Source organism: Lactuca serriola, chromosome 9, assembly GCF_051521515.1.
Source record: "Lactuca serriola cultivar US96UC23 chromosome 9, Lser_US96UC23_V15, whole genome shotgun sequence".
NCBI lineage: Eukaryota > Viridiplantae > Streptophyta > Magnoliopsida > Asterales > Asteraceae > Lactuca > Lactuca serriola.
The window spans coordinates 83,738,917-83,811,005 of NC_136416.1; the positions used below are offsets into that span (position 1 = coordinate 83,738,917).

General features: G+C 37.8%; 5 protein-coding genes across 9 annotated transcripts; all 5 read left to right on the forward strand.

Annotated features, from left to right (window-relative positions):
- The first annotated feature begins 706 nt into the window (after positions 1–706).
- On the forward strand, positions 707–1,486 carry LOC145075901 (uncharacterized). Its single transcript, XM_079021978.1, has 2 exons — positions 707–924; positions 967–1,486. The coding sequence occupies exons 1-2, from the start codon at positions 707–709 to the stop codon at positions 1,484–1,486; spliced, it is 738 nt and encodes a 245-aa protein (XP_078878104.1).
- A 1,352-nt stretch (positions 1,487–2,838) lies between these two features.
- On the forward strand, positions 2,839–3,228 carry LOC145075902 (uncharacterized). Its single transcript, XM_079021979.1, has one exon. It carries the CDS (start codon positions 2,839–2,841, stop codon positions 3,226–3,228), a length of 390 nt encoding a protein of 129 aa, XP_078878105.1.
- A 17,664-nt stretch (positions 3,229–20,892) lies between these two features.
- On the forward strand, positions 20,893–23,940 carry LOC145076921 (alpha-soluble NSF attachment protein-like). Of its 2 annotated transcripts, none has more exons than XM_079022715.1 (9): positions 20,893–21,084; positions 21,772–21,821; positions 21,903–21,975; positions 22,119–22,198; positions 22,301–22,452; positions 22,553–22,712; positions 22,796–22,843; positions 22,957–23,037; positions 23,642–23,940. In XM_079022715.1, exons 1-9 carry the CDS (start codon positions 20,940–20,942, stop codon positions 23,720–23,722), a joined length of 870 nt encoding a protein of 289 aa, XP_078878841.1. In that variant the 5' UTR covers positions 20,893–20,939; the 3' UTR covers positions 23,723–23,940. The 2 variants fall into 2 exon arrangements, with proteins under 2 accessions (XP_078878841.1, XP_078878842.1); XM_079022716.1 differs by lacking the exon at positions 20,893–21,084 and adding an exon at positions 21,393–21,691.
- Positions 23,941–26,202: 2,262 nt separating this feature from the next.
- On the forward strand, positions 26,203–28,773 carry LOC145074271 (uncharacterized). Its single transcript, XM_079020678.1, has 2 exons — positions 26,203–26,371; positions 26,947–28,773. Exon 2 carries the CDS (start codon positions 27,079–27,081, stop codon positions 28,582–28,584), a length of 1,506 nt encoding a protein of 501 aa, XP_078876804.1. The 5' UTR covers positions 26,203–26,371; positions 26,947–27,078; the 3' UTR covers positions 28,585–28,773.
- Positions 28,774–58,910: 30,137 nt separating this feature from the next.
- On the forward strand, positions 58,911–62,910 carry LOC145076938 (transcription initiation factor TFIID subunit 1-like). Of its 4 annotated transcripts, XM_079022733.1 has the most exons (10): positions 58,911–59,759; positions 60,036–60,260; positions 60,384–60,900; positions 61,504–61,545; positions 61,626–61,658; positions 61,753–61,803; positions 61,874–62,083; positions 62,170–62,232; positions 62,320–62,523; positions 62,602–62,910. In XM_079022733.1, the coding sequence occupies exons 5-9, from the start codon at positions 61,656–61,658 to the stop codon at positions 62,347–62,349; spliced, it is 357 nt and encodes a 118-aa protein (XP_078878859.1). In that variant the 5' UTR covers positions 58,911–59,759; positions 60,036–60,260; positions 60,384–60,900; positions 61,504–61,545; positions 61,626–61,655; the 3' UTR covers positions 62,350–62,523; positions 62,602–62,910. The 4 variants fall into 4 exon arrangements, with proteins under 4 accessions (XP_078878859.1, XP_078878856.1, XP_078878858.1 ...); XM_079022730.1 differs by having other exon boundaries at positions 61,626–61,803; XM_079022732.1 differs by having other exon boundaries at positions 61,626–61,803; positions 62,636–62,910.
- Positions 62,911–72,089: the final 9,179 nt, after the last annotated feature.

Below are 72,089 nucleotides of genomic sequence, written 5' to 3' on the forward strand. Positions count from 1 at the left end.
CTTATCAAGAACATGGCAGAAGAATCCAAGCATACAACTCAAGAAGAAGAATAGTATAATGATGCACCAAGAGGAGTGAAAGAAATTTCTACCCCAAAAATTGAGAGTCAATTTTCTGAGTTGACTAAAGTAGTAATGATGTTTTCTAAGGACAAGGGTGTGCAACCACCAACAGTTAGACCTTGTGGTATTTGTACACAAGTTGGACAACCCACTGATATGTGTCCGATGTTACAAGAAGATATAAAGTCGGTTCAAGCTATGGCATTTTCAAGTCAACAACAAGGAAACTTTCAGCCAAGAAGTAAACCAATGCCAATTTTCAGCCGAGGCCACCACCTTATCAACCTAGACCTCCATTTAAAAATCAAATGCATCACCAACAAAATTATCAACCACATTTCCAGCCAAATCACCCTCCCCATCAATCTCAATTCCAACCTCAAAACATGCAACAAGGAAGTAGTTCAAGCGGATCGGGAATGTCTTTGGAAGATATTATCAAGAGTTTAGCCACAAGTACTCAAACATTTCAAAATGAGACCAAGGCGAGTATCAAGACTTGGAGCAACAAATGACTCAACTCGCCACTTCTGTGAGTAAATTGGAGTCATAAGGCAAACTACCCGCACAAACCGAAAAGAATCCAAAGCATAATGCATGTGCAATCAATTTAAGAAATGAAAAAGAATATGAAGGTCTAAAAATGATTGAAGAAGAAGAAGAGATGGAGTTAGAGAAAGAAGAAGAGAAGTCAAAAGCACCTTCAAAGAAAGTTACCATTGAAGTAAAAGTCACTCCTCCTCCATTTCCCACAAGGTTAAGCAAGTCAAAGCGTGAAAGGGTAGACAATGAGATTATGAAGATGTTCAGAAAGGTTGAGGTAAATATTCCTCTTATTGATGCCATCAAGCAAGTCCCTAGGTATGCTAAATTCCTTAAGTAATTATGCACATATAAGAAAAGATTAAAAGGGAATGAAACAGTCAAAATAGGTGAAAATGTATTTGCAGTGTTACAGAAAAGACTACCTAAAAAATGTAAGGATTCGGGTGTTTTCATGGTTCCTTGCAAGTTAGGTAATCTTCATCTTCCACGAGCTCTGCTAGACCTTGGAGCTTCTATCAATGTTTTTCCATATTCTATTTTCAAAACTTTAAATATTGGCATATTGAAGAAGACCGGGGTGATCATTCAATTGGCTGATCGGTCTTTGGTACATCCAAAAGGTGTGCTAGAAGATGTGTTAGTCCAAGTGAATGATTTAGTATTTCCAGCATATTTTTATGTCCTTGACATGGATGATGATGACTCGCCAAATTTGAGTTCAATTCTTCTAAGAAGACCCTTTTTGAAAACAGTCTGGAGAAAAATTGATGTTTATGATGGTACGTTGTCCATGGAGTTTGATGGAGAGGTGATACATTTCAACATCTATGATGCTATGAGATATCCAAAGAGTGCAAGCAAGTTTTTGATCAGTTGAAGGAGTTGTTAATCTCAACACCAATACTTCAATCATCGGATTCGATTTTACCCTATGAAATCATGTGTGATGCTAGAAATCACACGGTTGGTGTAGTGTTAGGGCAAAGAAAAGACCGAGTTCCTCATGTCATTTATTATGCCTCAAAAAAACTTGATAGTGCGCAAGCCAGTTATTCGACAATTGAGAAAGAATTTCTATCTATTGTCTTTGCTTTAGAGAAATTCCATCAATATTTGTTAGGTTCTAAAGTGATTGTTTATTCTGATCATGCAGCTATTAGGTACCCGCTTGCAAAGAAGGATTCAAATCCTAGACTCATTTGATGGGTATTACTCTTACAAGAGTTCAATATTGAAATCAAGGACAAGAGCGGAAAGTCAAACCTTGTGGCTGATCATCTTAGCAGGATTGTTTCTCCCGATGACTCAACTCCCATTCATGATGCATTTCCCGATGTGAATCTATTTTCAGCAAAAGTTGCCCCATGGTATGCCGATATTGTGAACTACATCGTCACAAATCAATTTCCACCAGATTTGACTCGATGACAAAAAGACAAAATCAAGAAAGAAGCCAAGAGGTACGTATGGGGTGAGCCATATTTGTGGAAATATTATGTTGATCAAACGATTAGACGATGTGTGGAACAACATGAGGCATCTTCTATCTTAACATTTTGTCACTCTTATGCTTGTAGAGAGTGGATTTTATTGGCTAAGTATTTTCCATGACTCTTATGTTTTTTGTGCAAGCTGTGATAAGTGTCAAAAGATGGGTTCTTTAAGCTCAAATAATCAATGCCCCTTAATCCCATTTTAGTATGTGAAATCTTCGATGTTTGGGGCATTGATTTCATGGGACCTTTCCCATCATCTTCGGGTTTTACTTGCATCCTTTAGGCTGTGGATTATGTTACAAAGCGGGTGGAAGGAAAAGCCACCCGTACTAACGATTCAAAATTTGTGATAGATTTTTTGAAGGCTAACATCTTCTCTAGATTTGGTTTTCCAAAAGCCTTAATCAGTGATCGTGGTTCACATTTTTGCAATCGTATGCTTGTAAGCGTCTTGAAGAAGTATGGTGTTACTTATAAAGTTTCCACAACATATCATACATAAACAAACGGACAAGCAGAAGTGAGCAATCAACAAATCAAGGGTATTTTGGAGAAAACTGTCAATAAAACAAGGAAATATTGGAGTGCTCGTCTTGACGATGCTTTGTGGGAATATCGCACAACATTCAAAACTCCAATTGGGATGTCGCCATACCGTATTGTTTTTAGGAAGCCATGTCGATTACCCGTTGAGTTGGAGCATAGAGCCTATTAGGCAATCAAGCAATTCAATATGGATTTAAATGAATCAGGAAAAAAGAGGAAACTTGACATTCAAGAGCTTGAGGAGATCCACAATGAAGCATATGAAAATGAAGTTCTTTACAAGGAAAAGACGAAAGCATACCATGACAAGATGATTTCACGCAAGGTATTTGAAAAAGGTCAAAAGGTATTACTTTACCACTATCGTTTTAAATTAATTCCTAGTAAATTAAGGCCCCGTTGGGTGGGACCATTTGTTGTTACTAATGTTTTTGAGCATGGCGCAATAGAAATCACAAGTGTGAAAACCGAGAAGATCCTTAAGGTGAACGATCATCATTTAAAGCCTTATTATGAAGGATTTGAAGTAAAAAACGAGGAAGTGGAAGAAGTAGCGGATCCAAAGTACCAAGATTGACAAGTGATTGGGGTCCATGTCGAGCTACCAACTTTAAACAAGGGCAGCTACCCGAGAGGCAACTCGGGGGTATTTTGGCCATTTTTGTAAAATTTTTGTATGGATATTTTCTTTCAAGTTTTTGTGTTCCAAGGTTCTTAGAATAATTAGGGGAGTCTAAAAATAATATTTATGAGGATAGGAAGTGAGCGGGTGCGAAAATAAGAAAAATATATGTGCATCTCACCGAACATTACACGGGTCGTCTAATGCATGCCTTTGCAAAACACGACCGTATAATGGGTCATAGTTTCAAAAATGCTTGTGTTACACGACCGTGTAACATTACCCTTTCCATTACATGGACCGTGTAACGTGGTATGCACTTTTAACAAAAAACAAGTTTTTAAGCAACAAATAGCAGGTCCCTTTCTCATTCCAGTCGTGACTGCTCTTCTCTCGTCCCTGTAACATCCCAGAAATTCAGAAGTAAAGTGGAAGGGCTAAAGGTGTAAAAAAGAAGGTCGACTCGGCGAGTCGATGGATAGAGTCGGCGAGTTGAGTCGCGTTGCAGGTCGCGTGTTAAGTGACCAACTCGGGGAGTCACATGGGTGGACTCGGCGAGTTGGTGCTGTGTGGAGAAAACCCTAATTTCGGGGTTGAGCCCTATATAAAGAACATAATACCCTCTCCCCAGCCTCTTTTCTCTCCCTTGAAGTCTAGAAACCCTAACATTTGTTTGTGAGTGAGTTGGAGAGCATTTGGACCTTGAAGGAGTGTTTGTTGAAGAGATTCTTGAAGATTAAGAGGCTTGGAGCAAGGGGCTTTGCAAGGTTGTAGCTTATTCTTCTTCTCCCCAGTCTTCTCTTGAGGTAATGATTCGTTGCTTGAGTTGTTATCCATCTAGATCTATCATTTGTGGGATTTTTAGGAGTATATCTAGTGTTATCTTGAGTTTGGAGGTTGGATCTGTGGTTGCTACCTCAAATCTAGTGTAGTGATGATCCAAAGGAGCATAAAGTCCTTGTTGAAGAGTTGTTGATGAAGCCTTTTAGTCCCAAACCTTAGCCCTAGAGTATATTATGCTTAGATCTCCTTGGTTTCACGTAAAGTTTACCACTTTACATGATGGATGGCTTGTAGAAGAGTATATCTATGAATTTGAGACCCTGCATGGCTTGGAAAGCCTCTGTATGGGTTAAGAGCTAGTGGTACTCGGCGAGTCACACGGGTGTACTCGGCGAGTTGCTTGAAGATAGGCAGCAACTAGACGAGTAGGAAGAACAACTCAGCGAGTTGGTTGAAGATAGCCTTGGACTCGACGAGTCTATTCTTGGACTCAACGAGTCTGGTCGTGAGGTCCTAACCTTTCCTGGTTGAGCTATGAATCGGTGAGTCAAGGGACGACTCGGTGAGTTGATCAGGAAGTGACTTAGAGTTCATGGAACTCGGCGAGTCTTGGGGCGACTCGGTGAGTTGGGTCGCGATAGGGGGAGTTTCAGAGTTGAGGGACTCGACGAGTCAGCGGGCTGAATCGGCGAGTAGGGTCAGTCAGGAAGTTTGACTTTGACTGAGGACTTTGACTTTGACCAAGAGTTGACCAGTTGACTTCCAGGGGTAATTGGGTAATTATTGTTATTTATTTGAGTTCGGTCTTTTGGTTTTGTCAGAGGTTGGAGCAACGTGATCTTATCTTTTCAGGCAGCAGTTGTGAGGTGAGTTATCCTCACTATATCAACAGGGTCTAAGAAGACCGGCCCTTTATAGGATTGTAATCCAGGTATCTTTGTTATGTTGTTGCTTTGCTATGTTTGCATCCTGGTAGTTAGGATGGTATATGTTAGAGACCTGGTTAAGGTCGGTATCCTGGTATATAGGATGATGCGATGTTAGAGACTTGGTTAAGGTCGGTATCCTGGTATATAGGATGATGCTATGCTAGTGACCGGTTAGGTCGGTATCCTGTTTAGAGTAGGTTATGTTATGTGATCTGCTAGATCGGTTTGATTGGATGTGAATTGTTATATGATTGTATGTTTATGTGCACATGGTTGTTGGACTGGGGTTGGGTTGAGGCGGGTCCTGCTTTGTGTTGTAGGCCAACATACCCAGGGTGGACCGGTTATCCCGAAGGCCCAGCGAGCGGTCCGGATAGGCTGTAGGCCCCGCGAGGGCGGACCAGACGTGCCGAGGCTCGGAAAGTGGACCAGGCCGACTGAAGGCCCGGTGCGGACGGACCAGTCATACTGTAGACTCAGAGAGTGGACCAGGTGGGTTGAAGGCCTGGTGCGGGCGGACCAACCACACTGCAGACTCGATGGATATGGCTAGACTCGGAGGGTGGACTAGGTGGACTGAAGGCCCGGTAGGGCGGACCAGTCACACAGTAGACCCAAAGTGCATGGATGTTCTGTTCGGTTGTGATATGTTATGCGTGGTATATGTGGTTGGTATTTTTTGGGTATCTCACTAAGCTTTCGGGCTTACAGTTGTGGTTTAATGTTTTTCAGGTACTTCAGGAGACCGTGGCAAGGCGAAGGCGTGATCGTACCGCTCCTCATGTTTATGTTTTACGATATGGTTCTGGGAAGACTCTGATAATAATTGTATTGAAAACCTTTTTGTAATGATTTAACGAAACTGGGTTGATTTTGAAAAGTTTAAATTGGCTTAAATTTTTAGAGTGTTACAAGTTGGTATCAGAGCCTTGGTTTAAGTGAATTGGAGGAACATTCGTGCGAATCCAGTCTCAAATCAAGGAGAGTTTTCAAAAGAGAATTTAAAATGGTTTTCAAATTGAGTAAAAGAGGACGCGGAGGTACGATCAGCCGGAGCCAGTAAGTAGCCCCAAAATACCATGCAAGTTATTTGTTTATGTGATATGATAGAACAGCATGATAGTACTAGGCTAGGGATCTTCAGGAATTGCATGATAGTGTTTCCTGATTGTGATGCCTGCTAGCCTAGGGTTTCTTTCTGTATGAGATTTCTAGTGTTCCTCTAGGAGTGAGGGTTGAGTGCTTGGTATGCCTGTTCTTCACTAGGGTGTTTTGGTGATACTTGGTATAAATATGGGTAGGTGTGGAAGGTAGTATGGGCTCGTACTACTGAAAGAACAGGACCCATACGCGTATCAAGGAAGTCACAACCCCTAGGGCGGTGTTAAGAGTCGGTTCCCGGGTTAGTGGGAGGTATCTGATGTTTGCGGTAATTTCTTTCAGTATGGTGGTTACGAGGCATGATGGGAGCGGATCCGGATCAAGATCGGGAGCAAGAGAGGGTGGTCGGGGTGGGTCAGCACCACCCGAGGTTATCGGTCAGATGAGCACAAACGAGTTGGATGCTAGGATTCGTGAGATCCTGCATGATGAGGTTGCTGCGATGTTCCGGGCTGAGTTTCTGGAACTGTTTGGGTCGATCAAGACCGCCATGGTCGAGTATTTTGATGAGCGTTATGCAACTCTTACAGAGACGGATGTCGTGGCAGCTACGGCGGCTGTAGCAGCGGCAGGGGGAGGAGCCGGTAGAGGTTTTCAGTATCGGGACTTCAATAATACGAAGCCCCCTACCTTCGATGGAGTTCAGGACCCGATTGTTGCTATGAGGTGGTTTTCAGACGTGGAGGGGTGTTTCTTCACGTGTTCATGCCCTACTGATCAGAGGGTGAGGTGTGCTCTGAACCTTTTGAGGCTCGGGGCGAAGGATTGGTGGAGGTTGACCACAGGATCGTATTCTGATGCGTAGCGAGCTGCGGTTTCTTGGGATCAGTTCAGAGAGATGTTCAGTACTCGCTATGTTCCGCGAGTTGAGAGGGAGAGATTAGCTCAGGAGTTCCTGGAGCTGAAGCAGGATTCCGAGTCGGTGACGGAGATCACCAGGATGTTCACTGACAGGGCGATGTTTTGCCCGGAGTTTGCTTCGGAGCAGGCTCATATGTCCCGATATCTGAGTATGCTCAAGAGGGATATCAGGCAGTTTGTGTCTACACAGATGTGCGAGACCTTGCTGGAGTTGCAGGAGGCCGCTCGGCGGCGTGAGTTGGATATTGAGTTACAGATGAGGGAGCAGAGGCAGGCCCCAACACAGTCGCAGCCGACGCCAAAACGGTCCAAGACCATTGATTCTAGATTGGGAGATCAGAGCAGTCGCACTTGTGGGAAGCGTGGGAAGGGTCACACCGGAGTTTGTAGATCCGGTGGTTCATGCCGCAAGTGCGGAAAGGAGGGACATTACGCGAGGGATTGTCATCAGTCAGCCCTAGCCCAGGATATGAGGATTTGCTATCAGTGTCATTAGGTTGGTCACATGAGGGCCAACTGTCCACAGCTGGTTGGGAGGCCGGTGCAGGCTCCAGCACCGGCCACGTTGAGGATTATGGGTGGAGGTCAGGGTGGAGCAGAGCCCCCAAGGGCTCAGGATCGTGCTTTTCAGCTTACAACAGAGGAGGTTAGGGCAATGTCGGATGCAGCTGCGGGTATGTTTCCTTCTTGATATTATGTTATCTTGTGATTATTATGGAGTATTGTATATCTACTAGTCTCGTTGTGTGATTTTTGGTATTGTATTTGTTGTTCCTTGAGGGTTATGGTATGGTTAAGGGTCTTGGTATTGGGAGTTTCGTTGGTTATCATCTATGGCGATTATTAGTGGGAAATCAGGCTTTTGGTCTGAATGTCGGGTAGCATCTGCAATCTGAAGAGTGGTTAGCTGAAGGTCGGGCTTCTTTCAAGTCCGAGATGATCAGTGTTGATATGTGATTTTGTGAGGGTTGTTCCTTCTAGTGGGAATCAGTTTGCATGTAAGGGAATGTGTTGTGTAGGGATGTTAAGGGAGGTCGGTTATGGCGACTGGTGGTTGATAGTCAGAGCTCTAAGTGGGGAGAATTGGAAAATTCTCCGGAAGATCGACAAGCATGAGAGGTTGATTAGCTGTCGGGGATTCAGCAGTGGTTCTGTCAGCCAAGAGTGTAGGCTGGTATGAGCAAGTGACAGGCAAGCGGGGCGGGATACAGACCAAGGGTTTTGTAAAAGGGCAATTGATTGTGGAAGGCCTAGGATCAGGCCGGGATTGAGTATGTAGGATGGAGTTAGAGTTCGGAACCCCTAGAGGGCTAGAACAGTATGCATGGAAGAGTTTCCAAAGGGATAATTCAGGATGATAAATACTAGTCGAGCGGTCCAGATAGACTGAAGGCCGGTGGGCATACCAGTCAGGCCGAAGTCTCGGGGACAGATCAGACAGGATGAAGGCCCTGGAGGGCGGTCCAGACATGCTGAAGGTTCTGAGAGTGGTCCAGATTGGCTGAAGGCCTGGTAAGGTGGTCTAGTCATGCTGAAGACTCTACATGTGTTGATAGATCTGTATGAGGAGATGGAATGAGTATGTTGCGATGTGATAGCATCAGAAGGTTTGGCCCCGGGTATTGATCATGATTAGTGGAAGGTAGTGCATGGACTCGAGAGTCCTTGCGAGCAGATTCAGAGCATGTAGGGTGCATGGGATAGCGGTTATGCTATAAGGGAATGGTGTAGCGTTGGGTGAGCATCGTGACACTTGTTGTAGTGACAAGGCGGCCAAGTAGATTTCCTTGGATAAGGAAAGGGAAAGGTATGTAGCTCCGAGAGGGAGTGTAAGTTCACGTAAGCGGAAGCAGTAATGCGGAGGTATGATTGAGGTGTTCCAATCATGGTTATTGAGCAGTGTGTTTGCGCCGGTGGTATGGAATCACATCCGGGTTGGATGTTTGCGGAGGTCACGGAAAGAGTTTCGAGGGTGTAGAGCCAAAGAGGCTCGGAAGGGATGCAAGGATGGAGCCTTGGATTCCCAGTTTGGTGTGAACAAGAAATTATGCATGTGGTGGTAATTCATCCTGGGGGGGTGTTTGGAGGTGTCGTCAGTGAGTCGGGTTTCCCCAACCCGAGAATGCTAGAGCTAGTTCAGCATGTGTATGTGATTGCGGAGGAAAACTCATGGGAGTTGCTCTGAAGCTGAAGGATGTGTCATCATGTCAGCATGGAAGGGATAGAGTTGGACTCAGAAAGGGAGCAGGTTAAGTTTCAGCAGTGAATTCAGTGAAGGATATGTCCAACGAGGAAAATAACAACAGTGCGGTACCAGGTTGGGATCCCGGTGGTTCAAGGTTATATCTAGCTCGTAAGAGTCAAGTGATTGTGGTGATCTAGAATGAGAAAAGTACCATGGAGTGGTACTCGGTTGATAGGTGTGGTTATCAGAGGATGAAGCCGGTGGCCGGCTTGAGGCGGTGCTCAGGACACCGCAGGGGAAGAGTTAGGTTTTGGGTTTCTGTGGTAGTGTTTTGAGGAACCTGGGTTGGTTAATGCCAGGTGGTACATTGCGAGACTAGTATCTGGAGTTGTGTTGCCGCAGGCTTCGAGGACGAAGCCTAATGTAAGTGGGGGAGAATTGTAACATCCCGGAAATTCAGAAGTAAAGTGGAAGGGCTAAAGGTGTAAAAAAGAAGGTCGACTCGGCGAGTCGAGTCGCGTTGTAGGTCGCGTGTTAAGTGACCAACTCAGCGAGTCACATGGGTGGACTCGGCAAGTTGGTGTTGTGTGGAGAAAACCCTAATTTCGGGGGTTAAGCCCTATATAAAGAACATAACACCCTCTCCCCAGCCTCTTTGCTCTCCCTTGAAGTCCAGAAACCCTAACATTCGTTTGTGAGTGAGTTGGAGAGCATTTGGACCTTGAAGGAGTGTTTGTTGAAGAGATTCTTGAAGATTAAGAGGCTTGGAGCAAGGGGCTTTGCAAGGTTTTAGCTTATTCTTCTGTTGGAGTCTTCTCTTGAGGTAATGATTCGTTGCTTGAGCTGTTATCCATCTAGATCTATCATTTGTGGGATTTTTGGGAGTATATCCAGTGTTATCTTGAGTTTGGAGGTTGGATCTGAGGTTGCTACCTCAGATCTAGTGTAGTGATGATCCAAAGGAGCATAAAGTCCCTGTTGAAGAGTTGTTGATGAAGCCTTTTAGTCCCAAACCTTAGCCCTAGAGTATATTATGCTTAGATCTCCTTGGTTTCACGTAAAGTTAACCACTTTACATGATGGATGGCTTGTAGAAGAGTATATCTATGAATTTGAGACCCTGCATGGCTTGGAAAGCCTCTGTATGGTTTAAGAGCTAGTGGTACTCGGCGAGTCACACGGGTGTACTCGGCGAGTTGCTTGAAGATAGGCAGCAATTCGACGAGTAGGAAGAACAACTCGGCGAGTTGGTTAAAGATAGCCTTGGACTCGGCGAGTCTGTTCTTGGACTCAACGAGTCTGGTCGTGAGGTCCTAACCTTTCCTGGTTGAGCTATGAATCGGTGAGTCAAGGGACGACTCGGTGAGTTGATCAGGAAGTGACTCAGAGTTCATGGAACTCGGTGAGTCTTGGGGCGACTCGGTGAGTTGGGTCGCGATAGGGGGAGTTTCAGAGTTGAGGGACTCGACGAGTCAGCCAGGGTCAGTCAGGAAGTTTGACTTTGACTGAGGACTTTGACTTTGACCAAGAGTTGACCAGTTGACTTCCAGGGGTAATTGGGTAATTATTGTTATTTATTTGAGTTCGGTCTTTTGGTTTTGTCAGAGGTTGGAGCAACATGATCTTATCTTTTCAGGCAGCAGTTGTGAGGTGAGTTATCCTCACTATATCAACAGGGTCTAAGAAGACCGGCCCTTTATCGGATTGTAATCCGGGTATCTTTGTTATGTTGTTGCTTTGCTATGTTTGCATCTTGGTAGTTAGGATGGTATATGTTAGAGAACTGGTTAAGGTCGGTATCCTGGTATATAGGATGATGCTATGTTAGAGACTTGGTTAAGGTCGGTATCCTGGTATATAGGATGATGCTATGCTAGTGACCGGTTAGGTCGGTATCCTGTTTAGAGTAGGTTATGTTATGTGATCTGCTAGATCGGTTTGATTGGATGTGAATTGTTATATGATTGTATGTTTATGTGCACATGGTTGTTGGACTGGGGTTGGGTTGAGGCGGGTCCTGCTTTGTGTTGTAGGCCAACATACCCAGGGTGGACCGGTTATCCCGAAGGCCCAGCGAGCGGTCCGGATAGGCTGTAGGCCCCGCAAGGGCGGACCAGACGTGCCGAGGCTTGGAAAGTGGACCAGGCCGACTGAAGGCCCGGTGCGGACGGACCAGTCATACTGTAGACTCAGAGAGTGGACCAGGTGGGTTGAAGGCCTGGTGCGGGCGAACCAACCACACTGCAGACTCGATGGATATGGCTAGACTCGGAGGGTGGACCAGGTGGACTGAAGGCCCGGTAGGGCGGACCAGTCACACAGTAGACCCAAAGTGCATGGTTGTTCTGTTCGGTTGTGATATGTTATGCGTGGTATATGTGGTTGGTATTTTTTGGGTATCTCACTAAGCTTTCGGGCTTACAGTTGTGGTTTAATGTTTTTCAGGTACTTCAGGAGACCGTGGCAAGGCGAAGGTGTGATTGTACTGCTCCTCATGTTTATGTTTTACGATATGGTTCTGGGAAGACTCTGATAATAATTGTATTGAAAACCTTTTTGTAATGATTTAACGAAACTGGGTTGTTTTTGAAAAGTTTAAATTGGCTTAAATTTTTAGAGTGTTACAGTCCCCCTTTACCACACCTCAAATCTTCAATTACACCATGGATTTAAGCAAGCAATGCATGGAATTTCATTCCCATTCTTCTTCCTTACACTCAAGCAACTTCAAAACACCATTTGAATGGTGATTTTCAGATTTTTGGAAGAACCCTAGAAATTGGGTTCTGAAAATTTTGTTCTAATTTCTTAAAATTGCTTGTAGAATAAGCTTGGGGAAGAATTGTGGAAGAGTTTACAAGTGATTTCAAGCAAAAATTTCGTTTTTCAAGCTCCAAATCGGGTATTCTCTTTCCAATTCTTTGACTTTGCATTGTTAGTCAAAAAGCTTCAATCTTTGTGCTTAAATTGTCAAATTGAGTGTTGGTCCTTTGAAGTGATTATGCATTGTGCTTAAAAGTTAAATTTTTGTGCCTAAATTTCATTTCTCTCATGGCTTCATCATCTTGTGGGGGTGGTAAAAAGGGTAATTGCATTCTAGATTCGTTGAATCTAGTGTTAGTCAACGTGTTCCAAACCCTCCACGCCAAAATTCAGGTGAATTGGCATTCTTAGACTCTCAACAAGAAGCTAGGTATCATACTTTTCTTAGTCGTGGGCGCGCAACATAGAAATTCGCGGACATGCCCACTCTTGAGTCCCTCCATATACATGACCAAGTCCGTGTTTTGTTCAGAAATATTGGGTGGGAAGGGTTGTTGTCATTGCATGATGTGGGTTATGTCCAACCTACTCTTAAGTTTCTGTCATCTGTTTCCTTCAATCATCGAACCGAGTATCTCTCATTCCATGCTTTTAGTCATAATTATCAGTTGTATAAAAATCAATTATGTGAACTCATTGGTGCTCTAATTGCTAACACTTACAACCCATTTCAAGAGGATGCTAAAGCTTTTTAAGGGGAGAATTTCAGGATTGAGATATTTTCCAAGTGCTGCCACAGCATCAAGTATCATTCATCCTATTCTTAATGCCATTAATCGCATCCTTGCCTCTATTGTATTTCCACAAAATGAGATAAGCAATGTTGGACAAAAAGAATTAGAGCTTATGTGGTGTATGATCCACAACCCAAATCAACTTCCTGATTTTGGATTATGGATTATTTTCAAATTGTTGAAAATATCCCGCAACACCAGTGGTAAATTACTTTGTGGGAGTATGACCATAATTATCCTCAAACACCGAGCTCTTTCCATTCTCTTTCCACCCAGTCTCGATGTCATTGAAGGAGAAACTCACCTCACGAAAAACATCTTGCAAAACATGCATTTGTTCCATATAGATTATGAAACAGAGGCCATTTATTGGGTTGTTGATAGTCATGATTACCTCAACATCGATCATCAAAATTCTCAGCTTCTTTGATTGCCAAACCCCGTACACAACACTGTTTGGCGCCTTAGTTCCAATTTAGGTGTTCCGATGCCTGAGCTTGATCCTGATTCTGATGAGGATGAGCCCATTCTTGATGCAACCATTCCTGATGTTGCTGCTCCAGTGTAGCAAGAGCCTATCATGCATCCCTATCATGACATGTATATGTAAGAATTTCGGAGGTTGCATGAAGACAATAGGCGTTTGCATCGTGATTATTCTGAACTTTATGACAATGTTTGTGAGATAAATATTGAGATGGTGGAGTTTAGAGAAGAGTTTTACACCTTTAGAGATAATCAACAAGCACACAACCAACATGTGGATTCCCTTGTGACCGACATGTATAGGGTACTTTGCTTAGGTGGTCAACCTACACGACCACCGTATTACCCTCAATATCCACACTACCCTCCACCGTACAATTCACAATTTCCACATCAATATCTTACGCCATTCCCACCTCAAGATCCTCCTCAATAATATGTCTCGCTCTCTTCCCAAGCATCGGGGATGATGCATATTTTTAAGCTTGGGGAGGGGGTGATAACGCATTGCATATTCCTTCATTAATGCATTACATATATAAAATATAAAAAAATGCATATTCATTCATTGCATTAAAAAAAATAATAAATAAAAAGATTTACAAAACATAAAAATACAAAAAGATTTTTCTTTTTCATTTAGGTTTTTAATTCATTTCATGCATTTTTCTCTCATCTTTCTTCTCATCTTTAGAATGCCTTTAACTTTTTGTTACAATACACGGTCAAGTTCAAAGTTTTGTCTGCTTATACCCTGTAGACATGTGGTGTCACTAATTTGTGAAACTTTAGAACTATTGAGAACACACTTATTTGCTATTCACTTAGTGGCAGTGCATTGAGGTGTTTTATAACAAACAACTCCTCTTAAATAATTCGGTCACAGCAGGTGATAATCAAATGTAGGGCGTTTTTTAAAATACCCGTGAGTACGTCATTATGTGAATCGACAAGGCATAAGGAAGTGCAAAAGTTCATTTGTTTTTTTAGTTTCATTTTTAGTTTATTTTGTTAATCGTTTGTATATATGCTTGTTTTGTTTTTACTTTGTTTTGTAGTATTTAGTTTAGATTAATTGACTTTTTGTTGGATTATACATGATCTTCGCTTGATTCAAAAAGATTGGTTCAAAAATAAAAAATAAAAAATAAAATAAAATAAAATAAAATTTAGGACTTATGCAACTTTTTCAACAATTGTCTTTATGCATTTTAAGGACAAATCAATTTTTCCAAAGGATAGTTGTTAAAGTTGTTTATTATTTTCACTTTAGTTTTCTAGTTGTAAATATTAGAAGTTTATTGTTATTTCAAACCAATTTGTTTTCCAAAGTCAAAAGCGCGAAGTCATCAAAATGGTGGATGTCAAAGTCAAACTTCTGCAAATGTTTGCCATTTATAAAAGGGTTCTTCAAAAGTCAATTTATCAAGTTTTGTGTTCAAGTTTTATATTTATAAGAAAAGTTTTAGTTTATGTTTGTTTTTTTTCATTTCTTTTGTAATAGTTAAGTTGAGTCTTTGTACACATTCATGCTGCTTTCTAGTAAAAAAAGAACCGAACCAAGCCTTTCCAGATTTATCATGATGATATTTTTACAGGAAATTCGTTTGTGTATGATTTTGTTGGCTTGTTTAGAATTAGAAGTTTGTTTTGAGGCCAACAATTATGTTATCCGGTTCTAATTTGCTTGTTTTATATATTTGTTGTTGTATATACTTCTTTTGTGCTCTTGATATTGTCATGGATTTATCTCCTTTTATGGATTGCCGAGAGTTGACATGGTTTTGGAAGAAGATATGAAGATTGTGTAATTGCAAGCTATTGAAGAGCATGGAAAGAATACTAAGAAGAATGATATATGCCTTACCGACCCCTGAGTGTCATCCACCTTAAATAACGAGTGTAGATTCTTTGATAGGAGTGAGTTCACACATCTCGTGAAATGAGTGCATACACGAGTTGAGAGCTTCGGTGAGCATGCCCTATAGATTGAGATGCGCCTTCCTTGTCAGTAAAAGTTACTAGGAGATGCCTTATAATATGGTTCTATGCAATTAAACCAAGTGGTTGACAAATCTTTGTGTTCCAAGTCTTCTACTGTCCTGATTTGGAATGCAGTACATTCATATGTGTTTGGGGTATAGGTTGACAACTCTTTAATCATGATTATGTTGTCGAGATATTATTTTTATGTTTGCATTTTACATTTGCATTTGCATTCACCTCTTCCAAGGTTAACTCTTGCTTTGTTTTCTTGAGGACAAGAAAATAGTCAAGCTTGGGGAGATTTGATAGGTGCATAAGTTGCACCTTTTCATAGATTAATTTCATGTTTATTTATAACATTGCATTGCATATTTAGTGTAATTTTCATACATTTTGCATTTAAGGAGATTATCGAGGATCTATCGATATTTCACCATTTTCTGTGGATGTTTTAGGGTGATTTGAAGATTGGAGCATGCTTAGGATGGTCAAGGGAAGTTCTCGGTGAAATTTCGGAACTTTCGGAGCTAAAATGAAGAAATGAAGGAAATCAGAAAATGACTTGTATGTACTACATTACACGGCCCACGCTTTGGCAAGGCATACGTTACACAGGCTGTGTAATGCGATCTGATGGATTTTCAAATTTTAACTTCCGATTTATCTTTGGTTACTGTTACATTCAAAGATAACTTCGACTTGGAACTTCAAGGTGGCGATTTTGGGAGATTATATCATCATCTAGCATCTTGGAAACACTTTAATTTGCTTTTTGTAAGTTAATTTGAAGATCAAACTTTCTAAATTTGTAGTTTAACTTAGACATGTGTGGCTAAATAAGTAGTCCCGTATTCCTGTGGACCGACCCTGCTTACTCTATATTATCTTTAGTGTATGAAATAGCAGTGACTAGAGTTTTATTGTTATTATTTATCCCATTATTTGTTGGTTTGACCACCAAACAGTGATAACGACATGAGACTTCAAATTGAACACATCAACTGAGTCTTGGTTGGGCCCAACACTATAAGTCAACACCAAATCACCGAGGGGCCCAAAGATATCGATTTTCCCGATAGGGTAAAAGGAACGAATAAACTTTGACTTATATGCTTGTATCATTTACTCACCAAATCATACACGATACAACGTTTTATAACATCATGTTACCGATGTGTTTTCACAGTACCAATGCATAACCGATTTGTAATAATAGTTTTCCAGGTATTTGCATTGTTGGCCTTGCTTTGTGTTAATTTTTCATTTTGGTCCCAAACACTAGGTGTTGGGAATGAAATGCTATGCGTTGGAACGTCACGTCTAAGTTTGTGGATGCCAGATGTTCGCACGCAGAGGATAAACACTAATTTGTAGAGGTTGCACCCTATTTAAAGGTCATTAATTATAGCCTCAAAACTTTTCTTATCTCTAGCCCCTGTCCCTTATAGCCCTCATTTCGAAACCCGAAGTATGTGTGAGTGTTTTGAAGCCTTGAAGTAACATTTTAGTGTTCTTGGTGGAGAAGGAAGATCTTTGGAGTGTTGGTGTTGCTCTCTAGCCTTTAGATCTAGACTCTTGGCATCTTGGAGCACCTTTTGGAGGTATAAACTTTAGATCTTGATGACTTCTTTATTAGATCTTGCTTAAGTGTAGTTTTATGTTCTTTTGGTCCCAATAACTGCTCTAGAGGTTTGGGCTGTCCTTTTAAGCACTTTGGAGGATTTAGAATCATAAAAATGCAAGCTTGGACCTTGATACTCTTCCATGCAAGAGTTTTGGAACTTTAGAGTGTGATTTAAGTTAGATTTTGGTGTTGGACTCTTTGTAGCCATGTAAAGTCATAAAGGTTGCAACTTTGTGACTTTAGACGTTCTTTTAGCATTGGATCTGAAGTTTTAACGTTAGGTCTTAAGACATTAAGACCTTGGTTTAGGATTTGGGATTTTGTGGTTACGCCAGGCGTTTGGGTTAGAACGTTGGGCGTTCGGACGCTAGACGTCATTGGGTGGATGTCAGACGTTCTCTCAGAAGCCCATTGGATCGATTTAGGGTTTTGGGCTTAAAATGTCATGGAGGTTTTAAATGCATGTAGTGCAAGTAAAAATGCATCGTTTATAAATATACTAGGCGATACCCGCGCGTTGCGCATAATTCAACAATATGCTTGAAAATTTTACAAATATATGTTTTTTAAATATATCAATGACATTGTTATTAGCATTTATATAATAAATCTTATAATAAGTTGGTATAAACATTGTTTGTTTTGAATTATATGATAATGTAGATATCTTTTAAAATTGTATAATCATAAGTGTCTTAATGACGTCTACCTGCAAATTAGTTATGAATAAAATTAAATATAATATATGATTTAATGATATTTATAGTTGTTGTTATGATTAATTAATTTTAAAAAGTTTATTTGCTTAAGATTTTAATTTCTATCATTATAATTATTTAAAACATCAAATATTGTTTTTGTTTTTAAAGACAAGAATATAATTTTTATATATAATTTTATGTTTAATTATTGTTGTTGTAAGTTATTTAAAATAACGTATTTCGAAACTCTTAATTATTTTAATTTGGTTTCGGAAATTTAATGGTTTTTAAATTTATTTGATGAATATTTGTCATTTTCTAGGATTGTAGTTATTTAAAACAAAAAACATTGTTTTTTGTTTTTAAATAAAATATTATAGATTTTTTTATGTAATATTACTTTTAACTATTCTTATTGTAACTTATTTTTAGGCTATTTATTTGAAAATTGTTATTGATTATAAAAAATAGTGTCATAGTTTTTTTTTGTTAATTTAGGATTACAATTTAGGTTTAACACTATAATTTATAATCTTTAACTATTTATAAAAATGTCTCTCGATTTTTTTCAAGTTTAACTGGAATTTTGGTTTAAGTTAATTGTTTAATATTATATTGAAATTAATAATTTAAATATTTTGCATCAACTCATATATTATACAAATGTTGTGACTTTAAAATGATAATTGTTCACATATGACAACATATTTAAACTAATAAGTTAACTATAATATGTTAAAAAGTTAAAGTCACAATTTTATAAATAGAAATATAACATAACATTTTAATATTGTAGTTTAGTCAATCGTTTAAATGATTTCTACCAACGAGTTACACATGAATAAATTTAAATATAATATGGTTTAATGTTATTTATAGTTGTTGTTATTGTTAATTAATTTTTTAAAATTTATTTACTTAATGTTTTAATTTCTATCATTATAATTTTTTAAAACACCAAATATTGTTTTTTTTATTTTAAAGGTAACAATATAATCATTTATATAGAGTTATTTTTAACTATTGTTATTGTATGTTATTTTAAGCTATTTATTTGAAAACTTTTTAAAGATTATAAAAATATCTTTAGGAAATATTTTAGTTAAATTGAGATTACAATTTAGTTTTTTGCATTTATCATTACGATTTATCACTTTTAACTATTTACAAAATATTCTTTGGTTTTTTAAGTGGAACTGAAATTTATATTTAAGTTGGTACTGTAATGTTATATATAAATTAATAATTTAAGTATTTTGTCTAAACTGTTCAAAAGTTGTAGCTTTAAATTGATAATGATTTACATACAACAACATTTTAAATATAATAAATTAAGTATAATATATTAAAAGTTAAAGACATAACTTTGTAAGTAGAAGTAAAGATATTATTTTAAAATTGAAATTTAGTTTATTTATGGTTACACTTTAGGTTTGATATTTATTTAACTTTATTAACCAACTTCTAATCATTATTCGAAAGACACTACAGTTTAATACTTTTAACTATTTACAAAATATTTTTTGGGTTGTTTAAGTTAAACTAAAATTTATATTTAAGTTGATCCTGTAATGTTATATTTAAATTAATAATTGAAGTATTTTATACAAATTGTTCCAAAATGGTATCTTTAAAATTATATTGGTTTACATCCAATACTTTATTAAAACTAATAAATTAAGTACAATATGTTAAAAATTAAAAAATATAACTTTATAAGTAAAAATAAAGATATTATTTTAATACTGAAATTTAGTTTATATATGTTACACTTTAGGTTTGATATTTATTTAGCTTTATTAACCAGCTTATAATTATTATTAGAAAGAAATTGAAAAATACATGAGAGTTTCAAATGAATGTGGTGAAAGGAAAAATGCTTCCTTTATATTATAGTATGATATGATGATATAGATAGATAGATATAGATATAGATATAGATAGACAGATAAAATATGAAAACGAAATAGGACACTTAAAAGCTTAAACATTATAAAGCAAATATAATAAAAATATGATTTCCTTCAAGAATGAGGTGGATGATATTGATTCATATGCTACTAGTGAATTTGTAGAATCTTGCATGTATTCATCATACTGTGCACAAAAGACATCCTTAACCAGATTTAAGTGTGATGAACCCGTATAACTTTTTATAGCTAAAGTCAACAAAAGTAAACTTATATCAAGGATCAAGAGTTGGTCATAAACACGCATAGAAAGAGAGAGTAAATAGAGAGAAGGGAAGCCAGAGAGAGACATACAAACGTGAGGGGCTGGAGCAATAACCAAAGAGAGGGGTGCGAATTATGTTTATGCATCACGCATAGATGCGTTGACCTGATAGCGGAGCCATTAACGTTGAATCATTGTTTGTTGAGCGTTGATGGCTTGATAGTTGATTCGTGAGTCTTGAGTCGTGACCGCGTGATTTAGGCCTATGGCAAACCAATAAAGGAAAAGAAACCAAAAGCTAAGGAAAATGCTTGCTTGTGCTTACTTATGTCTGAAATTACATATTAGTCCTTTACACCTTTGTTTAATAAATATGTTTTTTCATTTATGTTTTTAATCTGATAAAATAAATAGGCTGTCAGATAAACTCACAAAATTATTTGTCAACTCGAGCAAGATCCATATAATAAAACAAGTTACGATGCCGGGTTGGTTAAATGCTATTAATGAGAATAGTAATTCACTATTCTTAACAATAGGTCCTGGGGACTTTTTGGTTCATCATGCTATTGATCTGGGTTTACATACAACTACGTTGATCTTAGTAAAAGGTGCGTTAGATGCGCGTGGTTCCAAGTTAATGCCTGATAAAAAGGATTTCGGTTATAGTTTTCCGTGCGATGGCCCAGGACGAGGCGGTACTTGTGATATTTCGGCTTGGGACGCATTTTATTTGGCAGTTTTTTGGATGTTAAATACCATTGGATGGGTGAGTGTTGGTGTGTTAGAAAACTCAACCCAAATCTATTTATTTGCATGTCGAATTCGTGTCGAGTTCCGTGTTGCATTGAAAATTATCAACCTTTACATAAAACTCGAGTTATAAACCTTTAAAGCATTAAATTTACAAATAAAATTAAACATAAATATAACATGTCTAACGTCACAAGCACACATACGATTTTGCATTTATAAAACTACACATAATATAACCATAGCTTGATGAGCATACAGATAAATTTTCCAATCTCGACAATCATGAAATGGCTAGTTGTGGAAAATATAAATAGTCAAGGTACTAAAGTAAACATATGATGAAAGAATAGGGCTGAACTGTCCATTAATACCAAAACCGCCAATTTACATATTACACCCTCGTTTTAAGCTTTTCATTTTGCAACCCTCCCCTGTGTCATCCGAGAAACAGAGAGACAAAGAATGGCTGATCAAATAGCGAAAGGTGAAGAATTCGAAAAACAAGCAGAGAAGAAGCTTACCGGATGGGCTTTCTTCGGTTCCAAGCATGAAGATGCCGCCGATTTATTTGAAAAAGCTGCCAATTTTTATAAACTCGGAAAATCCTGTAAGTTTTCAATGCCCTCACCAACAAACAATCTAATTGTAATAGATTCGATTGAGTTTATTGTATTATTAATTTCGTTTTTTGTTTTAATTTTGATGTATATAAAATTTCATCTGAATGATTTATGTTCGTTGAGGTTTGTAGGATCTATCTTCGTATTGATCTGATATTGACGTTTTGATTGAGAGATTAACGTTTTCATCATGATGCATTACATTCGTGATTATCCTTTTCCGTTTTACGACGTTTTATAGTTAATTAATTTATGGTTATAAACATCAAACGGGAAACTATTCGATTGAATTCTCTTTTTCTCTCACAGAACTTTACAATGTCTATTTTTCACTTCCTTCGTCCACCACAATGATCGCAATATAACTTTGAATGTCAAATGTGTTTCGTTTCACCTTCAAAATTGATAAAGGCGTTAAGCTTTAGCGAATTTTGTTCAAACTACATCGAAATTCAAAACAAGTCCTGCAAATTTGTTTAAAACTCGAGATAGATTCCATATCTATATTCAATTACATGCAGATCATTAGGGTTGAATATGTAGTTGGGGTGGAATTGAAAACCTCGTTACTTGATGATATAATGGCATCTAGAGGTAGACATACAGTTTTGCTATAAATTGGGCATGATTATGAACATATGTATTCGTCGCTAACACGAGACATGATTTCTCAGGGGATCAAGCTGGAGCAGTATATGTCAAATTGGCTGAATGCTATCTGAAGGTAATAAGTGCTTCACAATTTCGAGCCCTAATTTCATGTATTCACTGAAATCCTACATTGATAATTCCTTTCTATTTACAGTTGGATAGCAAACATGAAGCTGCAAATGCTTATGCTGATGCAGGACACTGCTATAAGAAAACAAACAGCACAGGTGTTAATCTTTTCAGCTTCCATACATGATTTTACTATACTCATAAACCATATGGAATCTTTTGTTCTTTATCCTCCAAATTACAATCCAAGTTATATCAGAGTTTAAAGAAGTCTATTTTCATATTGTTGGAAACTTATCAGAGTGCATAAAAAACCTAGAGCAATCATTAGATATATTCATGGAAATTGGAAGGCTAGGCATGTCTGCAAGATACTGCAAGGTACACAATTCCTGAATCTCTTTCTTTCACTGAATACAAGTCTTCATTTCCATTACAATATATATACATATATTAGGCTATGATTTCTTTATTTTTATGCAGGAAATAGCTGAGTTATATGAACAGGAACAAAACATGGAGAAATCAATGGTTTACTATGATAAAGCAGCTGATCTTTATCAAGGTGAAGAAGTTAGCAGCTCTGCAAATCAATGCAGACTCAAAATTGCACAATTTGCTGCTGAACTTCAACAGTAAAACCTTCTTTTTTTCTTTTTCAAAAGCAAAATATAATATGCTCAATTTATGTAAAGTGATAAGTAATTATATTGGAGGATTAATTTTTACTTACAGATATCAGAAAGCTATTGAAATTTATGAAGACATATCAAAGCAATCACTGAACAATAATCTGCTTAAGTATGGAGTTAAAGGGCATCTACTGAATGCTGGAATTTGTCAACTCTGTAAAGGAGATGTTGTTGCTATTACAAATGCATTGGACAAATATCAGGTAAAAAGTGATTTTTTATTTATTTATTTATTTATTTTAAATCTTTGTGGTTGGATATATTTTCACTGTGTTTCCTTTTGTAGGATATGGATCCAACTTTTTCAGGATCACGTGAATACAGATTGCTCGCGGTAAGTTACTTTATTACCCTTGTTGTAGGTGGGAATCCATAAATGAGGTCGAGGGCATTTTCGTCTTTTGTACAGAAAAGAGATCGATAGTCTCACATTGATGTCTATGGCAGGAATTAGCTGCTTCGATTGATGAGGAAGATGTTGAGAAATTTACTGATGCAATCAAGGAATTTGATAGCATAACTAAGCTGGTAATATTTTTGATTATTCTATTATCATGTTTGGTTTTGTCTTATTCATTAGTTGATATTATGAAAATGACCATTTTGCCCCTGTGATGGAACGAAAATTGCTTATATTGATAGCTGTTGCTAGACTTATGATACAAACTACAAAGTATGGTAAATTGTTCATTTTCTTTCTCTTCTTAATTAGTTAATATCAAGAAATGACCGTTATGCCCCTATGAAAACATACTTTTCAGGAACCAAAAATAGTTACATCCATAGTTATTGTTACTTGTTAGTATTTCATTTTGTGAATCTTGACTTATGATGCTTTATATTTGGTAAATTACATTTTTCATCCCTATGGTTTGTTGACTTTTACAAATTATTTCTAGTAGTTCCTTTTTAACATTTTTCGCCCCTGAAAAGTAATTTTTTTTTCATGCTTCTAGTCTTTTAATCGTCTAAGTTAATATCATTCTTTAATATTATAGAAATGACAATTTTGACCCTGTTTTTTCATCTTCTTCTTCGGTTATTATATAAAATGGCTATTTTGCCCCTATGAAAAACTTTACAGGGAAGAAAAATGCTTACATTCATTTTTTGTTATATGTGAACAACACAGGATGCATGGAAGACAACTCTTTTGTTGAGAGTAAAGGACATGCTGAAGGCTAAGGAATTGGAGGAAGATGATCTTACTTGAGTCCCTTTATATTTCTTTAAAAAAAAACAAATATCTTCACTTGATTTGTTAATTCATTATTGCTTACAATTTCTTGCCTTGTATTATTGGGCCTCATTGTAGCCTTGTTAATATTGTGCTTATGTGATTGTCAATTGGGAGATTTGTCACACCTCAATATTACTAAAATATTGGTGACATAATTTTGTATGGATACATTAACCATTTGTATTGTTCAATCAATTGATGCAATTCAAACATAATTTTATATACCATTTGTTGTGTCCTTAACTACCTAGTTAACTAAATGATGAATGATTAATGTTGAGATCGAGTGAGTCTAATTATATAATAAACGAAAACAATGGCAATGAGTGAGTCCATTGATATAGATATAGATATAAGCATTTGATATAAGCCATGTTTAATAAAACCATTAACATGTAAGAGTTCCATGCAATGGATTTATCCCATAGTTCCATACAATAGACTCGAAGGCTTGTTGGGTGTCAGACCAACAAATAAAAAGAATAATATAATAATAAATATGCACCTAATTAAACACACAAGGATTCGTATGAATGGAAGTAGTGTTCGTGCCCTTAGGGATACATGTTAACAAATTATGTACTTGAATAAGAGAGAAACAATAGGGGAGGGGGTTAATTTTAGAAATTACTATTGTAAGCATGATATATGATAGGTATAATTTTAGAGAATAAAAAACATTCCAACATTAGAGTTACCTTCTGACAAGATTCGACTTATCATCTTTAGTGATTATGTTTAATGATCCTTCAAAGAATGAAGCATATTGATACGAGGTGTTTGACCGTTTTAACAACTCTTATGTATTTTAGTATTTGAATAAATGCAATTCATTGGTTATGCCTAACATGCTACTCTAAGTTCTAGCAGTTGTAAACATATCATGCACATTGTAATAATGATGATGGAAATGCCAAGTATAATAATACACATGTCGTTCGAAATGCTTAAATTATATTATATGAATCTATAATGAAATTAAAATATATTTTTCAAAAACAACACCATTGCTTGTTCTAATTATATAGAATTAAAAATTATATTAGGATTCTAAATCTTGATGAACTTTATTAAAAAAAACAATAATAAAGTGATCAATTTTCTTAAAACATACAATGTTTCTGAAAATAAGTTTGGAATTGAGTACAAGAAATCATACAAAAACATCCAAAAAGATCTAACATAATCATTTCCCATAAGTGCTTGAAACAAAGCTCAAAATATAAACTCTAATGGTGAAATTGTCGTGATTTAGCCACATATAATGACTAAATCATCATAATTTGCCGGGGGCTTGTCCTCTTTTCCAAAAAAAGGAAAACAAAATCAAGTAATTTTATCAATAAAAATGTTAATTTGTACTTACAATCAAAAGAAAGTAATATTTTTGACTCAATAGATAATATCTTCTAAATAAAAATCTTAAGAAATCTTTTTGAAATTGAAGCATCCCAAAAAAAAACATGTTTTATGGAGATAATTACAATAGTTTTCATGGTGACACGAGCATATTACTAGATAAACTAAAATCAACGCGACCGTGTGGCACATTAAAATGTTATGAACCTGTCTCAACACGACCACATGCCAATCCTTTGTAAAACTCAACACAATCATTTTGAGCTTTCACACCTTCTAACCTGGAAAGATTATCATTTCTAGACACATTGTCTTTGATGAAAAAGGTTTTCCCTTCCACTCCATAGCTCCATCTAATCCTCCCTTATATATATATCTTTCTTGATGATTATTTAGATGTGTCTCCCATCGTACCTTCGTTATGTTTTTTCACCTGTCAGAGCTATCACACCAACCCCTCACTCAACTGAACACTCACTCCCGAAAACGATTCAACTGACACCCCAACCCAACCCATCCAATCCCACTTCCCCTTAGTCATGTAATGCTAACACGTGCCCATTGTTGTAAAAGTTGATCAACTTGACCGATTGCTCGACAAGCACTCGAACCAGCGAAGTGAGTTTGTGGAAATTTCAGCCAAAAAGATCGGAATTGGTCTAACCCTAACTCTACCATCAATCTTTCTTTCTCACCCTCTTTCTATCTTTTTAACTTTTTATTAGATTTTAGTAAAAAGGAAGTATTTTTTCGAAATTCCGGAATTGTTTATCGTTCTTGAGATCCCATAATATATATTTTTGTCTGCAATCCTACAATCCAAAATGATTTTTTTTTCTTAGAAAAGTACTTTTGAATTTACATGAAGCACTCTCAATTACCCAATTTCTTTAAAAAATAGGTTAACAGTTAACACTTTCATTTTACCATATACACGCCTTATTTACTTATTCAATTGGTATTATGGGCTCTTTAGGTCATATATGTTAACTACTTCGATCTAAGAGGATCGATTCTGTAAAAAGATAATAGTCCGTCAGACGCTGTCGTTTGACCGCTACTTTTTCTCACCTTTCCGCCATTTGGTCATCTTCTCGAAGGGCACAGTCACACAAAGAATATTTATATGTAGCCATAGTCAACATACCCGTTCTTCATTCGTGCTTTCGTATAAGTTTCAGTTTTCCCTCCGTGACAGGTATTATTATCAAATATCCTATATCAATGGCGAAGAAAACAACTCCAACTAATCTTCTCCTACAGGTACGCTCCTCCTTCCTTCTCATAATTTAATAATTCGTATTGTTTTTTGATGGTTGCAACATACACAGACATGTATGCTTCAACTGCTTTAACATGATTTCAATTATTGATCGAACTCGTGAATTTTCACCATGTTAGAAGAATTAGTTGCTAGGGTTTTAGCGGATATTGTATTGTTGTTGCTCGGTGTTTGTTCTGTGCATGTTTCGAGTAATTCAAAAATCAAAATCGACATGATTTTAGATCGGTAGTTTCAGAACAATATAACTTGTTAGCGTAGTGAGTTTTAGCAGTTTGTTCGATCTATATAAGTAGCTCGTAACGATGAAGAAATTTTGGTGTCTTCGTTCGATTCAAACTGTTTTTTGAGTTACGAATCCATGTGAGATTTCATTTGCTACAAATTTAAGAAGAATAGACTTCTAATTCTAGTTTTTTGATATTAGCCGAATGCTGTTGTCAATTTCTCTCTGATAACTAAATGAATCCTCCAAATTTCAATTCATGGAATGACATAATTGTGTATTCATTTCCTTTGTATATAAAATGACTCTAAATTATGTGTCTCCTTCCAGCCTCTGCAAGTGCAGCACACCGCTGCCACATTTGCCCTTTATACTCAAGGAACTTGAATATCAACTCAAGGGCAAATTGGGCAATCCACATTCAAAAGGCCAAAATAGTCAGATCATAATATAATCTCTTCAATGGATGATGAATCTAATGAAAACAAATGCACGACTTCTGTTCCTCCACTCCATCAAAAGGGACTTCTTGGTGAAGATCATAATCATAATCAAAATCAAGATGATGATAGTCATAAAAAGTCAACTTTCTTTAAATTTGGTAAACAAGGCTCCCCTTGTGTAAAATTCCAACGTCTTGCCCCTGAGAAAGATGTTAATACACGTTCTTATAATCATACTTTTCGAGGAAGTGTTCATAGGGTTTTCAACAAGAAAATCAACTGGAAATCCCTTCAAACCATGGCTAAAGAATGGATCTCAAATCCAATAAACATGGTTCTCTTCATTTGGATAATTTGTGTTGCTGTTTCAGGAGCAATTCTCTTCCTTGTTATGACAGGTATGTTAAACCACGCCCTACCAAAAAAATCCCAAAGAAACACATGGTTCGAAGTCAACAACCAAATTCTAAATGCCCTTTTTACCCTCATGTGTCTATACCAACACCCTCATCGCCTCTATCACCTCATACTCTTATCAAAATGGAGACCACAAGACATTTCCAAATTAAGAAACTTATACTCCAAAAATGGAACTTACAAACCCAACGAATGGGCCCACATGATGGTTGTTGTTTTCCTACTTAACCTCAATTGTTTTGCACAATACGCTTTATGTGGTCTCAATGTTGGATACAAAAGATCAGAAAGACCCGCAATTGGAGTGGCACTGACTGTTTCCATAGCAATCAGTGCCCCTGCAATTGCAGGTCTTTACAGTGTCATGAGTCCTTTAGGAAAGGACTCTGACACCGACACTAACAGTGTTTCAGACGAAGAATCCCAAAAAGGGATTGAATCGTCTGAAAAAATATTCTTGTTAAGTGAAAGTAACCCGAAATGGAGCGGGGGTATTTTCGACTTTTGGGAGGATATCTCATTAGCATACCTCTCATTGTTTTGTAGTTTTTGTGTTTTTGGGTGGAATATGGAGAGACTAGGGTTTGGAAACATGTATGTTCATATGACAACGTTTCTTCTCTTTTGTTTGGCTCCATTTTGGATCTTTACATTGGCTGCTGTTAATATTGAGAATGAGATTGTGAGGGAGATTTTGGGAATTACAGGGGTGTTTTTGTGTGTATTTGGTTTGCTTTATGGTGGATTTTGGAGGATTCAAATGAGGAAAAGGTTTAATTTGCCTTCTTCTGATTTCTGTTGTGGGAATCCGGGTGTTAGTGATTGTGTATTGTGGTTATGTTGTTGTTGGTGTTCTCTTGCTCAGGAGGTTAGGACTGGAAATAAATATGATGTTTTGGATAATAAGTTTTATAGAAAACCAGAGGGTGAGATGTCTATATCGCCTTTGCCTCGAGAAGAACAGTTAAATTACCGATCTACCCCTAGTCCTACCACGTTTTTACAGGAATACAAGAGTTCGAATATTGAAGAAGGTTCTTCTTCAAGAGGTAATGATTCAACTCTAGAACCACCAATTCCATCCTTTATACATAGAGACGCCACGTAAAAAAAAGTTTAAATATTGTTCTTATTTGTGCTTTGAATTAGTGTGTTTTTGTAGTTCTTTTTAGAATCTTAGATTTTTGTATGATTTTTTTTTTTCTATTCATTTCCTTGTTGACATTATATGTAGATAAATTTGAGATTTTGGTGTTTACAAATTTATAATAACATTAAAAGCACATATGTTTTCATCCATCTTTGGTTACGTTTGCAATTGTTGTTTTAGTTATTTGTGAAAGAAATATAGAGAGGGAATTTTAGGAGATCTTGATGTTTTCTATTTGATGAATGAAATATAGAGAAAAGAGATGAATGGAATTGTTCATTCCATGTAATGAAAATAATTTGTTTGTTGTCGTATTAATAGAATGGATAATTCCTAAAGGATATGATTCCTTCTATTTTGTTAATTTTTATTCTTTATCTAGTGTGTAAGTTTTTTTTAATTCCATCATGGAATGTAATGAAAGATTGCGATATAACGTATTATTATGTTTGTAAATTTTAATGACATTTTTTTTTATTATTTACAATTTTATATTATAACTTATTTGGGGCTTAATGAGCTTTAATTGAAATTTTGTATCCTTGTGAGTTAAATCTCGTTAATTATAATTGAACAATACATAGAATAGTATAAAAACTATACTTTGTATACAAATAAGATAAAAAAATTCATATGAAAATTCATTCAATTTCTACAGACAACCAACCAAACATGATCGTTGAATGTAGCGACTCATTCCATTGTCTTGTTTATTCCATTCCATTCGTTGTTATTCCATTCCATTCTTCCTCCATTGGCATTTCAGGATTTGACGAAGCCCACAACCAAATTTTCTTAGCTCCCACATTTTTCTCCCACTAACATCATCAAACCAATTCCCCCATTTCATAGCAAAACACCCATAACGATCTTCATCAAAGATCCAAATTTTCAAACACTTTCCATCAACTATCTTCACCAATTCATCCTTTGCCTCTATTCCCATAAGGTATGGCACTTTCTGGTGCATCTATTCCCCGACTTCCATTAACTCATATTACACCAAATAGGAAAAAAAAAATCATGAAATGTCTAGTTTCATCTCTCTATTACATCATTGTACTTTTAAAAACCTACCAATTATATAGCAATTTTATTCAAATACAAAACAATTTTCATTAATATATAAGGCCCCAATAAGAAGAAAGGGTAAATGAAAGAAATAACAACGCACTTTTATTTATATATTTAACAACGCATTGTCCTTTGAAAAATCTACCAAACAATAGCAATATCATTCAAATACAAACCATTTTTACAGCTATAGTTTGATATATATTTTCAATAAGAAATATAAGTGTAATACTATAATTGAGTTTATTTTTCGAAGTATAATGCATTTAGCCCTATGGAAAAATAATATTATGAAAGTACAATGAGATAAGTGGATGGATTTTTCATTTTTCAAAGTAAGATTCCTTCATTAGAAATCAAATTGAAAGTACAAGGTTGTAATAGAAAGAAACGAAAGTAGAATGCTATAATATACAAATAAATAAAAGTATGTTGTTATCTCTTGCAATTAACATCTTCTAGAAATTGAAATGAATCTCACGATCGAGTTATTGATGGGACAAATATATATATATATATATATATATATATATATATATATATATATATATATATATATATATATGAAATACCTTAATCTAATCCATACTTTTGTGCTTGAATTTCTTCGTCCATGTATCATAAACAATTAAGAGAAAAAGTCACTGTCAATTTGTGATTTGCTTGTGCAATGCATCTGCTTTAGTGTAGTCTTGTGGCTATGTGGTTTGTTGTGTTCAAATGTCGCCATGTATACATCTAATGGGATACGTGAGAACACTCGTATGCATACGAGGTGCTAAAGTAGAGTGTTACAGTGTTTCCATGCGCTACTTCCCTTGCATTCACCTTTTTAAATCAAGTGAAAATTTTCAGAATTACAAAGAAATTTAGACAGTGATTTTCAGTGCCAGTGTTACTTGGGAAGTGTGTATAATTCGAATTTGAGACCATCGACAAGCGGTGGAGCACCCCGGTGGTGACTTCAATTAGTGAGTGTGGTAGTGGGAGACCAGAATGATATTAAACCCTTTCAAAAGAGAAATGGAACTGTTATGTGCTATTGGTTTAAGATGGGTAGGAGTTCTAGGCTATTTTTGATGATGAGAACGAAGAGGACGTTTATGTCTTTTTCGTAGATGAGAGATCAAGAGCGAGTCTTGTCACTCCTTGTTCAATATTTTTTTATTAAGACAAATAGTACATTTTTTTGTCCAGTTACCTCAATCCCATCTGTTAGATGGCACAAAAACTGCAAGTTTTGTCCAGTTAACTCAATCCTAGTCCTAGTTCTCGTTTCATCTTTTTGGGCTGCCTACTTAAGTACAATTTTTGTACGGTGATCAATATGTGGAACAAAAACACTTTATTTTTGTCCCATTACTTGGTCCTAGTCAAATTCACACCAAACATGATACTCTCTTTTTTGTCATGTCATATCCAACCCACATAACAAAACAAACGCTCCTTCATGCCCATTGGCCATTGGCCATAACGCTAGAAGGGTCATTTCGCACCACCTTTAAAAATGGGACTTGGGTAGAGAAAGAACCTCAATATCAGGTCTTTGGTGTTTCTCTAGGGTGTGAATTACTAGCCTGGATGCCTCTTCGGGGTCCAAACGTCACTAAAATTCATGAGCTTTTAAGCTTAACATGTAACGTCCCAAATTACAAAAAGAGGTTTTTCATTTAAAATAGGTTAACAATTAGCAGTTTTTTTAGAAATTATGATATAACATTCAATTGTTGAAAATCATAAAGTTAATAGAGTTGAATTACAAGATAACGAAAACCAAAATCTTTGATGCGAGTGTATAGTCCCATCAAGATCTTCCCAAGAACAACCTATAAAACATTTAATCCACAACTATAAGCATAAAACTTAGTAAGTTCCCCAGTATACCACATATTCAACCGTACATATAATGCATACAAGAAAAGTCATCGGCTCTAGCGCCCATCTTCCATCTCTCTTATACACATGCATTCAACATACGTTTCATCTACTGTCACTCTACCACTATTGCTATCAACTCTCAGCCGTCAACTACTACTGATTCTCATCCGTCATACAATCATCAGCCTGTAGCCAGAACAATATCCATACCGGGGCCAATGCTAATATCGATGACCACCTCATGAATACATAATCATATGTAATCGAGAATCAAATAGGCAGTCGAATAGATGATCCCACCCGAAAACAATAAATCAAACAAGAACCATGCAATAAGGCTTTAGACCAAGAGTTCTCATGCTAGCTAATTTAAACTACATATAACCCTTAGGGTATCCACTCAACTACCAATCGGTACTATCATTACCCTAACAAATCATGAAACCTAACAATATCATACCACCCACAGGAAAGACCCTACCAGTCTAGCATATCATGACAGTAAGAGTCCTATACTAGATATACATAACAAGGATTTATCCTATTCAATTAGCATACATATACTCTAATAGTACCTCTATTTTACCATGCAAAGGATATATAAAGTCATATGTGGCATAGTGAGAAGACTCACATAAGTCGCAAAATCGGAGAAGCACTGCTACACTCTCAACTCCTCGTAGTGATCAGTCCCGCGAACAAACTATCACCGAATAATGGTCAAACCTCAATCAAAACCTAAATCCTTCAAGTTTGACCCAAGGTCAAACTAATCAAAAGTCAACGGTTAACGGTCAACAAAAGGCAATGGCCAAGCAGGTCAACGACATCCACGCCATGGCGAGTTCTTGGATGTGCCATGTCTAAGTCCAGAAAAAATAGACGCGTTGCAGCATGCCACCACATTGTGGGCCTTCCTTGGCCATGCCGTGGTTTCAGTCATAATGCCTTTTCTTCATTAAGAGCTTAATCCTTATATATCAAGGCTCATAACTTCATATCTAGATCTTCTCAATGACTTAATGGATAAAGTTTCCAACTTTATCCAATAATACACCACCACAATGAAAGATCTTAAGCCCTAAGTCCACCAAGCTCTCTAAGGGCTAAGTCTTTGTAAATGGATTTAAGAAAACCTAAGTATGGTCCTTTTTCTCACTTAATAGAAGTCTAATAATCGTAAAAGTGCCCATATCAAGCTCTAGAGTTCCTCAACTCCAATAGCATCCACAAATAGGGACAAAACCATCCATAATGAGCATAAACTTAGATTTAGAAGAACAAATATCAAGATATGAACTTTATCAAATGACTCAGAAATCTAAAATAGATGATGGATTTAAGCTAGTTCCTTACTTACTTACATCAATATGGAGTCCCTTCTTCCTCAAGCTTCACAAAACCAAGAGAACAAGCCCAAAACTAAGCAAACAAGCTCAGAATCATGCATGGAGGTTAGGGTTTTGAGTTGGGAGGATGGATGTTGAAGAGAATACCTAAACCTGGAGTTAATGCTTTTAAATATGGAAGAAACCATAAAATTCACGGGCTTGGGATGTTATGTTTACCATGTCGTGGTAAGCCTTCCACCATACCATGGCAAGCCTCGGCCAGCAACCCCAAAATCCGATTAAGCCTAACTTCATCTTTAGCCTAAAGTCATAAATCATAGCCTAAAAGCCTTCATCCTTTAGATCCAAACTTAATCCTTTGATACCCTAGACTTCTACTTGATCAAATCGTGATCCAAACATTCATATAAGAATTACCTCAAAATGGGATGTTACACTTCTCCCCCACTTAAATTAAATTTCGTCCTAAAAGTTGTCCTTATAAAGTGCTCCTTAAACATCCTCTGATCCCCGTGTGAGTTTTTCTAAGCCTACTCCCCTTTTATGTGGACCAACACAATTCTTGACACAAGAGCCTACAACTACAATTATAAGGTTTCCAAATATAGGTACATAATCCATTCTTGAGCGGAACTTCAAGTAGGCCGAAATCTCATCCACCATAGCATTGAATCAATACTCTAAATCTATAACCACCTTCCAACACAAATGTCAATTCAATCCTCAACGAGAAACACGCAGCCCAACCAAGAAACGAACATCAAACATAACTAAAAAAACATAGAGAGGAATTAATTCCCTAATCATAATTTGAAGATTCTTAGATCTCTCTTGACTTCCTGGTAGACAAAGCCATCCCAAACATCGACTGTGTTGATCAAAAGCTCATCGATTTGATCCATCCTAGGTCTCCCGATCTCGCACCATCTTACCGATAAATTGGATAACAAAATCCACAACCCACGGTTATTTGCCGACCACTTCTCATACAAATGCAAGGGCGAAATCCCTAAACAAGTAACCAACTGGAAGACTAGACTAGACTACACACCCACTATGCTCTAAAAGCCGTCTCCTCTAATCATAGAAATAACTACACACAACAGCAATAGGTCTGTTTCAACCCAACAAACTACTTCATCCAACAGGTCTATGCAACCCAGGTGAATGTTGCGGTCTTCCCATAGTTTTACAATCACTTCCAACGTATTTCAGCCAACATGTCTATTTCAACCTAATGGGTCTGTTTCAACCCATGTTAATGCTTTGGTCCACCCATAGTCTTACAATCACTTCCATTGTTGCAGTCCACCTGCAATCTTTCCTACCATGGCATGTTACACCCATGGTCTTTCATGCAGTTATCACAAAGACAATTTAGTTTACACCCAAATTACCAAAGAGATTTTTCATTTAAAATAGGTTAACAATTAAAAGCATTTTTTTAGAAATCATGATATAACATTTAGTTGTTGAAAATCACAAAGTTAATAGAGTTGAATTACAAGACAACAAAAACCAAAACCTTTTATTTGAGTGTGCAGTCCCAACGAGCTCTTCCCATGAACAACCTACAAAAAAAATTTAATCCACAACTATAAGCATAAAGCTTAGTGAGTTCCCCAATATACCACATATTCCACCATACATACAATCCATACAAGCAAATTTCTCGGCTCTAGCATCAATCTTCTAGCTCTCCTATCCATATGCATTCAACATACATAACAATAATAGGTATCATCTACTAGCACTCTACCACTGGCTCTCAACCACTATTGTTATCAAATCTCAACCGTTAACTACTACCGACTCTCAACCGTCATACAATCATTGGCCTATAGCCGGAACCATATCTATACCGGGGCCAATGCTAATAATGACGATCGCATCATGAATACATAACCATATGTAATCGGGAATCCAATAGTCAGTCGAATAGATGGTCCCACCCAAAAGCAATAAGTTAAATGAGAACAATGCAATGAGGCTTTTGATGGGTTTTAATAACAAAAAACAATCATTTTATAAAAACAACTTTAACGGAAAACGGAAGACTTTTAAAATAACTAGGCCCAAGTATACGGGCTAAGACTAGGTATGTGGGCTAGGCCCAAGTATATAGGCTAGGCCCAAGTATACGGTCTAGGCCCATATAAATAGACTAGGCCCAATAGCATGTATGATGGGTTAGGCTTGGACCTGTATGGTATATGGTATCTTGGGGGAAACTCATTAAGCTTTGTGGTTATGATTTTGTGTTTACATGCTTCAAGTACTTCTAGTTTTCAAATGGAAGAGCTCGACTTGATCACACTGCATCCCCCAGAGTTTATTTTCCGCTTTGGCTTGAATACTTTGATATTTTGAGAATGATTCTACTATGTTTATCTTTTGGAATAAATGGTTGATTGATTTGAGAGTAGTTAAAAATGAAATATTTATCTATAGTTTTTGGGACATTACATAACATTCACTTATATATCCCCATGTAAATAAAACAAATCCCTTATAATATTCTAAAGTAATATAAAGGAGAGTAAGCATGGGCGTCAAGTGATGGGAGTTTGACAAGCAACCTCCCATGCTCTTTGAAAATATGGTCAAAAGAAGAAGACAAAAAGTTAGGCTAGTTTCTTTAACCAAAAGCTAAGTAACTAGTAAGTCCATGGTTAACCAAAGTTTCCAAAACTTTGTACATGATCTATTAAATCATACCATTTGATATAATAACTGGTTATGATCTCTTTAATTATTATCTTCACAAAAACAATAATAATCCCCTAATTAAATACAAGAGTTGATTTTATTTATTAATAATCGTATTAATAATAATTATTCAAAATGGGCCAACATGATAAAGGTGTGACCCTATATGATCATATGTTATTAAGAATATAATACAATAATGATTCTTGAGCATATAGATTCAACAACTTTATACCAAGAGTTCTCAGGCTATCTAATTTAAACTACATACAACCCCTATGGTATCTACTCATCGACCAACCAGTACTATAATTACCTTAACAAATCATGACACCTAATAGTATCATACAATCCATAGACAAGGCCCTACTAGTCCAACACATCATGACACTAAGTGTCCTATACTACACATACATAATGACGAGTTAACTTAGTCAACTAGTATATATGTATTATAATAGTACCTATATCATGTCATACAAAGAATATACAATGTCACATGTGGCATAGTGAGAAGACTCACTTGAATCGCAAAATCAAAGAAGCACTTCTACACTCTCAACTCCTCGTACTAATTAGTCTCAAGAACCGACTATCACCGAATAATGATCAAATCTCAATCAAAACCCAAATCCTTCAAGTTAGACCTAAGGTCAAATTAGTCAAAAGTTAATGACCAACGGTCAACAAAAGTCAATGGTCAACGACCTCCATGCCGTGGCAAGTCCATAGCCGCACTGTGGCTAAGTCTAGGAAAAACAGTCGCGTTGCAGCATGCCACCACCAGTGGCGGACATAGAACATTTTTGTAGGGGTGGCACTAAAAAAAATTCCAAATAAATCTATATTAGTAGTGTCACTCGTGTTTTAAGCCGGTGCACCAAATAGAAAAAACATTAAAAAAAAATTTTTACACTACGTGCCGGCGTCGGAGCAGTGGCCCGAGACCCTTAGGGCACCACTAAGGTCCGCTACTGGCCACCACACCGTGGTTTCAGTCAGAATGTCTTTTTTTTCATTAAGAGCTTAATCCTTACAGATCAAGGCTCATAACTTCATATCTGGTTCTTCTCAATGACTCAATGGATAAAGTTTCCAACTTTATCCAATAAGACATCACCATAATGAAATATCTTAAGCCCTAAGTCCATTAAGCTCTCTAAGGGCTAAGCCTTTGTGCATGGATTTAAGAAAACCAAAGCATGGTCCTTTTTCTCACTTAATAGAGCTCCAATAATCATAAAAGTGCCATATCAAACTCTAGAGTTCCTCAACTCCAAGATCATCCATAAAAGGGACCAAAACCATCCATAATGAGCATAAACTTAGATCTAGAAGAATAAAGATCAATATATGAACTTTAAACCTCAAATGACTTAGGAATATGAAGTACATGATGGATCTAAGCTAGGTCCTTTCTTCCTTGCACCAATATGGAGTCCCTTTTTCCTCAAGCTTCACAAAACCAAGAGAACAAGCCTAAAACTAAGCAAATAAGCTCACAATCATGCATGGAGGCTAGGTTGTGACTTGGGGATGGAGGCTAAAGAGAATGACCTAAACCTGGAGTTAATGCCTTTAAATATAGAAGAAAATCTAATCTTCATGGGCTTTGGTTGCTGCATTCACCATGTCATGGTAAGCCTTCCACCAAGCCAACAAGCCCAAAATCCGATTAAGCCCAACTTCATCTTTAGCTCAAGAGCCTTCCTCCTTTAGATCCAAACTTAATTCATTGATACCTTGGACTTCTACCTCATCAAATCGCGGTCCAAACATTCAAATAAGAATTACCTCAAAAAGGGATGTTACATAAAACTTGCTTAAAAATATATTGATAATACTTAATAGTGTTCGATCATAATGTGTTCTTCATGTTCATAATAAAACCATTAATCAAAAAAATATCAATGAAAGTATTCAAAACTAAAACATTTATAATTAAATCTTAGACCGTGATTGTTTCCACTAATAACAATTCTAAGCATGAGAGAGAGAGAGAGAGAGTGGTTAAAAATTACCTTTAATGCTTTGTTGGAAGATCAATGACCTAGACCAAAGTCACTTTGATAGTATCGCACCTTTTGACAAATCAAGCAAGAAAGAACCCTAGTTGTAGAGGATAAGGAATTTCAACTGAAGGAAGCCTGGAGGTTCCTTAGAGTCAACGATCAAGAGGAAGGGAAGGTAGGAGATAATTTGGCTAACGAAGGCCCAAATTAGGGTTTCTTATGGTGCCTTGCTCCACTTTTTATATAGATGAGGAAAATCCAATCATTTCCTAATTTAAATCCAATGATAATATTGTTTTATTTCTTGGTAATTATCCTTCTAAATTATCTATTAATTATTCTAAATAATTAATTTAATTCTTTTAGGCATCATTAATTCAAATTTGATTATTTTAGTTGTCTATTAATATCAAATTAATAAATAATAATTTAATCTAGTTAATTTCTAATTATTATTAGGCGTTCGATGAATAAAAAATTAGCTTTCCTCTTTTATCTATTAGCTTTGTTCCTTCTTTACATCTTGGGTAAGTATGTAACCCATACAAGCCCATGCAAACCAAATTGTATGTTGCCATTATGTTGTATGTGTGGTGGACATATCTCCAACCAACTCACATATCTACTATTGTCAACTCACATATCTACTATTGTCAAATTCACACCTTCACATAGGTTATATCTTCCACACAACTACTTAGATCACCCTTAGGTTTGATCTAGCTCCATATAAGTGATCATATTTCATTTATTCTCGATATCTAGTATGAATCACAAAAGACATGGAATTTTCGTCAAGCTCTTGCATTGAAGGATTCTTTTTCTCATTATAGATAAATAGTGATTATGGGTTAGACTAATTGACTAATAACCCTATATAGATTTAGCTACATTTTCTATCAGTGCACATCAATGACCCAAGAGATATCTCTTATATCGTGGTTTGAAGGAAAAATCAACTTTGACTTTAACGACCCTTACCCCTTAAATCATACCATACCTAAGCATACAATTTATGGTTGTTTGTTACAGACAATGTTGTAGCATGTTTAAGAATGACAAACTCGGGAAAATTTTCGTCGAGCAATGGTGTAAGTGTAAGTTACTCTAATACTTAATTACCATTAAAACAAATAAAAAGGAAAAATCGTTATTTCAATCCTTTAAATTTTTTGAGGGATCAAAATCACCAAGAAAAGATCCAAATTTTTTTTGGACCAAAACCACAAAAAATGACAACTACAAGTATCATAAAAAAAGTTTATTTTGCAATTAATAATAGTAAAACTATGTGAACTTCGGTCATCTTCATTGCTAGTCGATGGAATTTTATTTACAATATATACAACCATGTTGAAATCAGACAAAATAATTTTCCCAACATCTTCATTTCTTATATCATTAGAGGATTAAGAAACAGAAGGTTTTCACAAATTTACAATAGAAACCTCACTACATAAACCCTAATCTACACTCGCAACTTATCACTCAAAACCTAATCTAATCAAACAATTGATATTACATCAGAATGAAATATTCAACTCATCTAGATCAAAACAAGACAAGAAAAAATATTACAGACTATCACAATATGATCAAAGATTGAGAGAAAACCCTAATCGTATGAACCGGAAGATAAGAGATCATCTACAACTTCACTCTCTCTCTCTCTTCTTTTATACCAGAATCTACAAATACGGATCCAACCTGATCCAAGACCTTGACCCGCGCTCTTTCCTTCCCTGCATTTACAATTTAATCCAAGAAAACATATTTTGTGCACAATATACCCTCTATTTACTTTATAAATAAATATGAGATTGTTTTATTATTATTTTCAACAAACCATACTTCATTAACACCATAAGACCAACTCCATGCAAGAATCTCGAAAGGTGTCTCAAAGCACATCAAAATTAAAGATTTTGTCCTTACAATGATCCTTTGATTCAATTATCCTGCTGGATTGGTTATAACCATGATGGCAATCCAAGGTAACACCTAAGCCGTAACAAGGTATGTTTGAAACTAGCTTATGAGTTATCGAAGTATCATGTGTTTGGACTTTTGAAAATAAATATCTGGATTGGTCACCTGCCAACAATATTGGCTTTAAAATAGACACGACATTCACATTACCAATTAACAAGTTGTGGAGATCCTTCGGTATAATCCTATGAGTGAGCTTTCTCTTTGGTTTTCCTACCTAAATTTCATATCAATTAAAATTTTCAAAATTGCATGATAACTATTTAAAGAGTTTTTTTTTTTTTTTTTTTTTTTTTTTTTTGCTTTTGAACATTTGGTCGTATAGACTCCAAAGTGACCATTTTATTAAAGAAATTGGTACAGGTAATACACAACTACAAATCGTATACTTTTTTCTGTCTTATTTGTTGATGTTATACTTTTGTGTAGCAATATTTATCAAGGAAACATCATTTATAATATTTGGAAACACACCAAATCAAGTGAAAGGAGTATGTAATAAGTTTTAGTTTCTAGTTGTCTTACAGCTATATACTTTACATGGAAATGTAGGCAAACAATTAAGTTATTCAGGGACTCTTAAACTTACTAAACAAAAACACTCATCCCCAAAAGTTATGATGATAATTAATTGCTTTGGTATTTTGTTATGGACAGCTGCCATAAAAAGCCTTAAGTTTATCTGTTTTTGTCGGTTTTACTTAAAATTGTATTTTAGATCCATTAAAGTCTCAAATTTGCAACATCTTTTTCAATTTTACCTTTTTTGCAAACCTATCAGGTAAAATTAATTTTTTTTGGGGCAAACTTAAGAAGTTTAATGAATCAGAAAACCAAACTTAAGGGCTTTTGTAACCAGAAAAGAAAAGTAAAACCAAACATTTTTGCTAAACTTAAAGGCTTTAATAAACCAAAGTTAAAATTGAAAAATAGTTGCAAATATCTGGTTTTAATGAACCTAAAATCTACAAAATGGTAAAATCGATAATAACTTACAAACTTAAAGGTTTTTATGTTGTTATCCCTTCTGTTATTTATAACGATTGAATATTTATTTATTCTCTAGCATTATATTTCAAAGAAGTTGATGTAAAATCAAATAAACAAGTTTATAACATTCTACTTTTTGAAAAATGCCATTTATAACATTTACATGTAAAATGGGCTGTTTTGAAGATTTTGAAAAATACATATAAAACATTTCCTTACATGTCATTCTATTTTTTGAAAACTATTATTTATATACTGAAAAATAAATAAAAAGCATTTTTTTAACTTGTCAACTAGTTATAATTAACCTAAGTTAATTATAAAATAGTACTTTCTTTTATCTCAAAACCAAGCAAAATATCACCGACCAAAAAGATACGATTTGGGCTAACTTTATTGTCAATGTAATTACATATAATTAAGCCTTTAGCGGGTTGTGAATTGATCATTTTTGATAATCAACGTGATTAATATATTTATATTAGCAAAACAGCAACGAGCAATTTGATTAGATGGGTTTATTAGACCTTTTTAACAAACATTCACATGACATAGAATATAAGACGCATCACGAGAAGTCAGAGGCGGCGAGAGAAGGTTCGGTTGGCGTAAAAGCGTTTGAGGGCCACTAATCCAAGAGTCTGTCCGAGAATGGAGGCAGCAACTGTATACCTGACGGTGGTGGTTTTTGGGATGAGAAGAAAGTTAAGAAGGACAGGTAAAAATGGAATGGTTGCAGTAAGAGCTTTAAACCAAAGAGGTGGGAAGTCGGGTGCAGATTCTCGCCACAAAATGAACACGAAATTAATCGACATGGTCATTCCAGCCATCGCCAGCATCACTAGGAGCTTCGGTTGACTTATCATGACTCTTGCAATGGCTGTTATTATCGCTGACACACACTTGTATTCTGCCCAAATCATGAGCGTCTTTTGGAACTTGGATTGGTTTGTCATAACTACTTGCACGCACTTGTATTCTTCTAAGTTGGATACCTTGGCCACAATTGATGCAACTTTCCTATATGACCTTGTCATCCGACAATTCCCATGCTTAATCTTGTAGTAGTCTCCGCATCCGCTCTGTTGAATGAATCGTTTTTAAAATTGAAGTCACTTGTTTTTTGTTTTTTTTGCAAAACTTGTATATCATGAGATTTGAGGGGAAAAGATAAGATAGCATACATACCTGAAAAGAGTGTTGTTTGTGTTTGTGTGGCTTTATGAAGGTTGCATCGAAACCAAGGTTTGACGTCCCTCTAACATTCAAGAGACTAATAGTTGATGTCTTTGCTACCAAAGGATGATAAAAATGTTGGGTTTCCATGGCCTGATTGAAAACAATATGACTTTAGTTCATTTGCATAGATTTTGAGCATTTCTTTTATATTTAAAGCATGCAAAAAAAAAAAAAAAAAAAAAAGACAACTTTTCCTAACTTAACTCATTCAGTTTTTTATATATTAAGTGCCTTAAGTAAAAAAGAAATAAAACAAAACTTAATCACTTCTGGATAGGCTTGACAATAGAGCGGGTTTTGACCCTGATCCGATCCAAACCCTTAACAATTATATGGGTTTGGAGCATAGTTTTTTTGACCCATTTACCTGTTAACGACCCGTACCCGCTAACCCTTTTATTAAAAGGGTCGGATATGGATCATCACCGATCCGCTCCGTTTATAACCCGCCTCATATAAATGTTAGAAAAATAAATTTATATTTTATATTGCCTAAAGTTTACATTAAATTCCAATCAGAAGTCCAAAGTGAAAAGGCCAAAGACTAAATGTTTTTACATAAGACTATGAGGACTCACCTTCTAGACTTCTAATCTTCTCCCAAGAGTCATGATTTCATTACATTTATATTTCATCATGTAATCACCAATTTCATTTATAAATCAATAAGGTCATTTATCAACCGAAAGAAAGTGTGTAATTGCTATTCTCTATCAATGCAATCGACAGTCAAAAATCAATCGAAAGTAACTAAAATAATGGTTTTAATTCCAATAGAAAGCCCTCGAGTACATAATGTGTTTATAAATCAAAACTTATTTTTATTTAATAAATTTGATTTTATGATTTAAGTAAAATGTGTTTGATTATTCAAAATGCCTACGGGTTATGGGGCGGGTTTGGATATCTGCTGATTCGGTGGATAAGGGTATGGGTTTGATTATTCAAAACCCTGCGGGTTATGGAGCGGGTTTGGATCGGATTTTGAAATTTGTTAAAAAGGTTTGGATCAAGGTCGATTCGCTCCAAACCCGCCCCATTGCCAGGTCTACTTCTGGAGGAGTGAAAAATATTAAACTCGTGACAAATCTAATCTGCCATGTTTTCAAATCCCCCATGGTCAAACCAATTTATATCACAAAATCAACAACAATATGCTATCAATTCCATAGTTTTCGATACCAAATAGTGAACAATAGCTACGTGCTTACAAAACTTAATATATATGTTCATTACCTATTAGAGCAATTTTAAAATCCATAAATAAGCAAATAAAACATTATAATAGCAAAATTACTGATCTTTTTATATTAAAGTCGTGTTTCAAGACATCATGGTCACAATTCACACCAAAATTATACATAAAGTCAGACACATAAAATCAAGAGTCAAAACATTACCACAAAAATTAGAACTTGTTGCACAAAACATTAATAACTAACAAGAATAAACTTAATTAAGTTTGTTGCTCAGTTACATTCACACAAAATCACATCTTTGAAAGTGCAACAGTTATGATTTTAGAGTCCCATGAAAAAAATTAGAAACACTTATTTTATTCAAATAAAAAATAAAAGACATAAATCAGAAACATGATTAATTTGATCAGTTAATCTTTAACGATTACCAGAAACATGAATACATATAAAATAAAAAGAAGATACAAATCAAAAAGATAAGAAGAGTGAAAGACAAATCAAAGACAGAAAAAGACAATCAGAAAAATAAAGAGAAAAACCTAAGACCCTGACTTCACAGATGGAGATGGAGCAATGAGGGATCGCCGTAGGTGACCAGTCAAACGAGGCCGTGAGGATGACGCGCTTGTGTTCACCGAAGGAACATTCAACCCTAATTGATGGCCTAATTACTCTATTTATGCCGACTTAAAAAAAATCGAAAATTGAAAAAAGGAATGTTGATGCCTTGATGGGCAATCAAAAATCCAACTCTAATTTAAAAAATGGTGTTATTACATCTACTTTATTATTTATATAAATTACAAGTTTATAATCCGTGAAACCATGGTTACAAAATTAATTAAACTTTAATAGTTAGAACACAAAATTATTAATCAATTATAATCGTTAATTTAAATAAATATGTGAAATTATATCACCTTATAATTTGTATTAATTTTATTTTAATTTTTATTGCATTGTTATTAATTTATTGTAATTAAAGTGAAAATTTTAAAATTTGAAATAGAGAATTAATAGGTTGACAAGTGACATGCATTAATTAAGAGGTTTAATAGGATGACATATGACAAAAAATATATATATATTAATTAGGAGGCCTAATATGATGACACATGTCAAAAGGATATTAAAACTATTCTTTTATTAGAATAAGGATTACAGAATTCTTGTATATAAAAAACGATTATATATATATATATATATATATATATATATATATATATATATATATATATATATATATATATATATATATATCATGGTTGGAGAAATCGTGGATTAATCGTTTGGTGTTCTCCAACCGTCGAGAATTAGGGCATTAGTCGGAAATTTAGGATAAATCGGGTTTGGCGGGATTAATCGATCAACAAAAGTCAAAAAAGTCGAAAAAAGTCAAAAAAAAATTGAAAAAAATTAAATTTTTTTAAAAAAAAATTCAAAAAACCAACTTTCTTTTTTTACTCCAAAATTTCAAAATTTCAAATATTATACCAAAATGTTCATATTTTCGTATTTCTAAATTTTCAAAGTACAAATTTTCTTATTTTTTAATTTTAACGTACTTGTTTTTCTTAAGATATATTAATATTTATTTAATTTTAATATTTTTTTAATAATTTATGGTCCCCGATTAATCCTCGATTAATCTCCGCCAAGACCGATTAATCCCTTAACACCAGTCGACCGTCGAGCTACCGTCAAACGATTTTTACAACCTTGATATATATATATATATATATATATATATATATATATATATATATATATATATATATATATATATATATATATATATATATATATATATATATATATATATATATATATATATGTGGGTTTTCACAATACAAAGCCTTGACATGAAGGATAATTTTAGTATTTGACAGTACAATGCCATATTTGGGTGGGTTTTCACAATACAAAGCGTTAATAAGTAAATTTTGATAGCATAATGTGTTGATAACAAGAAATAAGAGTAGCCTGCTATATATAATACACAAATAACCTATCAATTAGGTTTAATCTTTTCCTTGTCTTTCCTCGTAGCAAGGCTCATTAAAATTTGGAGACCTCTAATGAAGGCATGATCGAACATCAACCTTGTTAGGGAACCATGTCAGCATGATAATTGGCATAAAATGCATTAATCCTATTTAGCCTACATCATCAACTCTCATTTTGAGACACACAGGTAAAATGGTTTGTTACTCTTGTTCTAATGGTTCATTCGGTCAGAATAAGAAACAATCTTCATTTGTAAAAAAAATCTCACGATAGTCATCATATATCCGCACACTACTTCATCCATCTAGCACTTGATGGAAAATAAAAATTAAAAGATCGTAACTCTAAAACATGTAGTTATTACAAAAGTCAGAAGAGCTTTACCTACATATTTTAGGAATTTACACATTCAAGCAATCTAGGTTGGGTAAATGTTCATTTATTCTCATTCACACAACTCAACCGATATAATAGCATATTATAATTTGAAATAATTTCGACAAATGTATTACTTTTTTAGCAACATATGAGCAACCAAGCACGCAAATTGAAATAATTTGATGTTTATATTTTCGAAAAGATGCTTTTAGTGTGACCATGGAACACATAAGTATTCTCATTCTCAAATGATCCTAACTTTTAAACATCATCCCAAATTGGTTGATTGGATAGGGCATGTTAATGGTGGAAATAAGAAAGACTTTTTTTTATTATTATTTATGTGTTTATTTATAAATATAATAAAATTATTTTTTACTTTTACGAGAGGTTGATCTTTTTTTCATTTCAAATAACAAACATGTTTACATGCTCATCTTCTAAAGAAATTAATACTAGTACTTGGAAATTGTGACCAAAGCAAAATATAAAAACATAAAACTTAATTATATTAAAATACGTCTATGTGATACAACTTTTAATCATGTAATGTAACAAGCTTAATATTTTATACCATTGTATTTAAGATTTATATATACAGTAGTGACAGTTTGTCATCTTAGAAGATTAAGAAAATAGGTTACACAAATTGGTAAAATGATATAAATATATTGTAAATTCTTTGCATTTAGATTTTATATAACTTCTAAACAATGAGATTGATTTATTTAAGGCATGGGCATGTGAGTTTGTTTTTTGTTTGAAAAGAACTTTCAGGATGATCATCTAATCGAAAGGATGAATGGAATTCTTTAGTTCTCTAAAAGACATTAATGGTTCTTCTTGTCAAATATATAATGTAATATATTTGATATATCCTTTTGAAGTTTTTTTAATACTTCTCATACATTGTCCAACAAAGAAACTGAACCAATGTAACCTGTAAATCACCATAAACAATTAATTTTACTCCCACAAAACCATTCGACCACAATTCTTTGAAATTGTCATGTGTAGATATTTATTTTTGTTTTAGGAGAAGACAAAAAAACCAAACAATAACTTACAAAATATATGTCAATAGATCACAGATCTGTGTAGTATGATAGATTATTCGCTTGTAGGCCTTTGATAAACCCCCAAAGTTGTTTTCCATACAGAATTTCCCATTAGAAGTAGGGTATCCTGTAAAACCTGATGTTGGTTAGTTACGTAGAGATTTAAAATTGAGATGAGTCCTTTAGGTAAATAGATTGAAAATGGTACTAAATATATGATGAATCTCATAAACAAACTTATTTATTATGTTACATGTTCCATCTGAAAGCATAGCTTTGTTGAACGGATACCTTGAGTTTATTCCATCTCCTCCAATTTCACAAGCATTTCATGTAGTGCCCATGCTGCTTCTTCCATAGTTTCTTCATCACCTATAAGTCTAAGTCAACCAAACACCAAAAAAAAAAAACAAAAACAAAAAAAATTAGAAGTTAAAACTGGGAACAATCACATCAACATATGTACACATTCATTAGTAAGAAAAAAAATCATTCTTGCATTAGAGAAACCAAAATTAGACGATACAGCTGTTATTTTATGTCATTTTCTTTGCTCCCAGGGATCTATTAATCAGCATTCATCTCCCATAATGTGGTAGTTCCCTGCCATGATATTCGTGACCTCCATTATGCGATCTCTCCAACTGAAGCGCTTGAATCGGAATCGGTGTTGATGGGAACTTTTGATTCATGGACAACTTCTTCAGATCGAGGTGGTATTATATCACTTAATAGGAATACGATAGTAATTATTTCCATTTTCCACAATCATCTCCTTTGACCATCCCGAGTTTAACCAGCAACAAAGCCTTTGCTATGTTGGAATCGCAGAATGAGTGGAATGATTCATTCCATTCCATAGGGATGTAAAAACAAAGTCATGCCTTTGTTCCTGTTGATGTCAGATGCACCTTGAAAGAAATTAAACCAAGTATGTGAGAAGGTGTGACATCCCCAAAATCACGGCCAGAAAAGACCGATTTTGTTTATGCTTTATAAAAATCAGAGTACTTCATTTTATAAAAAGGTTGCGGAATTTGTTCCCAGAAAAACATGGTAAATACGTTATTAAAACATTTTCGAAGAAACATATTTATTTCATTTTAAAATGTTTGGGATGTCATCGTTAATACCGAAACATAAGCATAAACAGAACTTACAATGATTTACACTAGTGATCTACATCTCTTTTAAATCTCTCAGTGTAATGTCACTTCACTTCGTCACCTGTGATATACATAAACTGAGTGGGTCAGGTTGGGAAACCTAGTGAGTACATAGGGTTTTCAACCCACAATAATATAATTATTATGTTCAATCAAACAATCAACCCAATTACCCATCCCCATTATCTTCTTTACTCTTTAAGGATTTAACCTAAGAGTCATCTATCCTGCATTCGTTTATTCCGAAGTCCCTTACTTCCAGGGTTATAGGATTGGCACTAAATCCATAGCCGCCAATGTTCGTTCATAAAGCACTAATTCCATAGCTGCTATAGTCTATTCATCGGGTACTAAATCCATAACTACCAGTCTTTATCTAATAGGTACTAAGTCCATAGCTACCAATGTTCAACAGGTACTAAGTCCATAGCTACCAATTCCTACAGGTACTAAATCCTTAGCTACCATCGTCTAACTAATAGGTACTAAGTCCATAGCTACCAATTCCCAACAGGTACTAAATCCATAGCTACCAACGTCTAAAAGGTACTAAGTCCATAGCTACCGGTGTTTGTCCCATAGCCACTAAGTCTATAGCTGCCAATGTATACTCACATCATCTTCTATCTCTCATCATTCATCTACCCATCTCATATCCAACATTTTCGTATATATAAGATACATATAGAGTTTAAGTCCTTTAAAACATGTATAAAACGTTCAACCAGCATAGACAGCAAGTATTCAGATAATATGCACACATAGCACGTAGTTTATATAAAATACTTCATATCTATGTGTAAGATGAAATGGACTATGCACTCACCTGAAAGGTGGTGAGTCGGCACTCGGACAGCACTTCGTTACTCTTAAAACAATTATCCCTTGACGAGACCTAGTATCATTACCACTAGAGTTTAGTCTAACGCTTGACGAGACTAATTTAATAGTCTAACTATTATTACTATTATATAAGCGTTAAATAACACTCAATATAACTCATAATAATAGCCCAAATAATTATTTTAAGGTCCTAACAATGTTACTATAATTAAATAAAATATATATTAAATATACTATAGGCGTAGCTCACTTACAGCGGGTTTTTATTAAAAACCGGGCTTCGCTGGAGCAGCGTTTCCGAGCCGAAAGCTTTTCTTCTCGGAGCCGTCGGGCGCTCCGGGGCTTTCTTCTCGTGATAGGGAGGTTCCCTAGACTTGGGAGGGGTTTAGGGAGGTTAGAGAGAAGTTAGAGAGAGAAATAAAGGCTTATGGTGTGAAGAAAATATGAGGAGTTCACCCTTGTATTTATAGGAAGTGTATAGTAAAGTAGTCTCCAAGCTTCGTCCGTAACTTTTGAATACGAGCTCCGTTTTTGTTTGTCTTTTTACTGTTGAGTTCCTATTAATGAGATCTTCAACTTTCATTTAGACCTCGTTAGCTAGTTCTCATTCTATCTCGGATTTACAAAACTGTATCGAATTCGCTGCGCTCGAAAAGTAGAGACTAAGCTTTGTCCATAACTTTCGCATACGAGTTCCGTTTTTGTCTGTCTTTTTACCGTTGAGTTCCTATTAATGAGATCTTCAACTCTCATTTAGACCTCGTTGGCTAATTCTCATTCTATCTCGGATTTACAAAACTGTATCGAATTCGCCGCGCTCGAAAAGTAGGGACTAAGCTTCGTCCATAACTTTCGCATACGAGCTCTATTATCGACGTTATTTATATCCACACGTTGTTATTTACGAGTACTACAACTTTCATTTAGATCCCATCGGCTAAAAATCGACCGATCTAAAATTCAGATTTCGGGCTGTGCACTGCTATGCTAAATCTTAGAAAAATCATAACTTCCTCATACGAAGTCAGATTTGGGCGTTCTTTTTATCGATGTTCTTAGTTTAACATATTCTACGACTTTCGTTTAGATCGCTAAGGCTAAATCTTGCTCTATCGTAAATTCACTATTTACGCTTCCCGGTATCGTGTCGGTTCCGTCGTGAAACTTCAACGGGTCATAACTTCTTCGTTATAACTCGGATTTCGGCGTTCTTTATATGTACGAAAACCTTGTAACATACTCTACAACTTGGTTAAAATTATTTATTCTAAATAATCTTTTGTAGAAAAGTCGCTTTCGACCCCTATTGCCTCTAATTTGACTAGCCCGGATTTGCGGGCGTTACAGAAGGTATCTTTTGTTCACTTGTCATGCGATTGTTATCAAATAACGCATATTGCTTATGAAGAAACAGGAAATGTTGACATAGATAACATCTTTGCTCCTCATTATGCCCCCATTCCACTAACGGTATCATTAAACAACTTTCAAGAAGATGGAATGTGAGTATTCCTTTTGTTTAAATTTGGAGTTTTCTTTTTATGTAAAGTTTTTTATTTGATCTATTTGGTCGTGTTTATCCAAATGTAGAGTTATAAGTATCCATTATTTATATCATTAATGGAAAATCTTATCGTTTGATCCAGAGTGACATCGGCCACAATTATGATCCTTGAACGGAACAACACTACAATTTACTTCAATTTACTTGAGGTCCAAAATGCCCACAGGTCATCACTTTCATCAAGAATGATCGAAGTAACATAATTTGCTAAAGAAATTAAACATAGAATCCATAAACATGAATACCTCCAATTATCTAAAAAATTCTAATTTCATGCCAGTCTCTTCTTAGTTTGGGTTCCACCAGTTTTGTGCCTTGTACTCTACAGGATCCAAAACGGGTGATGTAACATCCGTCTCCTGAGGTATTTATTAACCAATTATGCAATTTAAAAAGATATTGGACTATGGTTGGACTTGACATTTTGGATTGGGCCTTAGGAAACTTGGGCCGAGATGTAGGTTGCCCATAAGCCGTACTCGGGGCGTAGCATCCATGGATTCGCGGGGCATGAGAGGCGTACGTGCAGTGTACCATAAGGTACGCCCAGCGTACGCGATCAAACACAAAACCCTAATTTCGGGGTTTAGGAGGTATATAAACCCCATTATAGCCTCCCCCTGATTTCTTATCAGCCTCCTCACCCACAATAAAACCCTAATACGTCCTTACTCTCTCTCATTTGTGTGAATTTGCTCTTTGTGAGTGTTTTTAGTGAAAGAAGGTGGTGAAGAAGGAAAACAAAGGTTGGAGAAGAAGCTTGAGCTCAGAGATTTGGACTACACTAACCCTTTGTCATCAAAAGAAGGTATAAAGCACTAAACTTTCTTCCTCGCATGCTAGATGTAGAGTTATGGGAGTTTTGGACCTCTTTAGGTCCAAAGGTTGGACCTTGATCATATAGATCCATTTTTGAGCTTGGGATTGCCATCCTTGAGGCTCAAAACACCTCCTCAGCAATAAAGTTTCAATCTTTAAGGCTTGCATGAGGCCATGCATGAGAACTAGCCATTTCCATGGAGTTAGGGTATTGCTTTTAGAAGTTTAAGCTTTTGTGAATCATCCAAGCCATCAAGTAAGCAACTTTATGGCTTAAGGCATAGAATAAGACGTGGATCTGAGTTTGTAGCTTCTAAATCAAGATATTAATCACTTAATAGGAAATTGGCTTATCATGGCTGTTTGCTAGGCGTACAAGCCATCAGCCAGTACGCTCAACGTACCTGGGAGTACGCCCCGCGTACGCTGCCAGATTGGGCTTCGAGCATTTGGGTCTCGGTGTGGGCTGTGCTTTGGACTTAGGGTCTTTGGGCCTTAGTGGGCCATCAGGAGTCATTGATTATGGGCCAAGTATAGGTGTTGGGCTTAGGGTAAGGCCCACTAAAGAGATTTGGACCCAATGTAGCTAATTGGGCCATTAATGGGCCAATAGTGGGCTTGGGAAGCCTATCTAGTGATTGGGACTTCAGAAGTAAGATTTTGGGCCTATGTAGGGCCCATATGAGAAGTTAGGCCCAATTTAGAAAATTGGGCCATCAGTGGGTTTATAGTGGGCCATTCATGGACTTAGAAGGAATTAAGGGTTTGGGCCATGTTGTGACCCACTCCATAGAGGGGTAAAATAGTCATTTTACCCATAAAAGAATCCCTATTCTGATTGAGTGTTTTAATTGATCATGATAGTCGGGGAGCAGCCGGAACAACAGTCAGGGATTCTTTACTCAGGTGTTCAGCAGTCAGCTTTTCGAGGTGAGTTTCCTTTCAGTAGGAACGGGTCTACGGCCACAATGCTGGCCCGTTTAGATAGTAGTTCTGGATTTCGGTCCAATGTTGGGAGGGTCCCGAGAAGTAGTTATGTGTGCTTGATATCTTCGTGATTCATGCATGTTATGTTTTGTTATGTTATGTGTTATATGTTCCGGGCTTTGGTCCGATGCCGGGCGGGGCCCAATGCAGTAGGCAAGGCCCAATATGTGTTTATATGTTATGGTATGGTATGTGGTAGTTTGGGGAGCTCACTAAGCTTCGTGCTTACAGTTTCCGTTTTGGTTTCAGGTACTTCTGCTAGCAAGGGGAAGAGCTCAGGATGATGGCATGACACACACCACAGTTTTATCTTGGGAGTTTGCTCAGATGTTTTGATATGATATTGACATTAGTTTGATTTGATACATTTCTATGACATTTCAAGACACATGATTCATGGTTTTATTATCTGATAGTTGATATTATGGTTTTGGTAATGTTTTAAAAACAAAAAGTTTTGGATTGTATTTTTGGGATGTTTCAAGTTGGTATTAGAGCCTTGGTTTGAGGGATTCGGGCACACTTTTGAGTGTGTCTGGACTCAAACTAAGGAAATGGTAAAAAGATTTTCAAAAGAAAAATGTTTTTGAAAGAATTTTTGAAAAAGAACTTAAAAAGAAAAGGAGTTTTGAAAAAGAGATAAGGGTGTGGTGCATGCGATCAGCCGAGCTCAAGTAAGTACTCCCAAATTACCCATACAAGTTTATGTTATGATTATCAGTTTCGGTAGAACATCATGCTAGAATAGGACTAAGGATCTAGGAGGATGCCTCATGTGCCTGCTATATGTGTTTCAACTTTATGAGAATTGCATGCTAGTATCAAGTGGACAGTAGTAGGATAGCCTGTTTAGGTTATGCCTGATAGTATGAGCTTAGCATCGTATGCTAGTGTTTCTTATGATGAGGATAGAATCTGCTTGAGTTAGTTTCCTCTTGTCTGAATGTTGCTTTCTTTGTGCTTTGTGGGACTCGGAGTGATGGGAGTTAGCTATTAGATGGATACGTTAAGTCACATGCAATTAGGGTTGAATAATCTCAGAGTGTTGGATTTGACCCTATTGCGTAGCTCTTGTCTGATTCCTAACCGTTGTAGGGATGAGTCCCCTACTCGAAGGATTATTTGAGCCTCGTTGCATGTGATGGTATCCATGTGGTGGCTAATTGGCATTACAATGAGGCCTTTAGCAGCTGAGGACTGGTTTGGGTAGAGGCAGAGGTTCCCTAGGGCCAAGCTAGGATGAGAGTAGAAGAGATCAGTAGCAATAGAAGGGACTTGGTGGAGTCAAGGCAGTTATTGAGGAAAGTACAGATAGATGTGGAAGGTAGTATGGTCCCGTACTACTGAAAGTAGAGGATCCGTACTCGAATCGAGGAAGGCTGAGACGAGACCAGGAAACTTGTAGTAGTAGTGATTCCTCGAGATATATCAGTATTTCTGACATTTGACATTATGTGTTTCAGAATGGTGGTATTGCGCCCTAGACCAGTAGCCGACAGTTCAGGTGTTGGGGAAGGATCATGAGCAGACTCGGGAGTTTCTCTCCTCAGAGATTGCTCACATCATACTTGAGCAGACTTTTGTGATCTTCGGTACAATCAAGGAGGGTATTATGGAGCTGATGGATGAGTGGTTGAGCACATTCCATGCTGAGGTGGTGGCCATCATGGGGTCGCGCACACTCACTTTCCGGGAATTCAGAGCTTGTGGAGCTGCTGACTACCATGGGGCGCGGGATCCCATTACGAGTATCAGGTGGTTGGCAGATGTCGCCAATGCATTCCGCACCAGCAAATGTCCCGAGGGGGACAAGGTCAGACTAGCATCCAGTCTCCTGAAGGACAGGATGCGAGATTGGTGGGAGGAGGTCAGACACGTCATTGGGGATGACGCATCTCTTAATGCGATGACCTGGGCTGATTTCACTACCAGGTTTAGAGCCGAGTTTGCACCGGTTATCGAGGTGCAGCTGTTAGCGAGGGAGTTTCAGGATCTTACTCAGACTACTGAGACTGTGGCGGAGATTACCGCCAAGTTTAGGGAGAGGGCACTTCGTTCCTCAGTATGCGGCTGATGAGGAAATGAAGAAGGCCTGTTACCATGAGATGCTACGGAGCGATATCTGCCAGTTTGTGAGCCGGTCCAGCTGTAAAACGTTGGATGACATGATTGCGAGGGCCCGTGAGAGGGAGATTGATTTGGAGATGGAGAGGAAGAGGAAGCCAGAGGTGGTATCTGGCATAGGAAGCTTGGGCAAAAGGCCCAAGGTATCCGACCACAGACCTAGGGGACAACAAAGCCACATACAATGTGGCATGTGTGGGAGATTGCACGATGGAGTGTGCAAGGCAGGGAGTTCTGGCTGCTTTAAATGCGGCCGGATGGGCATATGAGCTGGGATTGTACAGCTACTACCACCACCACCATAACATCTTATCTGATTTGCTTCCATTGCAATCATAGGGGACATAAAAAGTCCCAGTGTCCAAGTTTAGCAGTCGCAGGGAAGGTGGCGGCACCTGCCACTGCTACTTTGAGGATTACAGACGGCCGACAGGGTCGGGCCGAGGCGCCAGTGGCGAAGAGCAGAGTCTTCCAGATGACAGCAGAGGAGGCGCGAGCAACTCCTGACATGGTGAAGGGTATGTATTTTCCTCTTATCTCTATTTTGTAGTATTGACTATTTCTCATGATTATGTGTTTGTGTATAGGGTCATTCTTAGTGAACGGCATTTCAGCTACAATATTGTTTGATTCGGGGGCTACTCGATCATTTGTCTCACTTGCGCTTAGCAAGCGGTTTAGTAGAGCTCCGTGGGAGCTGGATTGTCCATTTGAGGTAGAGATAGTTGATGATACGACCGTCAGGGTCGCGAGGGTACATAGGGGGTGTTCGTTGCGACTATTTGATGAGCAGTTTTCGGTGGACCTGGTTCCTATTCCCCTACGAGGGAATAAGGTTATAGTGGGTATGGATTGGCTGAGCCCCAATGGGGCAGTGATTGATTGTGAGCTGCAGTTAGTGAGGGTTCGCACTCCCAGTGGGGGAGAGTTAGTGATTCAGGGCGAGAGGCCACAGTGCGGACCAGTTCTTTGTTCAGCAGTGAGAGCGAGATGCTACATTCAGCAAGGTTGCGCAGGGTATGTCACCTATGTTATAGATGCCCGAGAGAAGGGTAAGTCGATAGTTGACGATGTACCGGTGGTACGTGAGCACTCAGATGTATTTCCAGAGGACTTACCTGGAATACCCCTGAGAGACAGGTGAGTTTAGGATTGACCTGGTTTCGGGTGCGGCTCCGATAGCCAAGGCACCATATCGGTTGGCTCCTCCTGAGATGCAGGAGTTGTCTATGCAGTTGTAGGATTTGCTAGACAAGGGTTTTATCAGGCCGAGCAGTTCACCATGGGGAGCCCCGATTCTGTTTGTGAAGAAGAAGGATGGGACACGTCGCATGTGTATAGACTAACGGGAGCTGAACAAGGTAACGATGAAGAACCGTTACCCACTCCCGAGGATAGATGATATGTTCGATCAACTATAGGGAGCATCTTGGTTTTCCAAGATTGATCTACGCTCCGGATATCACCAGATGCGAGTCAGGGATGAGGATGTTCAGAAGACCTCCAACGATTCTTCTGGTCTTCTGCTACGACGGAGATCTGGACATCACAATTAAAGAGATGCGTTAGAGCCGCCCCAGGGACTGTGCCCCAGGAGCGGACTCCGACAATCAAGTTAGATCAGTTGATAGATCTGAGATGGCTCTCTTTAGCTACAGAGGACTATCTTGGTGCTGCTGGTGGTGTATGGTGGCTGACGGCGGCGGGTGGCGGCTGAGCCACCCAGCTGAAGTATGGTATGGCGGTTGAGCTATGGGGAAGAGTCCAGGGGAAAGGTCCCAGGGAAAGGCCCCTTGGGAAAAGTCCCTTAGGAAAGCTCCTAGGAGAGGTCCCCTTCCATGGAGGAGGTACTGTTCATTATATAGGGGACAATTAGGTCAAGGGAAATTAGGTCAGGCCTTGAGCAAGCCTAATTCAGGCCTAGCTAGCAAGGAGCTGGGCAAGGCCGCCCGGAGGCGCCGGGCGGGGCTGGTGAGCGCACACCAGGCAAGGCTGGCAGGCGCCCACCAGGAAAGGGAGCACCAGGTCGGGCTGGCATGAAAGTCCCCAGCAGGACTGGCAAGGGAGCGCCAGGTCAGGCCGACGGGAGAGTCCCCAGTAGGACTGGCAAGTGAGCGCCAGGCCGGGCTGGCGGGAGAGTCCCCGGCAAGGCTGGCAAGGGAGCGCCAGGTAGAGCTAGCAGGAGCGTGCCAGGCCAAGCTGGCGTGCTAGAGTAGTCTAGGCCATGCTAGTGGACCATATATCATCAGCCTTATTTCATGTTCCTTGTCTTGTTGTGGTCCTAGGGTAGAATCTTTTATTCGAAAATCTATTTGATCATTTTCTATGTATAAATTGCATGCATAATGGCAACCAATTATGATTGGTTTGATTGATATAGGTAGAGCAAATCGTAGGGTCGCCAAGGATTTGAGATAGGCGGTAGTCTGTGAGACATGATTGAGTTTGGGGCGAATTGGGGTAATTGGATATAGCCTTGGGAAAGGTACATGTAAGTGTGGAAGGTAGTATTCAGCCTGTACTACTGAAAGCACAGGACATGTACCCAAACCAATGTTAGATCTGACGATTTCAAGGAGGACCAGCGTGGGAAGATCCCTTATATGGAAATCCTGATTGTTATGATTTATTGCATTTCAGTTCAGCATGGTGGTGACACGATTTAGAGCAGGAGGATCAGGATCGGGATCAGGCGACACTACTAATGTCATTGATGAGAGGCTGCACGAGCTTATTGCAACCGAGGTTACCAGGGGCATCCTTGACGCTACCCAGTCGTTTTTGGGACAGTCAAGGAGGGTATGATGGAGATTATGGAGGAGAGACTTAGGGCATTCAGGGATGAGATTGTTGTGGGTCAGGTTGGGGCCCAAACTCCCTCCTTTTGGGAGTTCAAGGCGTGTGGGGCGCCGAAGTTTTTCAAATTCAGGGACCCCATTGTTAGCCGACCTTGGGTGGCAGATATCGACAATTCCCAGCACACGAGTTCTTGCCCGGATGCGGCAAAGGTTGGATTTTCTTCTTGCATGCTGAGAGACAGGGCACGAGATTGGTGGGGCGAGGTTACTAGCCAGGTGGGAGCAGCTGGGGTGGCTGAGATGACATGGGCCGAGTTTGTTTGACGATTTTGACTTGGAGTGTGCACCACCTATCGAGGTGCAACAACTAGTGAGGGAGTTTCATGACTTACAGTAGACCACCGAGACTATGGAGGAGATCACCACCAAGTTTCGGGAGCGAGCATTGTTGATACCACAGTATGCTACCGATGAGGATATGAGGCGGAAACACTATCATTCCATGCTGAGGGATGATATTCAAGAGTTTGTGAGCTTTACAGGGTGCAAAACCCTGAATGAGATGGTGGAGAAGGCCTGTGAGCGGGAGATGGAATTGGATTCCCGCACGAAGCGGAAGCCTGAGCAGGCCCAGGCAGCAGTAGGTTAGGCTAAAAAGCCTAAGGCCTCGGATTCATCTAGAAGGGGCCAATAGGGCCAGAGCCGGTGTGCCAAGTGTGGTAAGCCGCACAGTGGAGCCTGTCAGACGGGCGGCTCGGGATGCTTCGGGTGTGCCCAGTTAGGCCACGTAATCAGGGACTGCCCCAATAAGGGCTTGATTTGTTTTCATTGCAACCAGACCGGCCATAAGCGGGCTGATTGTTCGAGGTTACAGGAAGGGGGAGGAGCAGTGTCGGCGCTTGCGCCCGTCATAATGAGGATTACTGATGGCCGCCCTGCTAAGGCGGATGCTCCGCCGGTGAAGAGCCGCACATTTCAGCTGACTACCGAGGAGGCTCGGGCAGCGCCGGACGTTGTTTTCGGTATGTGTTTCCTCTTCTCCACTCTTGATTTATTGTATTGCTTATGTGTATATTGTGCTTGTATAGGGACCTTTGTGGTCAACGGTATATATACCCATGTTTTGTTTGATTCGGGGGCTACCTGATCGTTCGTGTCTCTTGCGCTTAGCAAGAAGTTTCGGGATGCTTCGGGGACTTTGGAATCTACGATCGAGGTAGTGATTGCGGATGACCGCATGGTGAGCGCAGTGAGGGTGTATCGGGATTGTGTCCTCAATGTGTTTGGAGAAAGGTTTTGAGTTGATGTAGTCCCAATACCGATGCGAGTAGTGAAGGTGATTGTTGGGATGGACTGGTTGGGGGCCAACGGGGCCTTGATTGATTGCGAGCGCCAATTAGTGAGGGTTCGGACCCCAAGTGGGAAAGAACTGGTTATACATGGTGAGAGGGCCCCAAAGGGGCCAACCCTCTGTTCAGCTGCGAGGGCTCGGAGGTTCCTGCAACAGGGATGTACATGATTTTAGGCTTATATCTCAAATACAAGGGTCAAGACCACGACGGATGTGGGCAGTGTGCCGGTTGTACAGGAATTCTGGAATGTTTTTCCCGAAGAGTTATTAGGAGTGCCTCTGGAAAGGCAGGTGGAGTTTCGCATTGAATTAGTGTCAGGTGCCGCTCTGATAATGAAGGCACCATACCGGTTGTCACCGCCCGAGATGTAGGAGTTATGTACACAACTTCAGGAGCTACTACATCGAGGGTTCATCCGTCCGAACAGTTCCCCGCACTACTAGAAAACTTTCGTTTAATGACACGCAAACAATGAAACACAATGATTTAGGATAGGCTTTTTGTGTGTCCTAAAAATAACGTCTATTTTTAAAAAAATGAAGGATAGAGGACACGCACTTTTGCATGCCCTAAAATTAGTGTCCAATACAAAAAGTTTAAAACATGGAAGGCACCTATGTTAAAATGAGTGTCGTGTAGGTATGTCGCTTTATATTTTATTTAATGAAACACACTTTTTCTTCTTTTGCAGCAATGGGGGGAAATGGAAATTCCAAAAGTTTGAAAGGCCGCCATTTTATCCTCTACCTTATTTCCATTGTTCTTCTCTCTCACTGATCAATAGCCAAAAAAACCCTAATATCATCACCACTCCTCGCCAACAACCGTCGGCCTTGTCCTCGGGCGACCAATGGAAGATGTTCGTGCAACCTACACAATCAGTAAAGCGCTAGGCCACGACCAATTTGGCGTGACGTATCTTGTCACTCACAAAACCACGCACCAACAGTTCGCTTACAAGTCAATCGCGATGTGGAAGCTGATTAACAAGGATGACATCGACGATGTCCGTCGACAGGTCCAGATCATGCATCACCTCACCGGACACCGTAACATTGTCGAGCTCCATGGCACCTACGAGCATCGGCACTCTGTTAACCTAATCATGGAGTTGTGCGCCGGCGGGGAGCTATCAAAAATAAATATCACCCTTTTCAATGATCAATAAAGTTATTCCTGTTTCTCTCTCACTTCCGTTTCCTTCCCACTTCTCCAGTTTCTGTTCTTCATCGTTAACCCAAAGACAGGGTAGGGACAAGAATTTCCAAACAAAACCCACATGCTCTTCCATCTAATCTGATCTTTTTATGGGTATTTTATTTTCCTTTTTCTTTTGATTTTGGGATAATGGATTTCGATCACATTGAATGCGTTTCAACATTGGATGAATGAAATGAGGACGAGATCCCATACCATCATCATCGTTATCAACATCAACATCAACATCGTCAAAACAGCCATTAAAATCCCCAGATTTTATCATCAAAACTCACTATGTTAATGTCGTTCCTTCCAAAATTAATCCCACCCTCAGTGTTTACAAGCTTCTCGAATGCCCTGTTTGTACCAATTCAATGTACCCTCCAATACATCAGGTTTTCTCCATTTTTCTAATTTGATTATGCTCTTACATGTTAAAATTCATATTATAATCGTTTCAAGATTCATGTGAATTTAGGGGTTTTCGGATTGTGATACATCGTTTTTTACTTCGGTTAACAAAAAGATGATGTTGACTTTTCATGGTCAAACATATCAATTTTTTAAGCCTCAAGATTTATGTATATTTCAAGTTCTTGTACGTACAAGTTGTTACCATTTACCCTATTTGTTATCAAACATTATCTCATTACCGAAATTTCCTTAAAAAGGTTAGAATTCGTGGAAATCTTGAAGTTGGAAATTAGAATGATTGACTTCAAAATTTCGTCAGACTCTTTGTTCCACTTGTAAAACACTTGTGAACAACAAGTGTCCGACTTGCAGACAAGAACTCGGTGATATAGGATGTCTAGCATTGGAAAAAGCTACAGAATCCCTCGAATTGCCATGCAAATACAGCTCACTCAGTTGCCATGGAATCTTCCCTTACTACAGTAAGCATAAACATGAAGTCGTATGCAATTTCAGGCCATATAGCTGCCCTTAAGTAGGATCAGAGTGTTCGATTGTTGGAGTTATGGTTGTGCTGATGATTGTCTTTTTTTGATGGTATGTAGATTTTCAATTGTTTTGGGCAGTATTTTTTTCTCCATTTTGAAGCATTTCAGCTAAGTATGGCTCTGGTTTATATGGCGTTTATGAGGTTCATGGGAGATGAAAGTGATGCCCGGAGTTACAGTTACAGTTTGGAGGTGGGAGGGAATGGCCGAACATAAATAGACTTAATAATGGAAGCTACCAGTGTCAAGGGAAAATAAGGCTCGATGCGATCGTTAAAAATTCATAGTATAAATGCTTACCTTGATGACTCTCCTGGACTTCAACATTCCCAGATTATAACATTAAAATCAATAACAGTTCAACTTTCAACACTAAGGAATGACACGCTTCACTCTTATTTCAATTTTTGGTGTCATTGTGCCTTATTTTTATTTACTTTACTTTCTATTGTATGACAGGAAGGATAGTTGGTCTCTTGGAAAAAGTGTAAGTTCTTTCTCTGCACTCCTGCATGGGAATGCTTCAGGGCTCTCAGGTCTAATATTTGTTGACGAAATGTCTGTTTTTGTCGAGGTATTTTCCTTCATCATCATCATCATGATGTTCTTCTTCTTTTTTTATTATTTTATTCCCTGATATCTTAATTTTTCTTGTAACACCTACAATTTCTTCACTTTTCCATTATTGCTTATATCAATTTTGATTATTTTCTCTGAATTGAATAGAAATTTTTGTTTTGTGACGAATTATGTTGACTCACTTGATGCGTAAGGTCCCATCTGGTGCTTCTATCAAGGAGATGATCCCACCTAGTTCTGTTGTTATGAGACAGTTTAATGAGATACGTTACAAATGAACAAAACACAGCAGAAAGAATAAGAAAAAGAAACATATATAATGACTTACAAAGTATTCTTTCTGGTATTCAGTATGAAGTCCTTTTTACAGAAGGATGACACGTTTCTTAAAAACTCAACCAGTCTTCTTTGCATCTCTCGGAAGTGATACAAAGCATTATTTGCCAAGTTGCCATCTTCCATAACCATGCCTTTATAGTTTATACACACAAAACAAAACAAGAATATTAATTTAATACTGAGTCGTATTTATTTATAATGACAAAATAGAACATGAGATACATTTTTCTCTCACCATTTCATTTTCACTCCTCTCAAGGTTACACTGAGTTCTTTAGTTGGAAGCAGTCTATCCAACAAGGTATTTCTGTTGTTGATTTAGTTTTCTAATTTAGTAGGAAACCCAATCTTGATCCTTTTGATATTCTATTCGATGAGCAGGCCCCAAAGGTCAGATTCCCTTAAGGAACAATGGTACCCATGCATTCTTTCAACAAATATGTATAGAGCTCCAATATATCCACATAAACTCTCATCCACTGACTATTTACTCATTCGCTCTCCAAAGGAAAAGCTCTCATTAAGACGCATTGACCGGATTTACGTTGTTGGTCAACAGGTTTGACCTATATCTTTCCTTCGTTTTTTTTCCCATCTGTATATTTATTTAAAATGTGTAATGTAAATAGGAGCCTCACATGGAAGTGATGTCCCCTATATCAAAAGGTGTTCAGATGTATAATATGAATAGGCTTCTGGTGTCCATGTATCGTGAGTTTCGTGCTCTTCAAAAACGTGGCTTGACACCTGCTATTCGTGCCAATGAGTTATCTGCACGGTTTGCAAATGTAGCTGAAGTTTCTTTAAGAAAGAGGTTAAAGTTATTGTGTGATTTTCAGGTGAAATTTTACCCATTACTTTACTTTTTTACCCATAATACCAATATATTAACAGTTTGTTTTATATTTATGGAACCAATCACCAGAGGGGTTCATGGGTTATGAAGCGAAATTTTCGTATTCCATTAGAGGATGAGCTTAGAAGAATGGTGACAACAGAAAATATATGTTTTCACTTTTCTTTAATCTTTATCTTTATCTTCCTTTTCTTTTATCTTATTTTTTTTTTGTGTTAGGTGTGTGCTTTTGAAAGCCTGCTAGCTTGAATGTAAAGACTGAAACTTCTAGGAATCAGCATGACTCATCCATGTGGTCTCTCCTCTACAATGAATTAGCTCTCTGCTGAAGTAATAGCTTTCGCTGCTGCTTCCCACATCGAGAGAGAATTACAAATAACTCCCTGGAATTTAAGCAGCAACTTTGTTGCTTGAACAAATCAGGTAAAAAAAACCAAACAGGGACTTAATACTTAACTGGATATGATTTATTGGTTTGAAGTCTTAAATATTGTTGTTCAGGATAGAGGAAACATTGAAACATTGGAGATTACAGGTGTTGGTGATCCATCTGGTAGAGGATTAGGATTTAGCTATGTTCGAACTGCTCCCAAGGCTCTAGTTTCACATGCCATTGTAAAGAAAAAAGTTGCTATATATAAATCTTGTTTACAGTGAGGCACACATTAGGTTATTAAAAATATAAGTTTGTGAATTTATGTTACAACTTCTATTGATTTGTTTTATCTTTCCATGGTACGATTATTTGTATGACATTAAATTTTATGTAATGGGTTGTATTTTTTGTATATGATATTTTATTTTATATTATGAGACATTGAACGCAAATTTAATTTCAAAATTAGTAAATCTATAAATAATATTTTTTTAAAACATTTGAAATTACAATACGCAAAAAGGTGTGTCATCTTCATTTATGACATGACCTTTCTTGACAAGGGCTTTAATGATACGCAATGCGAGTCGTAAGGTTACGACACGCAAATACGTTTCGTCTTCCTTTATGATAGGGCCTTCCTTGATACGCATTCTGTGTCATAAATGAGCGTCATAAATGTGTGTCGTAACTGCGCGTCGTCTATAGACGAAACGCAAAAGCATGTCGTCTCTCGTTATGACAGGGCCTTCCTTGATACGCATTTGTACGTCGTCTGAGCATTTTACGACACACATTGTGCGTCGTAAAAGGCTGTTTTTCTAGTAGTGTAGTGGGGAGCACTAATTCTGTTCATGAAAAAGAAGGATGGATCACACAGGATGTGCATCGATTACCGGGAATTGAATAAACTAACGGTGAAGAACCGTTATCCATTGCCGAGAATCGACGATCTGTTCGGTCAGTTGTAGGGTGCGTCTTGGTTTTCTAAGATTGATCTTCGGTCGGGGTACTATCAGATGAGGATTCGGGATGAGGATATATCAAAGGCAGCTTTTAGGACTCGGTATGGGCATTATGAGTTTTTGATGATGCCGTTTGGGCTCACCAATGCCCCAGAAGCGTTCGTGGATCTCATGAACAGGGTATGTAGACCGATGCTGGATCGGTCGGTGATCGTTTTTATTGATGATATTCTGGTCTATTCCAAGACTAGGGTACAACATGAGCAGCATTTGAGGGAGGTATTGGAGACGCTGAGGGCGAAGAGGATGTACGCCAAGTTCTCCAAGTGTGATTTTTAGCTGCGAGAGGTACAGTTTTTGGGGCACATCATCAATCAGGAGGGCATTTCGGTTGATCCAGCCAAGGTTGAGGCGGTGATGCGGTGGGAAGTACCGAAGAACGCATCAGAGATTCGTAGCTTCTTGGGTATAGTGGGCTATTATCGGAGATTTATCCAGGATTTCTCGAAGATTATTGTGACACTGACCCACTTGACCAAGAAGAATGTGACATTTCGATGGGGCACGGATTAGCAGTTAGCGTTCAAGACCTTGAGGCGGAAGTTATGCAAGGCTCTGATCCTAGTGTTACCCGAGGGGTTAGATGACTTGGTGGTGTGTTGTGACGCATCAATACCAAGGTTAGGTGTGGTAGTGATGCAAAAGGGATACATGATAGCTTATGCCTCGAGGCAACTGAAGCCTCATGAGGCGAATTACCCCACCCATGACCTGGAACTGGGGGCAGTGGTGTTTGCCCTCAAGATTTGGAGGCACTATTTGTATGGAGTGCGGTTCACCATTTATATCGATCACAAGAGTTTAAAGTATTTGATGGATCAACAGAACCTCAACATGCGATAGAGGAGGTGGTTGGATGTGATGAAGGATTATGATTGTGAGATCCTATACCATGCAGGGAAGGCCAACGTGGTAGCACATGCGTTGAGCCCCAAGACGGCGGGGTCCCTGATTGGGAACATTTGTATGAGGATGATGGTGATTTCTTCTTTGTTGGATATGATCAAAGAGGCCCAGGTTGAGGGAGTGAAGAAAGAGAATTGGAAGATAGAGCGGATTCGGGGACAGTATCCTTTGTTTGTTACGGATAGTCGCTGCCTCTTGACACATTGTGACCGGGTGTAGGTACCGGTGACTGGAGGAGTAAGGCAGAAGGTATTAGAGGAGTCACACAAGTCCAAGTTCTCTATACATCCAGGGTTACGAAAATGTATAGAGACTTGAGGTTGAGTTATTGGTGGCCCTGCATGAAGCGAGAGATTGCTTGGTTTGTAGAGCGGTGCTTGACCTATAGGAAGGTCAAGGCCGAGCATCAGCGACCACATGGTAAGTTCCCACCGCTACCCATTCCCATGTGGAAATGGGAAGAGATCACCATGGACTTCATCACGAAGTTACCAAGGACGGCGAGGGGCGTGTACGCCATATGGGTGATTGTGGACAGACTGACGAAGAGTGCCCACTTCATCCCAATTTCCGAGAGTATATCCGCTGAGAAGTTAGCGCATATTTATGTACGAGAAGTGGTGGCTAGACACGGGGTGCCAGTGTCGGTAGTCTCTGACCGGGATGTTCGGTTTACATCTAGGTTCTAGAAGAAGTTCCATGAGGAACTGAGCACTCAGCTACATTTTAGCACGGCGTACCACCCCAGACCGATGGCCAGAGCGAAAGGACAATACAGACACTGGAGGACATGCTTCGAGCATGCGTGTTGGATTTTGGAGAAAGTTGGGATACGTACCTTCCATTGGCAAAGTTTTCATAAAGTAACAGTTACCATGCCAGTATTGACCGACCACCATTCAAAATGTTGTATGGTAGGAGATGCAAGACCCCGGTTTATTCGGATGAGATTGGACACCGGGTCATGGGGAGCACTGAGGTAGTGCTCAAGACTACCAGGCAGATTCAGCAGGTGCGCGACCGGCTGCGAGTCACGCAGATCCATCAGAAAAGTTATGTTGACCGACGGTAATCAACTCTTGAGTTCCAAGTAGGGGACTTTGTGCTACTGAAGATATCACCATAAAATGGGATCAACAGGTTCCGGAAGAGGGTTAAGTTGGGGCCTCGATATATAGGCCCGTTCAGGATCACGGCCCGGGTGGGCAAGGTGGCATATCGCTTGGACCTGTCGGAGGAGCTTAGCCAGATTCACAACACCTTCCATGTGTCCCAGCTTCGGAAGTGTGTCACAGACGAGTCCGCAGTCTTTTCGATAGACGACATCCAGGTGGATGAGAGCCTGAACTACATCGAGAGGCTTGTTGCCATCTTAGATAGGAAGACTAAGGTTCTTTGGAACAAGGAAGTGAAGTTGGTAAAAGTTCAATGGAAGCACCGCAGGGGCTCCGAGTGGACCTGGGAGTCAGAGGACAAGATACGGGATCACTACCCGAAATTGTTTGGATCAACAGACTTCGAGGACAAAGTCTGACTTGTAACACCTGTTCTAGGTATTACTTAATTTAATTAAGATTTAGGGTTGTGGGTGTATGGACTCGGCGAGTTGGGAGTCCAACTCGTCGAGTAGAGAGCATTTCAAGGACGCGGGATCTATACCCTACTTGACGAGTTGGAAGGCCGACTCGACGAGTAGGCGATGTAATGAGAAAACCCTAATTTTAGGGTTTGCACCCTATCTAACCTCCTTATGAGCCTTGAGTCTGACCTCCCATTAGCCTCCAAACCTTAAGAACGTCGGTGCTAACCCTAATCCCCATTCTCTTCCATTTTGTGAGCTAGAGTGACTTTTAAAGCTTGAGAAGAAGGAGATAGTGAGAAGATCCAGCAAACCAAGCACCCATCCTTGAGCTTAATCACCTTGTGGACTGTTGTAAGTCTTCAAGACTCGATTTTTATCATACTATATGGCTAGATCTTGAGTTTACTTTGCATTTCCTACCCTTCTCTTTGAATGCATGCATGGGATTCATAAAGTTTGCAACTTTATGAATCTCCAGAGCAAAATGGTCCCAAGGTGGGCTAGATCTGGCCTTTAGTCTAGCAAGGACACCATGCAAGGATTTTAGGGCATATTTCCCTCTTTTTGGCCATTTTGACCTGAAGACATGTATTGGACATGCATGTCCATAAAGCCTCCACCTTTGGAACGTTTTGAGGACTAGACACCTTTCTAGAAAGGAGGGATTTCAGATCCCTATAGTTTTGGACCAGATGGCAAAGCTTTGGAGCTTTACAACCTTTATTTAGGACCTAGGAGCATTTGGAACGGTTCTAGAAGGTAAAGTTGGAAACTTTATCCTTCTAGGCACCTTAGGGCTTCAGATCTAAGCCCTGGAATCCCTGTATTTGGAGTATAATCACAACAAGCAAACAGGAAGGGGGACTTGGCGAGTTCCCCTAGAGACTCGGCGAGTTGGGTTTACGACTAAGGGTTTATGGACAAGGGGTTTATGGCCAAAGGGTTTACGGCCAGGGATTTGCAGTTGAGTGTTGTAGTATCGAACATTAGGGAACTCGATGAGTCACTCAAGTGACTCGGTGAGTTGACGAGTTATGCAAGGAACTCGACGAGTGGTTGGTTATACTCGACGAGTTGAGGTCAACATGGAGTGTTGAACTTGACTGTGGAGCATGACTTTGACCAGTGTTGACTCTAGGGGTATTTATGGGATGGTGTTAAGTTAATCACTTGATGATTATAGGAAGTTGAGAAGAAGCAGCGTGGGATATATCTGACTTCACCTTTCCATTTCAGTATTCGAGAGGTGAGTCTCCTCACCATACCAATGGGTATAAGGCACCAAGGCCGGCCCATTTCATGATATGTAGTGCCCTAGCTGTAATGGTGTTATTTGGCATGATAGTTGGTATGAGCTAGGAAGTATGCTAGTATTATATGTGGTATGTTTGTATGGAAGACCATGGGAGAGCCCATGACACTTGGACGCAAGACCATGTGGAGAGCCCATGGCTTTCCTATCAAAGACCATGGGAGAGCCCATGGCACTCGGATGTAAGACCATGTGGAGAGCCCTTGGCTTTCCTATAAAAGACCATGGGAGAGCCCATGGCACTTAGGTGTAAGACCATGTGGGGAGCCCATGGCATCCTGGAATAAGACTCTAGGGACGAGCCCACGACATCCTTATCTGTTGTATGCATAGCTTATGTTATATGTATAGCTGTTTTAGCTAGCATGATATGTTGCATGTGGGTATGCTCTGGGGAACTCACTAAGCTTTCAGCTTACTGTTTGCGGATTTGTTTCAGGTACATCTGAGCCCAAGGACAAGGGCAAGCCATGATGGCGCGGCGTGCACTCTTTCTCTCTCACTCTCTCTCTCTCTCACTGATACGTTATGGGACACTCTAATGTTTTAAAATAAAGTTGTAATGAATGTGGATTTGAAAACAATTGTTTTGGGATTTCATGATTTATCCGAATGTGTTTGATTGATTAAAAATGAAAAATTTCTTCTAAAATTTTGGGTCGTTACAGAGATCTTGGAGTAGTGTCAGTCATAAAGGAGCCTATGAAGATTCTCTGCGGTAATGAAGGAGCGGTTGACTTGACCAAGGAACCGAGAGATCATGGTAGATCGAGACATATCGATAGAAAATATCATTTTATTAGACATCTTGTGGAAGAAGGAAGCCTCATCGTAAAGAGGGTATCATACAGAGAAAATACTGCAGATCCCCTCACAATGGGTCTGAGTAGAATTAGGCACGTTCAACATGCGAGGAACATTGGTTTGAAGGATGATATTAGTTTTTTTGATTAGATAGATACTTAGAAACTTGTAACAACATAAATATAATTGACATTTGATGATTAAATAATTGAGATTTATTTAAGAGTATTGTTTGCTATCTTTAGTCAATTGTTTATCATTGTGTTTCTCTTTTGCATGTTTTACTTCCCGAATAATTGGATTGTTCAAATATCCACAGTCGGTCATACATTGGAAGTAAGTAGTGAATTAAGATTGTCATGAATCAGGTTGTACATTGTCTAAAGGGTTAGACATAGCAATGGTTTGCTGCAACATTCATGAGTACTTTTGAAATGGAGATTTAATTATTGAATTAAACCCACACTCAGTGAATTACTTCATGGAATTTATCACGAGTAATTCTGAGACGATAATATCGTTTAATATTTAAACCGAGATATATGAATTGTTGTTTACGAGTTGCTTGTGAATTGATAATGCGTAAAAACATTAGAAAATTGATGTTATAAAATGTATTGTTGAATACGATTTGATGAGTAAATAGTACAAGCATATAAGTCAAAGTCTATCTGTTCCTTTTGCCCAAAGGGGGGAAAGCGGTATCTTGGGTCCTTCCGATCAGGACTGAATTGATGCGTTCAATTAAGTTCTTTGTCATTACAAATCAGAAATCAGGAAACAAACTGTTGGACGATGTGAATGATTCTATTCCATGTCATTTGTCCATATGATATCTTGCAGAACTGAGGATTATATGATCCCTTATCTTAGGACATGTAACTGACTAGGTCAGAGTTCGACAGCAACTTTTGGGAGCGACAATATGTTAGTCAATTTTTGAAGTTATACTTGCAGTTATAGTTATTGGACTTATCCAAGTGGGAGACTGATGGATAGGTGTCTAATCCCATAACTATAATTGTTATTGTAAGTCCCTAATCTGCCTGTGTATCAATCAGATCCGTTTGATGGTGCGGAATCTCAATCAAACAAATGATGTAAGATCAAATAGAAGAGAAGGAGAAGAAGAATAATATGAATCTCTGTATGAATTGATTAGAATTAAAGTTCCAGATACAATAGATTCACACACATACGCTCCTTATTCTCTCTGGCCGTAAACTCCTTCTAGTTCATCAATCTCTACTCCTCACCCTAACACATCTATTTATACTTGGAATATGGGTCGGATAACACATGGGCCGTAAATGAGTTTACGGCCGTAAACTCAGCCGTAAACATGACCATAAACTCATAAATATTACAGAAAAATACAATTGCCCAGAAAAGTAAAGTATAAACCATATTTTGACCCAACAATCTCCCCCTTGGTTTATAGCTTTCTTTTCTTAATTGACCCAAAAAGCTCCCCCTAAAAAGTAGCTGGCCCTTCTTGTCAATCTTCAGTGAGAGCTTGGCTTCAGCTTTAACCTTCGATTTCTTCACAACATCAGGATGAACATATGAATCTTCAATGAATGACTTCATCTTGAGCACTTGAGGTTTTCTTCAAAATTTGGCATTGAACGCACATTGGGTGAGGAGGCTTTACGTACTGATTCTTGAAAGATAGTGCTTTCAGCTTGAGAATCTTTAGAGAGAACATCAGAGACAACAAATCTTCTGGATCACTTCAGCAGGTACAAAGATAGCAGCAGACTGATTGAGGAGGCTTCAATGCAATCCGTCACATAATCTTCAATTGCAGCTTCACCTTGCTTCTGGGGTTGAAAGATTGAATGTCGTAAGAATAATATTCATTTCTTGCTCCTTTGAATGAGAATTCTTCGATGCTCACGGACGAAGCCTTTGGCTCAGAAATCTTCAACACAAAGTGAATGAGTCTTATCTATACCTGAAATCACTATTCAAGACAAAAACAAAACTAAAAGAAAACTTAGCACACAAATTAAAATAGAAACAAAAATATTTTTGGATTTTTTATTTTTCTGAACAAGAAATAAAACAGAAATAACACTATTTTTGGATTTTTAATTTTTTTGATTTTTCTTTGATTTTTGAATTTTTTTTTTGTTTTTTTTTTATTTTCATTATTTTTAATTTTTAATTCTCCCCTAATATTTAAATTAGAAGAAACTATGACAAATTTAACAAAAATAAAAATGACATCTAACTTTAAGAGTGATTGGGATCAAAGTTTTTAGACAGCCTTTATCCACTTGTCGGTACCTTCCATATTCACATCTTTGTCTGGTCGATCGTCGGTATTGTGGCCCACTTAAACACGAAAAATTTGTGACAGATTTAGGACATACTATTTGTTACAAGACATGATGAACTTAAAAACCTAAAATTTATATCTGATCCTAATTTCTTAGATACTATATCTTAAGGTCCATTCATCTGACGACGACTAGGGATATTGTTGTCCACCTAAATTGAGCAGCGAGATCTATAGACAATCTGTATGTGTTCAATTTTAAGTGTACTAGAACGTGTTTCCCGCTTCCTGATATGCCCCAGCCATCAAGAACTTCCAAAGTACTCCTTACATTGGGTGAGCAGACAACCATTCAGAGAGAGAAGAGATTCAGAATTCTATTGCTAACTACTTCAGAGGGGTTGAGAAGAAGAAGGTTGCATATGCTGTGTACCAGGTCAGATTAGAAGTCGCGCAAAGGATACATCATATGGCTAACAGATAAGAAGTATTTCACACATATATATAGCCTGCATAGAAATAGAGTTGCATATGTTGTGTACCAGGTCGGATTAGAAGTCGCGCAAAGGAGACAACATATGGCTAACAGACGGAAAGAATGAAAATGATATTCTACAGACCTAATTTATCAAAATTTACCAGTCGCCCCATCCAACCGGAATTAAGGACAAAATCCGCACATCAAGGAAAAGTTAAGCCATGGTTCCAAGTACGGGTTCAATTAATGTGACGAGTAGATTCCCATATATATCTCCCTGCTCAACCTATCCGAGCGTCGTATTGTCAGGCTGAACATATCTAACTAAGTCCAGATTTGTCAAGTCTATAAATTTCCTAAGTTCAATTATGCCTAGTCATGTCCATTTAAAAATTTTCGTGCCAACCGACGCATCAAACCAGAGCATAGACCCTTCAACTTCGGGTACATTACGCAGACTCAGGTTGCTTGTTATCACTTGATAATATCACTTCCCAAAACATCTCCCTCAAGCACATTTCATAACCAACATATTTTTTTTGATTTTTTGATTTTCTAATGTTTTTGGATTTTTTTTATATTTTTTTTTAAACTAAAATTTTCTAATTTTTGTTTTGTTTTTATTTCTCCCCCTAAATTTGTGCATAGGAGAGAAACGAAAGTAAATGCGCAAATTTAAACTATCCTAAAACAAAAATTAGTCTTTAAAGTGAATCAGCTTAAGAAAAACTCAGGAGTATAGAGAAGAAAACGCAAACCGTAATTCACCGATTGAATCTGCATTCAGAAGGTCTGAGAACAGCAAGCATAACCTCAGAACAGATCCGAAAATTCTTCATATCATTAAGCACTAACCCCATTTGTGATCTCTTCCTTTCTTCCTTTCCCGCAAAGGACACATACTCTCAACAAAAGTCTGAATGTTGTGCAGTTGAGAGATGTCCCCAATCATATGCCAGGAGCAGCCACTACCAACAAACCGAAGTCTGATGATATGCCTCCATAGCTGCTCCAGCACAGAGCGGGATCAATTGGTCTTTGGAACCCAGTCCATTTTGAAACTGGGTCGACCTTTGTCATCCTTGCACGGTACTCTCTCCCATGACATATCCTGTTTATCACAAACAGAAGATGAAGAAATATTAGAGTCGTTAGAAGATTTGGGAGAGTGAGCCTTCGGAACCCATTTGTAGTTGGGTTTAACCCATTTCTTTTTCGATAC

What these genes read in the sequence shown, in the direction of transcription:
- LOC145076938 (XM_079022730.1), top strand. Translation starts at nt 61,684, where the DNA reads ATGTATAGAGCTCCAATATATCCACATAAACTCTCATCCACTGACTAT. An exon ending in AGTTATTGTGTGATTTTCAG is followed by an intron (nt 62,084 to 62,169) that starts GTGAAATTTTAC and finishes ACCAATCACCAG; the next exon opens with AGGGGTTCATGGGTTATGAA. An exon ending in AGGATGAGCTTAGAAGAATG is followed by an intron (nt 62,233 to 62,319) that starts GTGACAACAGAA and finishes TTTTTGTGTTAG; the next exon opens with GTGTGTGCTTTTGAAAGCCT.
- LOC145075901 (XM_079021978.1), top strand. Translation starts at nt 707, where the DNA reads ATGATTGAAGAAGAAGAAGAGATGGAGTTAGAGAAAGAAGAAGAGAAG. An exon ending in GCCATCAAGCAAGTCCCTAG is followed by an intron (nt 925 to 966) that starts GTATGCTAAATT and finishes ATATAAGAAAAG; the next exon opens with ATTAAAAGGGAATGAAACAG.
- LOC145076921 (XM_079022715.1), top strand. Translation starts at nt 20,940, where the DNA reads ATGGCTGATCAAATAGCGAAAGGTGAAGAATTCGAAAAACAAGCAGAG. An exon ending in TTTGCTGCTGAACTTCAACA is followed by an intron (nt 22,453 to 22,552) that starts GTAAAACCTTCT and finishes TTTTACTTACAG; the next exon opens with ATATCAGAAAGCTATTGAAA. An exon ending in GTGAATACAGATTGCTCGCG is followed by an intron (nt 22,844 to 22,956) that starts GTAAGTTACTTT and finishes TGTCTATGGCAG; the next exon opens with GAATTAGCTGCTTCGATTGA.
- LOC145075902 (XM_079021979.1), top strand. Translation starts at nt 2,839, where the DNA reads ATGGATTTAAATGAATCAGGAAAAAAGAGGAAACTTGACATTCAAGAG.
- LOC145074271 (XM_079020678.1), top strand. Translation starts at nt 27,079, where the DNA reads ATGGATGATGAATCTAATGAAAACAAATGCACGACTTCTGTTCCTCCA.